Here is a 72,089-nt window from a genome sequence, read left to right on the forward strand (position 1 = left end):
TGGAGTGTCACTGGTGGAATTCTTCTTTGAAACTGGTTCCATGTCTTTGTGACTGGAAACAACAACTGGTGGAGTATCTAACCGATGGACTTGGTCAGATTCACCAAAACTGATTGGAGAAACTAGAGAAATATCAAGGTTTAGTCTTTTATTAATTGCTTCGTTTGATTCATCAAAAGTGACATGAATTGACTCATGAACCTTTTGGAGTCTATAATTGTAAACTCTAAAGGCCTTTCTAATATCTGAATAGCCTACAAAGACTCTCTCATCAGCCTTTGCATCGAATTTTCTAAGCTGACTGGAATCGTTTAAGATATAAACTGGACAACCAAATACATGAAAGTATCCAATATTTGGTTTTCGATTCTAGAGTACTTCGTATGCAGTCTTCTTGTGTCTCTTGATGTAGACTGGCCTGTTTTGGGTATGACAAGCAGTTGCCACTGCTTCAGCCCAAAAACTGGTTGGAAGACCAGATTCAGATCACAAACTTCTTGCAGCTTCAATCAAGGTATGATTCTTTCTTTCAACAACACCATTTTGCTCTGGAGAGTGAGCTGAAGAAAAATTTTGAGAGATGCCAGTGTCATTGCCGAAGTAAAAGTGTTTTGTTCTGAAATTTTGTACCATTATCACTTCTCAACTAAGACACCTTGTGAGTATACTTGAGTTCAATTCTTTTGATAAGGGAGATGATTTCAGCAGCTGTATCACTTTTGGACCTGAGAAATATTACCCTACCAAAACTGGTGTATTCATCAACCACAACTAGAGTGTATTTCTTGCCAGCTCTAGGTTGAACATTCACTGGACCAAAAAGATCCATATGAAGCATGTGAAGAGGTTCAGTAATGCTAAAATTTTGCCTTGTCTTGAAACTGGCTCTTTTCTGCTTGCCCATTTCACATCCTGGACATGGCTTTTCCTTTTTAAAGGAAACTAGAGGTATCCCATCCGCCAGTAGTTTGCGAGACAACTTGTTAATATTTTTGATGTTGAGGTGGGATAACCTTTTGTGCCATTGCCAGTTGGTGTCCTCATCAGCCTTGGTATAGAAACACTGCTCTTTTGGAGCTGGTTCCATATCCATGATGTACACATTTCCCTTTTTTGGTGCAATCTTCACCACTTGCTAATCCTTGTTAAATATGGTGCCTTGTGCAATATTGAACAAAACTCTGAAGCCATCCGTCCATACCCGAACTTGTTGATTTTTAATTGATGGGGGACGTTTTGTTGCTAGATTTGACGATTTCGGGTCATTCGGTGATTGTTATTGCAATCAATATGTATCTTGAGATCCCTACAGGTATGAAGTTGCTTCCAAAGTCATTTTAAATGTTCAAATGGAACCAATATATGGTTCACATTTGGTCTTAAGGCTTGTATGGATTCGATTACGTTTGTAAGTCGATTTAGGTCAATCGGGCGTCAAATCGGATGTAGAAGGAGTATAATGAATCTGTGGCTCAATTGATGATTTCATAATGATAACCAGGTAATAATTTGATGTGTGTGAGCTGTAAAGGTCGTTGTGGCATGACTGGAAAGGTTGATGGCGGAAATGGTTTGCAAAACAAAGAGTTTATTGGTCTGAAAATTCAGTCATATTGAAAGAATGATATCTTCCTTATATGAACGATTTAGAAGTTGAACCTTACCTTTCTGGAAACCTCTATGTGTCCCCTAAATTTGATATGAACAAAGTTTCTTGTGATTTTACCCAGAGATATGCGAAAAACGTCGATTTCCAGAAGTGGTCAGGTTTCTAACGAATTCTGCAGACTAGCCTTGCAAATGTCACAACTTATGCATTAGAGCTCTTCGAGAGTTAACCCTTGCATTTTTGAAAAGGTCTTTGAGTTTTATTCATTTATTAAGAATTGAGTTTTGTCTCGTTTGGTCATCTTATGACCCAAAAGTTGTACTTAAGGAGGTTTATGAACCATGGTGACGTGCTTACTTGGATGCCATCTGAAACGTGATACGACCTATTGTGATACGACGTGTTGTAAATCTTTTATGTGAACGTGTGATGGGGCTAGAAGCCTAGACAGGACGCTGAAAGTTCCGCTACAAAAGTAATTATTTAATGATCCCTTAACGAAAGTGAGGAGGCGCGTCATTTATGGACTAAGAGACGAAATTTTGTGGGAAGGTTGAAGGTAATGATATGAGCCATTATTAAATTGGTTAACCAAGAATGTTTATTCCCCGATGAACTATTGTACCATTCATTGGACATGAAAGAAAAGGAAGTTCGTTAAGAAGTTCTCTTAAAGTGTGAAATCTAATTGTTGAATGCTTCGAATTGAGACGACTGTTATGTAAACAAAATTTTTAGATATGTTTTGGAAAAGTATGTAAGGAATGGTGAATTCAAATGGTGTCTATAACCCTTAGATTGATGGGAACGAGAAAGGATAATTTAGAAACTTGGGAAAATCATATGATCATGTGTTAGTGCGTTGAGATTTTCATATACCATTGTTGAGTTCACATATAATGGCAACTACGATGTAGGTGTGGATGTCAGTTCATAATATGACCTATTATTGAAAGGAAAGTTGTAGAGCCATATGACATGAAATAGCCGCTCCTAAAGTTAATATTGTTGAACGAGTGTTTAATTAGCTCAAAACCGACCAAAGGTTTTGTAGTGAGCAAAGAAAGCTTATGTTGAACAAGTGAGTATAATGGTTTAACTATAAGACCCTATGGAGGGATATGTTATGCATCGAAAGTCATGGTGAGTCAAACCTTTGTTCAATGAATCGTGTGAATTATATTAGCAAGTTAATGAGAATAGGTGTCGAAAGGGCTTCTTTGCCAAATGAATAGTCTTCTCTGAATGTAATGTGTATACTACTTATGAAGGTTGGATAATTGGGTTGAATACCTAGTTGACTTAAAGATTGAACCAAAGAAATGACGAAACGGTTAAAATGAAAAGTGAAAGTAGAAAAGACTATGTAAGGAGCTAAATGAGTTTGGCCATGCTAAATTAAAGAACGACCTAAGGGAATCCTGAAATGATATGATAAAGTTAAGGATACAGACAAGTTATTTATATACGAGTGGCGAAATGATTCCGAGGACGGAATCCTCTTAAGGGGGAGGTAATTGTAACATCCCGAACTTTTAATTAACGGTTGACTTGAGTCGTTAAGTCAACACAACGTGTCCGTTAAGTCTCTAAGAGATTTAATGTTTATGTGTGATTAATGTGCATTATGTGTAAGGTTTTAAAGCCTTAATGATTAATGTGTTAATGTGTTTAAGATGATTAAATGTGATTAAAGTGTTAGTAAGTATTCCCGTTAAGTCGTTTAAGCCTTAGATGCGAAGATGTAAAGTTGAGGGGCTTAAGTGTAAGCTTTAGAAAGGTTGGTCTAGCTGATTGGGGTTCCTTTAGCCCTAATCATAAACAAAAATATCAGTTGTTGGCCTCTCCAAACTGTTCCCCCTCCTCTCCATTCGATTCCTTTGCAAAAGCCTTCAAAACGTGTGATTTCGGGTGTGTTTGATCAAGTCTTTTGCATCCTTCTTGTAATCTACAGGTAGTAAAGGTATAACAGAATTGATTTTATGTTATTTCAATCATATAATCAGATCCATAACCGATTTAGGTCATTAGATGATCAATTGATGTCTTAAACGTTGATTCGTTGACCTAAAACGTTTAATTATGTGATGCAAATCAAGTAAGGATTAATCAATAATTTCATTGCATCATTAGGGTCTTAAAATGCTGAATTTTGAGGTATAAAAGTCGTTCATAAGGTTATGGGTCGTTTGGGGTGTGTTTGGTTAAGTTTTGGAGGTTAAACAATGAGGTTTGTGCAGATTCGGGGCTAGCTGCGGCGCAGCTACTAAGCTGCTGCGCAACTAGAAAACAGTGACATATAACTACGACGCAACTTGGTAGTTGCAACGCAATAGCGACAGAATTTTCAAAAGGCCATAACTTTTGAACCGTAACTCCGTTTTTGACAAATAAGCTATCCACGGAATCGTGAGAGAGTCTAATTTCTAATGGTAATACTTTTAAAAGATGATGATGATGTCAAGTTTCCAGAAAGTTTAACTTAGTGGGTGAATGTCGAGTTCCGTCGAGTTATGTAAGCCTTAAGTATTAAACGAACCTCCAATGTATCAAGCATTGTCATGAGTCATGTTTATAGGTATTTAGACTTGAGTCATGACCATAAGTGAGTGGGTACTTATTAGCTCATTATGTCGTTTAACTTACGTTATCATTTGCTGTGCTCTTCAACGAGGTAAGATACACTACTTTGACACGCTGAGGGTTCAACATAAACATAGTTTTCATAATCCCAAATGGTATCTTGTTTGCTTATGGGTATTCGGGATTATACGGGAGGTGATATGGGATATGTAGATGCATATAAAAGCCTGAAATGCTACCCCAATGATACGTATTGCTATGAGATGTTATGTATGCTTAATAGATGATATGATATGAAATGATGTACGATCTAAGATGATAAATGTTATGCAATGTTGTAATGATATACGATATGCAATGATATATGACGATGCACGTGATGTAACAATGTATGCGATGTGATTATATGTGAAATGTGCATGATTACATGGCTTGTTCATCTAGTTCACTAGACTTATTAAGTTGCCATGACACGTGCACGTTTAAGGCCTATACGTAAAGATGTATATATGTGATGATTGTTTAGGTTGTGTAAACACCTAAACTATATGTGATGTGAAATCGAGCTCGTAAATTTAACATGAAAGTGTTAAGCTTAACCCGTACTTGCCCTAGCCCGGTTAAGTGCGTTGATGTGGTTGCTCGGGTGGCTCCTTGCAACATGGTACAACGTGAAGAGTAATACAGGAGGTCTTACCAGCCCCATTGTCATTGAACATACGGATTACTCCTGGATTGGCTTGCAATTCCTTAACGACATTGATGTACTACTGAATGGTGGTTCATTTAGTCGGGTGCGACTTATGTCACACTTAATGAGATGCATATGTTATATGAGATGCGTGACTTTTGTCACAATTATAAAGATGTTCAACTGTGATATGTGATGATGCAAAAGATGACTAGGCACATTTAGGATGACCCATCCTAATATGAATGATGTTGATGATATGATATGTAAGTGTGATGATATATTTGAGGATATGTGCCTTAACGACTTAATATGACTTTTATATAATGTTTTAAATGGACAAACGTTTTATAACTTATGTGTTATCTTACTTAGCTAATTCGTTAGCTAACACTTGCTCTTTTAAATCTGTTGTGCCCTCAGGTCCAACATTAGTGAGCAGGTAGATGTGAGAAGATGTGAGGCATGGGTAGATGATCTTGAAGCTAGCTATAGTTTGCCCATAGTGGCTGCTCGCTTTAGACATTTGCTTTATGTTTAAATATTAATGACGTGTATTGATAATGTACTCGGTTGTTTAATGTTGGGCAACCGATGGATTTCCATTTAGACTTATTTTGATGATATGACTAGTAACACCATTTAATGAATAAACCATACAGATTTTACTGGTTTGGACTTTTAAAGTTAATTCCGCTTCTTTTAACGCCGTTAGGCAAAAGTTTTTGGAAATCCTTGTTTTTAAATGTTGGGTGTTACACCATCATCACACAATTGACTTACACTGATCAGGTTATATTTCAAACCATTCACAAATGCAACCTTGGTGAATTTGACTTGTCTATTATTGAGCACACCATATCCTTCAGTTTTTCCACTACCATCATTACCAAATGTCACTGTCGGTCCATCTTGGACAGTGAACTCCTCCAACAGGAGCTTACATCCGGTCATTGTCTGGCCAGCAACGCTGTTCAGATACCAAGTATGCTTCTTTCGATTGCCCTGCACATCCACAAAGATCATTAGTTATTTTTGTGAACCAATCTTTTTTTGATGGGTTCACTGGACTTCTCACGAGAAGCCTTAGTTGGTTGTTGTGTTGAAGAACTGGAGGCTGAATCTGGAGCTTTTTCATCAGCTCCAAGTCTAGGAGTAAAAACAATTGGTATTTACTTCCTTTTTTCTTTTCATTTTTAGTTCCAGTTGGAACTTTTTGTTTTTGTTTTCAAGGAAGTTTGACATTTTTTTTTTCAATTGATGGAGACAAGGCTCCTTCCAGGTTTTTAATTCTGGCAGCGCAACTCTGAACCTGCCTAGACAAAAATTGGAGTTGACTGTCCAGTTTTAACAAAATATCATTTTCAACTGGCAACTGAACCTTGGACCTTGGTTCAGTTTGGTTCTTTGTCTTGGGATTCTTAGGCTCCTTTGACTTTTGAGGTAAAGGCTTTTCACCAGCAGCCTTTTTGCCTGGAGCTTTAGCCTGATTAGCTCCAGTTTTAACCTCAACAGGGGTGGTCTTTTCAGGCTCAGTCTTGACAATCTTGGGATGGTCATATGGAGTCTCAACCCTAAGATTTAAAGGTAATGCATGAAGATCTGGTATGAGTGCAACCATTTCTACATCTCCAGATTTCCATGCATATTTCTGGGCATCAATGGTTCTTGAGAATGCATCATAATTCTTTTCAGATGCCTTTACCCACGACTTGATAATCATTTGTTCCTTTTCAAGATCAGATTTTAACTTTTGATTTTCAAGTTCCAAAACCTCATTTTTCAAAACTGACTCCATAAGAGCCAACTGGATGCTTTGCAAATCATTTAATTGGGGTTTGAAGTTGTTTAATTTAGTTAAAATTGTTTCCAGATATCTTTCACTATCAGTTCTAACAGTTTCAACAAACAATAGATTACCATTAAGTGATTCAGCAATGTCTAGTTTCAGTTCTGGGTTAACCTGGTTGTCATAATCACATACCTTTTTCAAAATGATGTCCACCCATCTACCAGCAATGACATCATCCTTCACTATGTGTTGCTGCTGTTCTTCCAATGCCATGAAACACATATCCCTGATCTCTTCATCATCATCAGATGAATCATCAGAGAGTTTCCATTTTTCTTCAGTGTTTGCCATCATGCACTTGTTCTTTTCTTTTTCTCTTTCAAGTGACAGGAGGGCAATCTAGGCCTTAAGCTTTTTATATTTAGCTTTATTAGCTATCATCAGGCCTGAATAAAATTAGGGATAGGGGGACCAGTTTGGTTGTTCATCTGACTAGATCTGCATTCCTTCATAAAATGGCCTTTCTTACCACACTTATAGCATGTAAGATTGGCTTTGTCCAGAGAATTGGAGCTGGAAGCATTGTTGGAACCATTAAATCGATTAGATTTATGCTTAAACCTGTTGACAGTCTCAGCAATCATGGCCACCAGATCATCATCGTCAGTTTCATCACAACCATCACTGATTTCAGTGGTCAGACCAGAGTTCAAGAAGCTGTTTAACATCTCCTTCACAGAATGTGGCTGGACATTCTCAGCAGATATTAAACAACACAGGGTTGCACAGTAGTACTTGCAATCCTGGAACTCTGGGCATGGTTAATGGAATCTTGCTCAGCCACCAACCTTGCAGCATTATTATCTTTAGTGAACCTGAAAGCTCCATAGAGGGATGCAAGGGTGTGGCTATGCAGGGTTTTACCTTGTCTTAAGACAAGAATCACATTTCCCATTTGGAAGGAAGAATATTACAAAACTTTTCAAGAAGAATATCATTATCCTTTTCTACACCTATGTAACAACCCTCAATTTTCGACTAGGACAACTTACTTATATTTATCCAGGTATCTATCCCTAGAGTTTTATTAAGAAAATTGACCTTCTAAACATTTAAGACATAGTGATAGTTGCCCTCTAGCTCAATGAAATGCCTATAGATGACTAATTATCTTAGAGATGCCATAGACAATAATTATCAATATTCAAGTCAAAATACAATGATGAATAACAAGTTAAATGATATATAATCATTCCAAATAATTCAACAACTCAAATAATAACAATGCACAACAACAAAATTTACAAGTCAAATACATGTATATGTAGTACAACATTTTAATAAGTCTTGCAATTGGAAGATGTACATACAACTTAAACTAATTATAAATATAAACACTTATAAAATCCAGCAATCATATTCCAACTAATAACATGCATGCTAGAACTCCTCATGGACCACTTTAAACACTACACACCAACCATGGTTAACCTTTTTCTACCCTTGTCAACCAATGAACAAGCACCTAGCCCACTTTCTCCCTCCCCCTCTCTCTTTTACAGTCACACACACACACACACTCACTTCTCTCATTTTTGTAAGACACAACAAACACACACTTCCCCATTCTCTCTTAATTCTCTCCCACTTTTCTCTTTTCTCTCAAATATTTTCTTTCAAGAACTTCTTCCTTTTCTTCTTTAAATTTTCAGCCATGCAACACAAATTGGAGCTAGAAATTCTAATAAAACAACAACAATAATAAGGGTCTTAGTTAGATTACATCAAGGATTGTTGGGAGCAAATGTTGGAGCTTATTTGGTGTCACTTTGGAGCCTTCCTGGTTGAATTTTCTGCCAATTTTCCAGCCCCAAAACAACCCCCAAAATCGGTCCAAAAAGGAAGCAAGAACAAGGCAAGAATCAATCTAAACTTATAATAATAATAAGGGTTTGTTAAGGGTTAATCAAGGGTTAATTGAAGGTATTATTAAGGGTTATTTTGAGCAAGGATTAAGGGTTATACGGAGCTTATAAGGTCACGAAATTTCTGCCCAAAATCATCTCCAAAACCGAATTCATCAAGGGTATAAATCTTCATCTCTTTGTTTAATCTATCTTTTTTTTACTTATACTCAAAGATCTTTATCAAAAGGTTATATTTTCTTCATGTTTTCTTTGAAAAACACACTTGATGAAGGCAAGTTGATAGAATCTTCTTCATCATGCTCATGCATGTCGAAATCTAGAAGAAGATTCAAGGATTCAACCTTGGTAAGACCCGAAAGTGTTGATTTAGTGTAAAAGCTTGGAAAGTTGTGATATGGATACTCATAGGTCCGATTTTTACAAGTTATTTAGCTATGTTATCTGTGATTTTTCATCAAGAATGATATTTTCAAAAGTTGGATTAAAGTTTATAGCTTGATCTTGTTTAAAAGTGTTAGATCTTAACATGCATGCTAAGATTTATGCTAGTTTATGTTGATTTTGAGTTGGGATTTGAGATGGATCTTTGGATTGATGATTTTATATATATATATATATGAATATTAAAATATGTATAATAATCTGGACTTTATAAATATATTGCAAGAAATATGGATAGTATATGATTTAAGGCAAAACTATGCACAAAAATCACTAACCGAAATCACAAGAACACAAATATAAATTTATCATTTTCATCACATGATTTTTCCATAAAATATGAAATAAAATCTGGAGAAAACACTAATGAAAGATTAAGAGATGAATTAGGATGAATAAAATGTATTGGGTTTGCCAAAATAAGTATTGGGTGAAGCCATAAAGTAAAGGCATGCATTGGGCAAACAAAGTAAGTTGACAGAATCCATCTTCTATCTTTAAACGGGCAAACTGGGCATGTGAGGGCAGATTCAAGAAAAACTTTCAAAATAAAAGTTGTAGATAAACGAGTTAAGATTAACCTCCAACTGGAATTACTCAAAAATACTGAACTAAACGAAAGATATGATTTTTCTACTGAAACTGGTCAAAACTGTAATTTTGTATGAATATTTAATAAACTTTAACAATTTTTATCTCCTAAACCAAAAGGATCCAGGAGGTCATACTTGGTGGGAAGTAATTTAAATGTGACCTGAACTTAAAATAAAATCATGGGATTTTTCCAACAATCAAAACCCAGAGAACTTTTATAAAACTTCTGATGTCGCAAGCAGTGCCCATTCGGGACAGTTTGTGTTTGGATAATTATTAAGGACATCAAAAGTTGTCTAAAAATTCATAAAAAATTCAAAAAAAATAGGATACACATATAGGTTAATGTATAAAAATCAGGAGGGTCTAAATAATTATACTTAACCCCGAATTAGTGATCAACATTTCATAAACCTGATGCATAAAAACAGAAAATTTTAAAAGAAGCTAATCATTTGTGTAATGGGCTAAAAGATGCACTAAGCAGTTAATGGGCTAGCCCGGCCCAATTAATGAACCCATAAGGAACATAAATCAGTAGGCCCACTTGGCCCAATAAACCATATAGCCCAATAACCAATATAACCCCTTTAGCACGTAACCCAATTAAGGTTAATCCCAATAACTAAACTAAACCCAAATCACTTAAAAGCCCATAACAATTAAATGAATTTCGTAAACCCAAGTAATCATACGACATATCGAGAAATATGTAAGTTAAAAGATAAGTGCAAACAAAGTAGCACGAAGGATAATTAAGTGGGATGGACATAAGTAATTACGTTAACCAAACTATAAAGTGATACCACAAATGTTAATTCGTATTAAGAATTGGTTACACATCCAATAATGTTTAAGAGAACATAACTTAATATGGCATTCACATATGATAACCTAAGATGCCAAACGAAACCACAAATAAAGGCAACTTACTGAAATTTCTAACAACTTAAAACTACATGTATAATGAAAGTGACCTTCTACACCATCAATCTCTACAACCGAAAAGATGTGAATATTAGCAATACACTTGGATCCCATAATTGATGACAATATAATGAAATTGACATTTCTAGGTAATGGCGTAAGATAGGAACTTATGTATATTAGTCCTCTCGTAGGGATAGTCTTGACTTTGAAATGTGGATGAGGACCATGATGGAATACATGATCAAGGAAGTACCTATTTTGGATAAGTATATATAATGCTCTGCATATCAAGGTGAGTCATAGCCCCCTTTCAAACTATTTTATGTGTTTAACTTTCGGGGTGAAAAGCATGATAAATAAATAAAATTGCTTTCTATATAAGAAATGATTCTTGATAGTATGATTATGAAATGGAATTATGATGTATGTTCAATGTGATAAATGTTATATGATGAGCTTGAGTTTTGTCAAACAGTTATATTTCGGTACACTACTATTTACTCCGAAAGGGGAGGCCTGTAGTTAGAGGGTTGCGCAACTAGGAGTCGTCCACTCACCCAGAGCGTAACGGTGGAATGTTGGTTGCCTTCGTGACGACCTTCACTTCCAGTCTGACCAGAGCGGTGCTCTAGCTACTTAAAATTTAAACGGTCGTCTCCATGGCACGACCCCAATTGTAATTAAAGCACTTGATTGACAGCTTGTGCTATGAAATGAAATAATATAATGTTGGGACATGAAAAGGTAGTAGTAGTGGCTCAAGCATTTACTCATCAAAATTATGTAAATTATGCCCTTATTGGCTAAATGAAATTGATATTAATATTGTGGATAATCAAAAATTGTTTGAACATACGGTTTGGGCATTGGACCCTATATGGAAATTCAGAAAGTTGTTAAAATCGGCAATATTGAACAATTGATAACCGAATGATTTTGGTATGATAAATGATTAATCGATTTATATACTTTTCTCTCATGATGATTTTGACAAATGAGAACTTTATAAGTTACCATGTAATTTTTCAAGTCTTGAAATGACATTATGGTATTTGAAAAACTTGATATTTGGAGATGAGAATTTTTGCCCGACATATGGTTTGGGTATGTTAATATCTAATAATATGTTTTCTAAGTGTTTAAATTGTTATGCAACGAGATTAGTTAAAAACCTATGCACTCACCAGCTACATTTTCGTAGTTGACACTTTCTTCATGTTTTTCAGGAATTAGCATAATCTTTGAGGAATTATATGCATCATGATTGTTTGCATCGCACTTTAGAGTCTAAGATCAAACCTTGTGATGGGCAATGGAATCCGCCTTGATCATTGTAGTATACTATTTCATGTGCTTGTTATTTGTTTCGTGAACTTAGTATCCAAGTATGGTGGACGCATTCGTACTTAGAAATTGGTTCACATGCTTGTACATTTATAAATTCTCTTTATCAAATAAAGCTATGGTGAATGTTATTTATAATCCTTTGTTTTGAATACTCGACTTTCTGTACATCTCGTCATTCCGCCTTAGTTGGGGTGTTACAACCTAAGCCTCTTAGTTGGTTGATGAGGCTAGTAAATTTGGTGTAAGTAGTTAAACTTTCACTAGGCAAAGCAAAGAAGGATTCATACTTCTTGTTTAGGGCAACTTTCCTAGTGACAATGGTTTACTCCTCCTTCAAATTGAACGACCAGTTCATCCCACATGGCCTTGGCACTGGGATACAACACAAGTGTTGGAATAAGGTCTTTAGGAATAGCCGCAAGGATCATGTTTTCCAATCTGGTATCCAAGTCTACTAGTTTGCGATCCTCATCAGACCAGTGGTCTTCAGGCTTTTCTCTGGTGCCTCTTCTTCCCGTGGGATCAAAAGAGGAGTTACCCCAAGAAACATGGGTATATAAAGTCCATCCTTAAGGATTTTCAGCATATACCTCTCTATCCCACTAAAATGCAAGAGCATTTTGGCCTTCCATGTTCCAAAAGTTTCAGCACTCCCATCAAATTTAGGAACAAGAGTGTTAGAATTATGGACATGGACATGATTAGGGGCATTAGGAGGGGGAGGAGGATTAGTGTTCACATTTTGATTAGGTGTACCAGGAGGAACATTAACATTAATGTTTCCAATATTAAGATAAGAACCATTCTCACCTTCAGTAGTAGACATCCTAGCAGATCAAGGAAAGTGTGTTAGCCTTCTGCTCTGATACCACTTATAAGTTTCAACTCATGAGATGGTACTAACTGAAGACACCTCTATGTCAATGGTGAGATAACTTTGCAATACGTTCACTGTATCTAGACGTGACCAGTTGCAGTAAACAGTATGCCAGGTTACTGGAGGTTTACTTATTAAGGTGACAAGTTGAATAAGTAAATACAATGCAATAAAGTAAATAACTTGTAAAGTAAATTGGTGAGACAATATGTAATTTTCAAGTGTATTTTATTTATTATGTTTAAATAAAATACAAGATTGTTGCGTAACCAAGATAATAGACAAGTGTAAATATCCTAACAAGCTATGAAATAAATTGATCTAATACTTGGAAATTCTCTTAACAATCGAAACACTTAAAGTTGTGAAATGTTTCTTTTTACGATTGAGAGAATATTGCACAAGTTCACCAAGAATACTGCAAAGTATGAGAATGCAAAGTTGTATTCTTGTTGTGCAAAACCCTCTATTTATAGACAAAGTTGGCATTGGGATTCCAACTTTGTCGTATGGATATGGTTGATAGCATTTAAGAAAACTAGTTGAATTCTTTTGAAATGCTTGATAAGGTAAGTCAAGATGTTACTTTATCCAACCTGCTTTATGCACTTTTGCACTTTAATCATAGTCAAATGATATTGTCTGTATAAAGCTGCATAAAGCAAAAAGGTCTTCCTTGTAATCAGTGTAAAGCGTTGTAAAGGCTTTAAACTGATGCTCTCCAGTTTCTATCTGAATAGAATGCCAACTAGGCTTCGCTGCCATTGTTATTCTCCATCTTCCACTTGTTGTCTTCGACTCCAACTGTAATGTCTTCAGGTTTGATCAGATCTCAACTGGCGGAAGTCTTCAGTTGCGTTAGTTGTACATTGCAACTGGACTTCAGATATTTCTGGACAATTCTTCTGGTCTTCAGTTACAACTGAAGAGGCTCTAGTTTTCAGTAAAACTGGACCAAACACTTTTTCTTTTCAGTTTTAGTTCCAGTTGGAACCTTTTGCTTTTGTTTTAAAGGGAGTTTGACAGTATGTTTTTCATTTGAAGGAGAAGAGGCTCATTCTAGATTTTTAATTCAGGCAGTGCAACTCTAAACCTGCCTAGACAAAAGTTGGAATTGATTGTCCAGTTTTAACAAAACATCATTTTCAACAGACATCTGAACCTTGGACTTTGTTTCAGTTTGGTTCTTGGTCTTGGGATTCTTGGGCTTCTTTGACTTCTGAGGTAAAGGCTTTTCACTAACAGCCTTTTTACCTGGAGCTTTAGCCTGATTGGCTCTAGTTTTAACCTCAACAGGGGTGGTCTCTTCAGGTTCAGTTTTGACAGTCTTAGGTTGGTCATATGGGGTCTTAACCCTAAGATTTGGAGGTAATGCATGAAGATCTGGTATGAGTGCAGCCATTTGCACATCTCCAGATTTCCATGCATTTTTCTAGGCATCAATTGTTCTTGAAAATGCATTATAATTCTTTCCTGATGCCTTTACCCATGACTTGATAATCATTTGTTCCATCTCCAGATCAGATTTTAATTTTTTATTTTCAAGTTCTAACACCTCATTTTTCAAAACTGACTCCTTAAGAGCGAACTGGATGTTTTGCAAATAATTCAACTAGGGTTTCAAGTTGTTTAATTCAGTTAAAATTGTTTCCAGATATCTTTCACTATCAGTTCTAACAGTTTCAACAAACAATAAATCACCATTTAGTGATGGTACTAACTTAAGACACCTCAATGTCGATGGTGAGATTTCTTTGCAATATATACACTGAACTGGAGACAACCAATTACAGTGAGTGTATACAAAGTTGTTAGTTTGATTACTTAAGGTGACAATAAGTAATGACAATGCAAAAACTAAATAACTTGTAAAGTAAATTGGTGAGACAATATGTAATTTTCAAGTGTACTTTATTTATTGTCTTTAAATAAAATACAAGGTTGTTGCGGAACCAAGATAATACACAAGTGTAAATATCTAACAACCTATGAAGTACAATTGATCTAATACTTGGAAATTCTCTTAACAATCGAAACACTTAAAGTTGTGAAATGTTTCTTTTTACGATTGAGAGAATATTGCACAAGTTCACCAAGAATACTGCAAAGTATGAGAATGCAAAGTTGTATTCTTGTTGTGCAAAACCCTCTATTTATAGACAAAGTTGGCATTGGGATTCCAACTTTGTCGTATGGATATGGTTGATAGCATTTAAGAAAACTAGTTGAATTCTTTTGAAATGCTTGATAAGGTAAGTCAAGATGTTACTTTATCCAACCTGCTTTATGCACTTTTGCACTTTAATCATAGTCAAATGATATTGTCTGTATAAAGCTGCATAAAGCAAAAAGGTCTTCCTTGTAATCAGTGTAAAGCGTTGTAAAGGCTTTAAACTGATGCTCTCCAGTTTCTATCTGAATAGAATGCCAACTAGGCTTCGCTGCCATTGTTATTCTCCATCTTCCACTTGTTGTCTTCGACTCCAACTGTAATGTCTTCAGGTTTGATCAGATCTCAACTGGCGGAAGTCTTCAGTTGCGTTAGTTGTACATTGCAACTGGACTTCAGATATTTCTGGACAATTCTTCTGGTCTTCAGTTACAACTGAAGAGGCTCTAGTTTTCAGTAAAACTGGACCAAACACTTTTTCTTTTCAGTTTTAGTTCCAGTTGGAACCTTTTGCTTTTGTTTTAAAGGGAGTTTGACAGTATGTTTTTCATTTGAAGGAGAAGAGGCTCATTCTAGATTTTTAATTCAGGCAGTGCAACTCTAAACCTGCCTAGACAAAAGTTGGAATTGATTGTCCAGTTTTAACAAAACATCATTTTCAACAGACATCTGAACCTTGGACTTTGTTTCAGTTTGGTTCTTGGTCTTGGGATTCTTGGGCTTCTTTGACTTCTGAGGTAAAGGCTTTTCACTAACAGCCTTTTTACCTGGAGCTTTAGCCTGATTGGCTCTAGTTTTAACCTCAACAGGGGTGGTCTCTTCAGGTTCAGTTTTGACAGTCTTAGGTTGGTCATATGGGGTCTTAACCCTAAGATTTGGAGGTAATGCATGAAGATCTGGTATGAGTGCAGCCATTTGCACATCTCCAGATTTCCATGCATTTTTCTAGGCATCAATTGTTCTTGAAAATGCATTATAATTCTTTCTTGATGCCTTTACCCATGACTTGATAATCATTTGTTCCATCTCCAGATCAGATTTTAATTTTTTATTTTCAAGTTCTAACACCTCATTTTTCAAAACTGACTCCTTAAGAGCGAACTGGATGTTTTGCAAATAATTCAACTAGGGTTTCAAGTTGTTTAATTCAGTTAAAATTGTTTCCAGATATCTTTCACTATCAGTTCTAACAGTTTCAACAAACAATAAATCACCATTTAGTGATGGTACTAACTTAAGACACCTCAATGTCGATGGTGAGATTTCTTTGCAATATATACACTGAACTGGAGACAACCAATTACAGTGAGTGTATACAAAGTTGTTAGTTTGATTACTTAAGGTGACAATAAGTAATGACAATGCAAAAACTAAATAACTTGTAGTAAATTGGTGAGACAATATGTAATTTTCAAGTGTACTTTATTTATTGTCTTTAAATAAAATACAAGGTTGTTGCGGAACCAAGATAATACACAAGTGTAAATATCTAACAACCTATGAAGTACAATTGATCTAATACTTGGAAATTCTCTTAACAATCGAAACACTTAAAGTTGTGAAATGTTCCTTTTTACGATTGAGAGAATATTGCACAAGTTCACCAAGAATACTGCAAAGTATGAGAATGCAAAGTTGTATTCTTGTTGTGCAAAACCCTCTATTTATAGACAAAGTTGGCATTGGGATTCCAACTTTGTCGTATGGATATGGTTGATAGCATTTAAGAAAACTAGTTGAATTCTTTTGAAATGCTTGATAAGGTAAGTCAAGATGTTACTTTATCCAACCTGCTTTATGCACTTTTGCACTTTAATCATAGTCAAATGATATTGTCTGTATAAAGCTGCATAAAGCAAAAAGGTCTTCCTTGTAATCAGTGTAAAGCGTTGTAAAGGCTTTAAACTGATGCTCTCCAGTTTCTATCTGAATAGAATGCCAACTAGGCTTCGCTGCCATTGTTATTCTCCATCTTCCACTTGTTGTCTTCGACTCCAACTGTAATGTCTTCAGGTTTGATCAGATCTCAACTGGCGGAAGTCTTCAGTTGCGTTAGTTGTACATTGCAACTGGACTTCAGATATTTCTGGACAATTCTTCTGGTCTTCAGTTACAACTGAAGAGGCTCTAGTTTTCAGTAAAACTGGACCAAACACTTTTTCTTTTCAGTTTTAGTTCCAGTTGGAACCTTTTGCTTTTGTTTTAAAGGGAGTTTGACAGTATGTTTTTCATTTGAAGGAGAAGAGGCTCATTCTAGATTTTTAATTCAGGCAGTGCAACTCTAAACCTGCCTAGACAAAAGTTGGAATTGATTGTCCAGTTTTAACAAAACATCATTTTCAACAGACATCTGAACCTTGGACTTTGTTTCAGTTTGGTTCTTGGTCTTGGGATTCTTGGGCTTCTTTGACTTCTGAGGTAAAGGCTTTTCACTAACAGCCTTTTTACCTGGAGCTTTAGCCTGATTGGCTCTAGTTTTAACCTCAACAGGGGTGGTCTCTTCAGGTTCAGTTTTGACAGTCTTAGGTTGGTCATATGGGGTCTTAACCCTAAGATTTGGAGGTAATGCATGAAGATCTGGTATGAGTGCAGCCATTTGCACATCTCCAGATTTCCATGCATTTTTCTAGGCATCAATTGTTCTTGAAAATGCATTATAATTCTTTCCTGATGCCTTTACCCATGACTTGATAATCATTTGTTCCATCTCCAGATCAGATTTTAATTTTTTATTTTCAAGTTCTAACACCTCATTTTTCAAAACTGACTCCTTAAGAGCGAACTGGATGTTTTGCAAATAATTCAACTAGGGTTTCAAGTTGTTTAATTCAGTTAAAATTGTTTCCAGATATCTTTCACTATCAGTTCTAACAGTTTCAACAAACAATAAATCACCATTTAGTGATGGTACTAACTTAAGACACCTCAATGTCGATGGTGAGATTTCTTTGCAATATATACACTGAACTGGAGACAACCAATTACAGTGAGTGTATACAAAGTTGTTAGTTTGATTACTTAAGGTGACAATAAGTAATGACAATGCAAAAACTAAATAACTTGTAAAGTAAATTGGTGAGACAATATGTAATTTTCAAGTGTACTTTATTTATTGTCTTTAAATAAAATACAAGGTTGTTGCGGAACCAAGATAATACACAAGTGTAAATATCTAACAACCTATGAAGTACAATTGATCTAATACTTGGAAATTCTCTTAACAATCGAAACACTTAAAGTTGTGAAATGTTCCTTTTTACGATTGAGAGAATATTGCACAAGTTCACCAAGAATACTGCAAAGTATGAGAATGCAAAGTTGTATTCTTGTTGTGCAAAGACCTCTATTTATAGACAAAGTTGACATTGGGATTCCAACTTTGTCGTATAGATATGGTTGTCATAACACGATTTCTGCACCGAATTCACGTCATCAATGGCGGATTTGAGGTTTGTATGTTCTTGGTGTGCGTATGTGTTTTGAGAGAGAAAGTGTGTGTGATTGGAAATTGGCTGATTGGAATTAATGTGTGTTAAAAGTTTTCCAAAGGTTCTGATTTCCAAGGTGTGAGGGGTATTTATAGTCTAAATACTCACATATGCTAAATATCACATTTAGCCCCTCAACCTTAGTGATGATTTATCTATGATTTAACTACAAGTAAGTTCACTATTCTAAATTACATTTATCACTATTTTTGGATTTCTAATATTCCCCCCCTTAGTGATATATTGTAAATGAATGAAGTACGTGTTATGTTGTCTTGTAGGAATGAATCTGATGAGCCCGGTGGTGAAGACAATTGGTGTGTAGAAACAAGTCTTTAAAGTTTTCTCTTTTGTCTTTGGAGAACTTGATTCAGTCTTGGTCTTGGACTTCTTGAAGTTAAATCATGTGGTGATTCTCAAGTTTTTTTTTTTAACAGAGAATAACGAGTGTGTGTGTGTCTTGAATCTTTGAAGATTGTTGAATCATGATTCAGAGTTGTCTTTGGAGATGCGGAAGGTATGAACTTGGCTTTGATTCTTCATTCTTTGATTCTTGAGTGAAATTCAACTTTTTGAAATGAAGTTTCATGAATATGTACTCTCCCCCTTTATGTGTGCATTAGAGCTTTTTGATAATGTGTTATTGTATGACTTGAAGATCTTGAATGAAGTATGTTGATGAAGACTCTTTTGGAGCTTTACTTCTTTGACTTGAATCTTCTTAACCAATCTTTCAACTTTTTAAAGCTTCAATCTTTGTCACATCAACTTGAACACTTTGGAGAGTAAGCATATGAATGAAGTTTGGATAAGTCTCTTATGAAGTAATCATGCTCCCCCTCAATTCATGAGTATAAACATTTTTGGAGCATCTTTGAACTTTTGTACCATCTTGAGTGAATATCCTTTCATCTTCGGTCTCATTCTTATCTTTGAAATCAATTCAGATTTTCTTTATCAAGCCAAGATTTCAATCAATTAAGATCAAGTGAAAATCTGAGCTCAACTAAGATAACCCTTTGAAACAACCAAACACAACTTTTCTCTTTGCTGTCCTTATCAATCATTCTTATTTCTTCCCCAATCAATCATAATATTTTCTCCCCCTCATAATGACAAAGTTGGGAACCAATGTCATTATGTAGACATTGCTTGATAAAATGTCAAAAGAAATAACACTATCCAAAACTAGATTTAGTGCACATGGAGAAATGTCGACCATCGAAACATCAACCCAAACCATTAGCCCAAACCAACGAATTCTAGAGGTGACTAAAATGTAAGGTTGAAATTGTTGGTACAAACGTTATAGCATAGTGTTGTGTGTTTGTGAGATGAGAAATGAAACCGGATAAGAATGATCCGTTAGCATGTTCAAACATCTAAAGGATTAATGAAATGTATCATTTTTCGGATTTCCTATGTATCATTGAGATTTGCACAAAGCAATACTCTAATCATTTCGGTCTGCGGCTTTTCAACCACGAGATTGCTTCAAAGAATATAAATCATGGTTAGTACAACCGAAGCGTTCGATAACCACAATCTTTTATCCTTAAAGACTTTTATGAAATAACCGAGGTCACATTTAGACTTCTCGTTAACTCAATAACCACATAAATGTAATTATGAGACCTACTTTCAACGTTGGAAAAGATGTTAGCATTGGTAGGATTTCCATTTGATCATCGTGAAATATCAATTAAGATATCACTACAAATGTTCCGGCTATATTACAAAGATAAACAATAATATCACAAAGATATGACTCGAATGTGTCCTAAAGAAATGGATAATGATCAACTTAATGACCAATGAAGATAGCTCTAGACACAATGTGATCAAATGAAGTCGGGTACTGGAGCAGAGTGTCGCCCTTTTTCAATATCAACAACTTCCAAATGAAGAGTCAATAGAAATTTGAAAATCTCCGTAAGAATTGAAACAAGTATTTGTTAAGAAACACTTGAGTGGTTAGGTAAAGATGCGCATCGCTTCAATGGGTTAATGAAGACTTTTTCAATATCGATAATATCGAGATATCAACAAATGACATCCGATAGAAACTTGTTTTACCCGGCGATTTGAGAATTTAGGGAAGGGTATTATTTCTTTTAACCCTTTTCTCTCAACATATCACCTTAACCTGTCACTTTTCAACTTTACTTCCTCCATCCTATTTGCACAAAAACATCATCACTCAAAATACCCTCACTATCTAATGAAAGAAGTGAATACTCCGGGGTTAGAACTCATCAGCGATGATGAAATTCATGGAGTGAATTAACCGCTCATGTGCAAACTAATCACCGAACTTCAATTGATTGAAAATCATTTGAATATCATCAAACGTTTGTAGAAAATGTTTAAAATATATTTGAAGTTTTGGGAGTTTTTGAAATCACAAACTCCTCCTTAATCTATGCAAGAATAGATCAAAATGTTTTCCATAGAAAGGTGGAGCAAAAATCGGTTTTTGTGAAATCAAAAAGAGTAAAATCTTTTTTGTGATATTTTCAGAAAACTTGAGAGTCTATTGTGAACAAGATTTTTCAATTGAGAAGCACACAGTTTTGCTTCAACAACAATGTTCATAGTACGACTGCTAGGGAGTACAACAAGGCTTTCAATCCGTCACATCTTACATCAACAAGTTGGAGGCAATAAAACAGTTAAGTAAACTTTAACTCAATCAATTGTTCAAAATGAGACAACTAGGGAGTACACAAAGGCGTTCGATCCTTCACTTCTCATATCAACAATTGAGAGTTTGAAAAACTTTATTTGAAAGCAATTAACTGCTATTACACATACATATTCATATAAGACTACTTGGAAGTACACAAAGGCGTTCGATTCCTTGTTGTCTTATATCAATCTATATGTATAACAACAGGATCCTAGAATGTATAAACATTCTAAAATAAATAAAGCATTGAAGAACGGGTTATACACAGAGTATGTATAAGCCACTTTAAAATAAATAAAATCTTTTTGTTTATTTTTGAAAATTTATATTTTTGTATTTGATTTTATCTTTTCAAATTTTGTATTTTAATTTTCTAGAATGTGTCAAGAATTCCTTCAAAAGTAAAATGATTTAAGTTTCAAGATTTAACATACCAAGCTTGGAGAGAAGAAAGTTAAACGTCTTTTCATCCAATGGTTTTGTGAACAAATCTGCAAGTTGATAGTCAGTTCCCACAAAGTAGAGCTCCATGTCACCTTTCTCAATATGATCTTTGAGAAAATGATATCTAACATCAATATGCTTTGATCGAGAGTGGTTTACTGAGTTGACTGCAATAGCAATGACATTCTGAGAGTCACAATAGATAGGGATATGATCATATTTCAGACCATAATCAGTTAGTTGTGTCTTCATTTATAAAACTTGAGCACAACAACTAGCCGCAGCCACATATTTAGCTTCGGCCGTTGATAGTGACACATAATTCTGTTTCTTGGAAGACCAACTCACAATTTTATCACCTAAAAATTGTAAAGTACCGGAAGTGCTCTTGCGATCGAGCTTACAGCCTGCATGATCTACATCTGAATAAGTAGTTAGATTGAATCCAGTATCCCTAGGATACCAGAGACCTAAATTGGGTGAACCCTTCAGATAACGAAAGATTCGTTTCACAGCTTGATAATGTAAATCAGTTAGAGCAGCTTGATATCTAGCACACATACATGTTGCAAACATTATATCTGGGCGAGATGCTTTTAGATACAACAGCGAACCAATCATACTTCGATATCTCTTTTGGTCAAATGGTTTCCCATTTTTATCAGCATTTATGTTTGTTCGAGCAGCCATTGGGGTAGAAATTGAAGAACATGAAGTCATATCAAACTTTTTCAACATGTCATGTATGTATTTACCTTGTGATATAAAAATACCATTTGGTAATTGTTTGATTTGAAGACCCAAAAAATAGTTCGTTTCCCCGATCATGCTCATTTCAAAATGACTAACCATAAGAGATGAAAAGTTTTGGCAAAAAGTTTGACTGGTCGACCCAAAGATAATGTCATCAACATATATTTGGACAAGTAGAACATGCTTACCTTGTTTGCGAATGAACAAGGTAGGGTCAATTGTGCCTTTGGTAAAGCCACCTCTTAGTAAGAAAGTAGTTAAGGAATCATACCATGCGCGGGGTGCTTGCTTAAGACCGTATAGAGCCTTATCTAACCTATAGACATGGTTCGGCCTTTGAGGATCAAAAAATCCTCCTGGTTGATCAACGTAAACTTCTTCTTTGAGGTCACCATTCAAAAAGGCAGTCTTCACATCCATTTGAAACACATACACATTTGGAGCAAAAGTTCTTCTTTGGAATGCGACATAAGCTAAGAATATTCGAATGGCCTCCATTCTTGCAACTGGAGCAAAAGTTTCGTCGAAGTCAATACCAGGTTATTTGGCAATAACCCTTTGCAACAAGTCGAGCTTTATTCCTTACTACCACTCCATTTGCAAGAGAAAGTGCAACAAGACACTTGTTTACTGAAGTACGGGTAATTACTACGGCTTGTAGATCTCCAATTATTTGATCAATATGATGGTCTTTCAGCATACGTGCCCATTTGTGATTATGAGGAAGAGGATCTTGTTGTTGAATATCAACATCATCATCATTAAAACTTGGGTTTTGTTGAGAGATGGAATCATAACTTGGTAGAATTCTTTCCTCATAAGCTGGATGATCAAAGTCAAGTGGCACATACACATTTGGAGTGTTCAATGGATTTGTTGTCTAAGTAATGCGAGGAGGTTGTTCTTGAACATTCTCTTGAGAAGAATTATCAGGTTAGGATGGTGTTCTTGAACATTCTCTTGAGAAGAATTATCAGGCAATTGATGTTTTGGAATAACCAACAAAATAACCTTCATCACCTTTCTTCTCGAACTTTCCAAGATTCTCCCGATCATTCAAAGTGTAACAAACACACCCAAATATATGAAAGTAGTTGATGTTGGGTTTGCGTTTGTTAATAACCTCATAAGGAGTCTTTTCGAAACGCTGATTGATGATGGACCAATCATGAGTGTGACAAGCAGTGTCAACAGCTTCAGCCTACATATTGGATGGCAATTTGGAATAAGCAAGCATTGTCCTTGCTGCTTCCACTAGCGTTCGATTTCTCCTTTCAACAACACTGTTTTGTTGTGGGGTGCGAACTGCTGAGAATTGATGAGTAATGCCTTTGGATTTGCAAAATTCATCAAAAATGGCATTCTTGAACTCAGTACCGTTATCCGAACGGATGTAACAAACTGGAAGTTGAAGATTTACTTGAGTAGTAGTGATAAAATTGATCAAAATCTGAGTTGTTTCATCTTTGGATGCAAGGAACTTGACCCAAGTATATCTTGAATAATCATCAACAATAACCAAGATGTATTTCTTCCCAATTCGGCTTTGTACTTTCATCGGCCCACAAAGATCCATGTGAAGCAAATGAAGAGGTGCTAATGAGTTTGGAGATTTCTTCGATTTATGAGAAGCTCTCTTAATCTTCCCAACAGCACAAGAAGGACAAACATGCTCACTTTCATACTTATAGTCAGGGAAGCCTTCAACAAGATGCTTGTTGACCAAAGTATTGATAGTTTGAAAATTTAGATGAGAAAGCCTTCTATGCCATAACCAAGAACTCTTTGATGTAGCCTTTGAAATGAGACAAATATTATCGGTTGGTTGGTTATCATCGAGATTGATGGTAAAAAGATTATCATCACGATCACCGCAAAGAATGTCTAACTCCATCTAGAGTTTGGACTTTACAATGAGATTGTCGAAAAAGAACTTGAAGATTGTTGTCACAGAATTGTCCAACACTGAACAAGTTATGACTTAATCCTTCAACATAATGAACTTTCTTGATGACAATTCCATTTCTTTCAATGTCTCCATAACCTAAGATAGGAGCGAAATTGTTGTTTCCAAAGCGAACTATTCCCATGAATCGTTCAACAAAATTCTTGAGCAAAACTTTATTTCCAGTCATGTGCTTCGAACACCTGGAATCGAGTATCCAAACACAGATGGTTATTTCCTGCAATCAAAGATATTTAACCGACTTTAGGTACCCACTTGAAGACGGGTCCTTGATGGTTAGTTAAAATAGGCAGGGTATATAACTTAGGAAATGCATTCAAACATGCTTTTGAATCAACATAAGCATTAATAAGCACATCATCAATAAGCACATTTGGATAAAAAGTACGAACATTCACATGAGTATTAAAGGTAACATGTCTACAAGCATTCACATCAACTACACGAATACATGAATTAAAATTGTTTACAAGCTCACAAGGCCTTGCCTGCACAGTTAACATTGTTCAACAAAGATGAATTCTTTGAATTAATAGGAACACACTTCTTCCTATTACCAGCCTTTCTCCTTCGTCTTTTCTCATTTTTCTCAACATGCTTTTGATTATTAGTGAACTTAGGTACTAATGTCTTAGCAACCCCATTTAGCACTACTATTTATGCTCTTTCCACTTGTTTAATTGAAACTAAGAAGATGAGAACGAGGGGATTTAAACACTTTCATCCTTTTAGAATCTTTTGGAGGTGAGAAAACTTCTTGCTTCTTTGGTTTATCATGAGAGAACCATCCATATCTATCCCTATATCTAGTTGTACCATTAGATGTATCCTTAGTTAGCAAAACTGAGCTAGACTTAGACACCTTAGGTAAAGAACTAGATTGAGAGGTAGATGAAGAAGCATTAGGATAGTCTTTTGGAAGTTTCACTTTGATATACTTTGATCTGGGTGTGTTTTCAGCTTGTTCCTTTTTGACATGTTTAACCGGGGTAGGAAACTTTGGTTCTAACTTAATGGTCTTTGGTTCAGTCTTGACGAGTTTGGACTTAACTTGTTCCTTTGGGTAATATGAAGTTGGAGCTTTGGACAATGGATTTTGAGATTCCTCTTTTGTTTCAACTTTGATTTTGGTAGATTCAATCTTTTTCTCAGTTTCTGAATCAAAAACATATTCTCCCTCCATGAATTTATCAAAATCATCTTTTGTGAAAGATTTCAATGGAGGTTGATTGTTTCAAATTCTTTTGAAAATCAGGAATCTTGATGTCCAACTTCACATCATAGGTAGTCTCGGAAATTAGGTCAACTTGAACTGACACATCTTTGGTCTCACAAGAAAATTGAGTAGATGTATCAACACCTATACTAGCACTAAGCTTAGGGTTAACAACTAACCCATCAATAGATTTGCATGTGAAAAACCTATAGAAGTACTATATCAAAACTAAACTATGCGCAAGTTCTTCATCAGATAAATCAGATTGCACATAATCATTAGCTCTAAAGGTAGCAGTATTTTGACAAGTACATTCAATAGAATCAGTCAAGGTCTGAGTGGAGGTATTGGTAGATGAATCACAAGTAGCCTGGGTAGAATGGTCTACTAAAGTACTTAGGTCAGTTTGAGTAGAAACATTCACACAAACTTTCTTAGTATCAACAACACTAAATTTATCCTCTGAATTCGGACTTTTAGACTTTAGGTGATTAATAACTTTTTGTTGAGATTCCACCTTTTGTTGTAAACCTTCTATTTGTTTTCTAAAAATGTGGCTGGAACATACATTTTAGTTGGTTTAGGTGGAGTACCGTCAGACTCTTGGTTTAGAAAATTTGATGCAATCTCTTCCAATTTAAAAGTTGAAGATTCTTTAGTTTTGTATGAAGCATTTAGAGCATCATAATTAACCAGAAATTCATCTTTTGGTATTCTCTCAACTTCATCAGTCTCAAATTCGTCATCGAATGGACGAATACATTGTTGTATCATACCAAGTCGAAGGAATTTTTCATCATACAAAGGTTCAATTTCTTCTTTGGCTTTTTGTAATGGTGTGATATTCTCAAATCCCAACCCGAGAAGAAGATCCTTTTTGTCAATTTTTGACTTGTTGAAATAGGCAGTGAAATCCAAGAGAGGATTTTGTTCAACTTTATATAACTTTTCTTGACAGAAAAATATATTCTTTTTAAATTCCTCAACTTGTTTATCAAGATTCTCAATCTCAATGCCTTTTAGAAAACAATTATGATTTAAGTCGGAAATCTTTTTTTCGAGTTCAACATTGTTTGGTTTAGCTTCTTATAGCTTTATATTAAGAATATCAATATCCATTTGTCTAGCATTTGCCCGAAGCCATTCATTGGTCTTTTGAGTTTCAAGATCTTGATTGGATTTTTCAAGATTATGAATGGTCTTTTCAAGATTGTGACATTTTTGTAATAATTTAGAATCAGGAAAGACATTCAACTCACATTCTTTAACCAAAATTTTATCTTTATATGATTAAATATCTTGTTTAATAGCATAATGTTCAAAAAGTAATTTTGAATGTTCTTCAAGAAGTTTTAAAAGTCACTTTTAGAAAATGAAATGCTACTTTTTAACTTTTTGTTTGTTTTGGCTAAAGATTTGATATGAGTTGTCAAGTTTGACAAAACTAATCTACATGACTCTTTATCTTTAATCAATGAAAAAGTAGAGTTGAGATTTACCTCATCATCTGGGTATTCATCATCAGTGCTTTCTGCTTCAAAGACATTGTCCTTGGCCAACCTCGTCATAAGGCAAACATTAGCAGAGAGATCTTCATCTTCGTCATCTGAGAGTAATAGCCATTTGTCATCTTCAGCGAGCAATGCATGTCCTGCTTCAACTTGTTTGGCTAATAGCATCTTCTGCTTGTAATACTCGTAGTTCCGCTTTCGAGGTTGCTTGCAATCAATAGCAAAATGACCAGTAACACCACAATTGTAGCACTTTTTGTCTGATGCCTTACCCTTCTCAACAACTTGTTTGTCATTACCTTCCTTCTTTTCACCGTGCTTTGATCCACTTGCTTCATTTTGCTCATAACTCTTCGGATGATAGTGTTCCTTCTTGGGAAATGCACTTGTAGAAGAAGTGTGGAGATTGTTGTTTGTTGGCCTCGCTTTGTAAAATTTTCTCTTGAAATGCTTTGTTACCGCGACAAGAGCTTGATATAGATCATCTGAGACACCATCTCTTGTAGCCAGCATATCATCTCCCTCCTCATCTGATGAAGAAACAACTACCATTTGCTTCTTAAGAGCTTCAGAAACCTTCCTCTCAACAATCAATGCCAAAGGATCAGAAGATACAACTTTTGGCATTTTGCTTGATGAAGCTTTGTTTAGAACTTGGTGTTCATTGAGTTTGAAGGATTCATAAAGAGTATGTATGGTGAACTTAGTCAGATTTTGTTAGAAATCCAAAAATAGTGATACATTGTAATTTAAGTTATGGACTTACTTGTTGTTAAGTCATGTGTTGATGATTTCTAAGGAACAAACACACATCTTTCATACCATTACACCTAAATAACACACACTTGATCCCAATTCTCTCTTAACACACACACAAACACCAAGAACACACACTCACACTAAACCGCCATTGTTGATGTGAATTCGAGTGATAAAATCGTGTTGTTACATGTGGTAAAAGAGCAAAACATCTTTTTGATCTCGATCCATAACTGAATTCAATCACAATTCATCAAACAATCACCTTTTAATTCTGTTTTTAATCCTGTTTTTGTTCGGTTTTAAAATCACTGAAAATTCAAAAATAACCTCTCAAATCACATAAAATCACAAATGTTTGTTCACCGTTCGATTTCTCATAGTTAATTACATAATCCTCTCAAGTTTCGTGTTCTAATTCGATCTGGATCAAAAGTTCAGATTTTGAGTTTTTGGCGCTAAAATTTGAGATTTGATTCTGTTGAGTTATAAGCTGAAGTGTGTTAATTGGATCGTTGCTAAGGTGAAAACAAACTGTTTGCAAGTGGTTTCATGTTCCAATGCTCAGAAAATCAAAAGATATTGAAGTTTTAAAAATCGTCAATGGAGTTGTTCATGTTCAGAGGTTGAAGACAGACATTGTGAAGCTAAAACGATCTTATTTAGATCGTTTCAGTTTTTTTCTTGATACTTATATTTCAGTATTGTGGCTTGTAAAACGATACAATTTAGATAGTTTTGACAAGTGTGGTTGTGGTGTGAAGAATTGATTGTGGCTAACTGATCCTTTGGATTGGTTTTGGTCAATTCAATTTCTTGAAAATAATCAAGTTTTGGTGAAATTCTGTGAAGAAATCCAAAACGATCTTTTTTAGATCGTTTCAGACTTTGAAAAACCAAAACAATCCCTTTTAGATCGTTTCAGTTTTGGTGAATCCAAAACGATCTCTTTTAGATCGTTTCATCTTTCACTCAAACAAATTCCTGGTTTGATTACTTCTTGGGTAACTGATCTTCGTGATTGGTTTTGCTCAATTCATTCCATTACATTTCATACCAAAACTCTGTCCAAATTCATTCAGAATACATAGAATTTCTCATCCAAAATTTAATTTAGATCGTTTCATTTCCAATCAAAATTTAGATCGTTTCAATTCCTTTATCAATTTAGATCGTTTTTCTATCTTTCCAACTTTAGATCGTTTCATTATATCTCATTTTAGATCGTTTCATACTTTCTTCAAAAATCAATTCAATTCTCAAATCAATTTCTAATGACTACTCGTGAAGCGTTGGCTCTGGGTACTGATACAAGACCTCCAGTTCTTTATCGTGGTAACTATGGACTTTGGAAGAAAAGGTTCATGGATTATGTGGAACGTCAGACTAATGGTCACATGCTTAAGGATTCAATCATGAATGGACTTGCTATGCATCGTCATCCTACTACCGCTGCTATTTTAACTCCTGATCTTTTGAATGCCGAACAAAGAGATCGTACTGCTGCTGACAACAGAGCTAGGTCATGCTTGTACCAAGCACTTCCTGATGAGATCTATGGCTCAGTTGATTCTTATGACACAGCAAAGGAGATTTGGGATGAAGTTGCTAGACAAATGGAAGGTGCTGATGTAACCTCAACAATCCGACTGACAAATGTCTTAACTGAGTTTGACAATTTTCAGAAATCACCAAATGAATCTCTCGAGTCCGTGTACTACAGATTTTGCAATGTGATCAATGAACTGAGAAAGAACAAGGTCAAGAAATCTGAAATTGAGCTGAACATCAAATTTATCAAAGCACTTGGTCCTGAGTGGGAAGATTATGGAACTCAAATCAAGCAACATCAAGATCTGACCAAATTCACCATTCAAACTCATTATGAATCTTTCAAGTTGAATGAGCATCAAGTTCTAAGCAAATATTCATTCAACAAAGTGCCAGAAGTTGTATCTACTGATCCTTTGGCATTGGTTGTTGAAAGAAAGGTTTCTGAGGCTCTTAAAAGACAAATGACTATTCTTTCTTCATCTGATGAGGAGGGAGAAGATTTCTTGGCTCCAAGAGATGGTGTTCCTGATGAATTCTACCAAGCTCTTGCCGCTGTGACTAAGCATTTCAAGAAAAAGTATTTCAAAGCGAGGCCAACTAACAACAATCTTCGTACTTCATCAACAAGTGCATTTCCAAAGAAGGAACAATATCATCACAAGAGTTTTGAACAAGGTGAAACAACTGGTTCCAAGAACGGAGATAAGAAAGCAGAAACTGAGAAACAAATCATGGAAAAAGGAAAAACATCTGACAAAAAGTGTTACAACTGTGGAGTTCCTGGTCATTTTGCTGTGGATTGCAAGCTGCCTCGAAAGAAGAATTATGAATATTACAAGCAGAAGATGCTCTTGGCAAAGCAAGTTGAAGCCGGTCAAGCCTTGATTGCTGAAGATGACAAGTGGCTTTTGTTGTCTGATGATGAAGATGAAGATCTATCTGCAAATGTATTTTTCATGGCAAGGTTGAGCAAAGACAAAGTGTTGGAGACTGACAACATTGACGAGGAATATCCCGATGATGAGGTAAATCTCGACTCTACTTTTTCATCAATTAAGGATAAAGAGTCTTGTAGAATTGCCTTATCAAACTTGACGAATCATTACACTTCTTTAGCCAACAAAAACAAGAAATTGAAAAATAGCATTTCATTTTCAAAAAGGGAGTATACAAAACTTCTTGAAGAAAATTCTAAACTACTTTTTGAGTATGATGCTATGAAACAAGAATTTCAAAATTATAAAGAACAAATGTTGGTTAAAGAATGTGAGATGAAAGCGTCTCCTGATTTTAAGTTATTGGAAAAGTGCCATAATTTAGAAAAGACCATTCTTGATCTTGAAAAAGCCAATCAAAATCTTGAAGTTCAAAAGACCAATGAATGGCTTCTGGCAAATGCAAGACAAATTGATGTTGATATTCTGAATAAGAAGCTTCAAGAAGCTACACCAAAAACAATTGAACTCGAAAGAAAAGTTTCTGATTTAAATCATAATTGTTTTTTAAAAGGCATTGAGATTGAAAACCTTGAAAGACAAATTGAGGAACATAAAAAGAATATACTTTTCTATCAAGAAAATTTGTACAAAGTTGAACAAAATCCTCTTTTGGATTTCACTGCCTATTTCAATAAATCAAAGATTGATAGATCGGAACTTCTTCTTGGGTTGGGTTTTGAGAATATCACTCCATTGCAAAAAGCAAAAGAAGAAATTATACCTTTGTATGATGAGAAATTTTTGAGACTTGGTATGGTACAACAATTCATTCGTCCTTTGGATGACGAATTTGAGACTCATGAGGTTGAGAAGATTCAAAAGAATAAATTTTTGGTTAATTATGATGCTATCAATACTTCTTATGAAACGAAAAATTCAACAATTTTTGAATTAGAAGAGATTGCGTCTAATTTTCAAAACCAAGAAATTGTCATTTCTTATTCCATCCACATTTTTGGAAAAACAAATAGAAGGTTTACAACAAACAGTGGAATCTCAACAAAAACTCATTCATAATCTACAGTCTCAAAGTCCGAATTCAACGAATGAATCAGTTGTTGTTGATATCAAGAAAGTTTGTGTGAATGTTTCTACCCAAACTGATTTCAGTCTCTTAGTAGACCATTTCACTCAGACTACTTGTGATTCATCTACAAGTTCATCCACCCAGACCGTGACTGACTGTTTTGCATGTACTTGTCAAACTACTGCTACTTCTATAGCTGCAAATTATGTGCAATCTGATTTACCTGATGAAGACCTTGCGCATAACTTAGTTTTGATATGGTACTTTTATAGATTTTTCACATGCGAAAATCTTGATGAGCTAGTTGTTCACCCTAGGCTTTGTGCTAGTATAAGTGTTGATACTTCTACTCAATTTTCTTGTGAAACCAAGGATGTTTCAGTCCAAGTCGACCTTATTCCTGAGACTACCCGTGGTATGATGTTGGACAACAAGATTCCTGATATTTCTACATTTTTGAATGAATTCACCAAAGATGATTTTGATAAATTCATGGAGGGAGAATATGTTTTTGACTCAGAAGCTAAGAAAAAGATTGTATCTATCAAAATCATAAATTTTCAAAATGAAATAAAAGGAGAATCTCAAAAACTAAAATCAGTGTCCAAAGCTCCAACATCATATTACTTCCAAGAACGAGTTAAACTCAAACTCGTCAAGGCTGAACAAAAGAGTTCTACCCCTTCTGTCAAGACTGAACAAAAGAGTCCTAACCCTCCAAAACCCGACAAACATGTTAAAAAGAAACAAGCTGAGACCTCACCAAAACCAAGGTATCACAAAGTGAAACTTCCAAATGACAATCCAAATGCTTCTTTGTCTAACTCTCAATCTAGTTCAATTTCTAAAGTGCCTAAGTCTAGCTCCGTTTTGCTAACTAGGTATACTTTAAATGGTGTAACTAGATATAGGGATAGATATGGATGGTTTTCAATTGCCAAACCTAAGAAGCAAGAAGTTTCCTCAACCCCAAAAGAGACAAAAAAGATGAATAAGTTTAAAACCCCTCATTCTAATCTTCTTAGTGTCAATTCAACCAGGTGAAAAGACCAAATGGGTTCCTAAGTCATTAGAACCTAAGATCAATTTTAAGCAATTGTCTGTTGAGGAAAAGAAGAAGAGGAGGAGGAGAAAGAGTGTTGGTAACAGAAATAAAAGAGTTTCTGTTGATTTAAACAATTCATCTTTAGTGAACAATGTTAATAAATCCAAGGCTATGTCTTGTGGGGCTGTAAACAATGATAATGGTCGTGCTTGTTTGAATGCTGTTAAACATGTTACTTTTAATTCAAATGTGAATGTGCGTACTTTTTATACGAATGTGCTTATTGATGCTGTGCTTGTTAATGCTCATATTGATTCTAAAGCATGTTTGTATGCATATCCTAAGTTATACCCCCTGCCTGTGTTAACTAACCACAAAGGACCCGTCTATAAGTGGGTACCTAAAGTCGGTTAAAATTTTTGATTGCAGGAAATAACCATCTGTGTATGGATACTCGATTCCGGGTGTTCAAAACACATGACTGGCAATAAATTATTGCTCAAGAATTTTGTTGAAAGGTTCATGGGAACTGTTCGTTTCGGAAACAACAATTTCGCTCCAATTCTAGGTTATGGAGATATTGAAAGAAACGGGATTGTCATTAAGAAAGTCCATTATGTTGAAGGTCTGAATCATAACTTGTTCAGTGTTGGACATTTCTGTGACAACAACCTTCAAGTTCTTTTTCGACAATCTCTGTGCAAAGTCCAAACTCTAGATGGAACTGATATCCTATGCGGAGATCGTGATGAGAATCTTTTCAAAGTTAATCTTGATAATAACCAACCAACTAATAATATCTGTCTTGTTTCAAAAGCTACTTCGAAAAATTCTTGGTTGTGGCATAGAAGGCTTTCTCACTTGAATTATCAAACCATCAATGCTTTAGTCAACAAGCAACTTGTTGAAGGCTTGCTTGACTACAAGTATGAGAGTGAGCATGTCTGTCCTTCTTGTGCAGTTGGGAAGATCAAAAGAACTTCTCATAAACCAAAGAAAATTCCACACACTTTGGCACCTCTTCATTTGCTTCACATGGATCTTTGTGGGCCTATGAAAGTACAAAGCAGAAACGGGAAGAGATATATTCTGGTTATCGTTGATGATTATTCAAGATACACTTGGGTCAAGTTTCTTGCTTCAAAAGATGAAACAACTCAAATTTTGATCGATTTCATCACTTCTACTCAAGTGAATCTTCAACTTCCAGTCCGCTATATCCGTTCGGATATTGGTACTGAGTTCAAAAATGCCATCTTCGATGAATTTTTCAAATCAAAAGGCATTACTCACCAATTCTCTGTTGCTCGTACCCCGCAACAAAATGGTGTCGTTGAAAGGAGAAACCGTACGCTGGTGGAAGCAGCAAGGACAATGCTTGCTTATTCCAAGTTACCATCAAATATGTGGGCTGAAGCTGTTGACACTGCCTGTCACACTCAAAATCGGTCCATCATTAATCAGCGTCATGACAAGACTCCTTATGAGGTTATTAACAAACGCAAACCCAACATCAATTACTTCCATATTTTTGGGTGTGTCTGTTATACCTTGAATGATCGGGAAAATGTTGGAAAGTTTGAAAGGAAGGTGACGAAGGTTACTTTGTTGGTTACTCAAAGACATCGATTGCATATCGCATCTTTAATCGTCGAACAAACACGATTCAAGAAACCATGAATGTTTGGTTTGACGAGATGTCTGGCATGATATTTGAACAAGAAAGTTTGCTACCAACAATTAGTGATCCAAGTACTTCAAGTGCTTCCTCAAGGACGTCAACCTTAGCTTCAAAGTTCAAGAAATATCCAACTCCAACAAGTGAAGAGCTAGATATTCTTTTCGAAGAATTCTACAATTCAAAACCGATTCAAGAAAAGGAACCTCAAGTCATCAATGAACCAATTGCGAACAATGATCATATTCAAACAAATGAACCAGTTCCTGACAACAATCGTGAATCATCTTCAAATTCTTCAGAGCAAGAAGAATCATCTTCAAGTGATATTTATTCTCAACAGAATGTTCAAGAACAACCTTCTCAAATCACCCAAACAACAAATCCATCAAATACTCTAAATGTGTATGTACCACTGGATTTTGATCATCCAAATTTTGAGGAAAGAGTTCTTCCAAGCCATGATTCCATTTCTCAACAGAACTCTGGATTTAATGATGATAATGTTGACATTCATCAACAAGATCCTCTTCCTCATGACAACAAGTGGTCACGTATGCGCAAAGATCATCCTACAGAGCAGATCATCGGAGATCCACAAGCTGGTGTTTGTACCCGTACTACAGTCAATGAGTGTCTTGTTGCACTTTCACTGAGTAACATCGAACCCAAAACAGTCTCTGAAGCTCTTTGTGATCCAGAGTGGGTTAAAGCAATGCAAGATGATTTAGCTCAGTTTGAGAGACTGAAGGTATGGAGATTGGTTCCAAATCCAAGGAAAGAAGAACCAATTCGCACCAAGTGGATTTTCAAGAACAAGAAGGATGAAAATGGAGTTGTAGTAAGGAACAAAGCTAGATTGGTTGCAAAGGGTTACTGCCAACAACCTGGTGTGGATTTCGACGAAACTTTCGCTCCTGTTGCAAGAATGGAGGCCATTCGTATATTCTTAGCTTATGCCGCATTCAGAAACTTCACAGTGTTTCAAATGGATGTGAAGACAGCGTTCTTGAATGGAGAACTCAAAGAAGAAGTTTATGTGGAGCAACCTGAAGGTTTTGTTGATCCTAAGAAGCCAAACCATGTCTACAAGTTAGACAAGGCTCTCTATGGTTTGAAGCAGGCACCCCGAGCATGGTATGATTCCTAACTACTTTCTTACTCAAAGGAGGCTTTACCAAAGGCACTATTGACCCTACCCTGTTTATTCGTAAGCAAGGTAAGCATGTTTTACTTGTCCAAATATATGTTGATGACATTATTTTTGGGTCAACCAGTCAAACTTTTTGCCGAAACTTTTCATCTCTAATGGTCAATCATTTTGAAATGAGCATGATTGGGGAAATGAATTACTTTTTGGGTCTACAAATCAAACAATTACCAACTGGTATTTTTATATCACAAGGTAAGTACATAAAGGATATGTTGAAAAAGTTTGATATGACTACATGTTCTTCAATTTCAACCCTAATGGCTGCTCGTACAAACATTAATGCTGATAAAAATGGGAAACCATTTGACCAAAAGAGGTATAGAAGCATGATTGGTTCGTTGTTGTATCTTACAGCATCTCGCCCAGATATAATGTTTGCAACATGTATGTGTGCTAGGTATCAAGCCGCTCCGACTGATTTACATTACCAAGCTGTGAAACGAATTTTTCGTTATCTGAAGGGTACACCCAATCTTGGTCTCTGGTATCCAAGGGATACTGGATTCAATTTAACTGCCTATTCAGATGCAGATCATGCAGGTTGTAAGCTTGATCGCAAGAGCACATCTGGTACTTTACAATTCTTAGGGGATAAGATTGTAAGTTGGTCATCCAAGAAGCAAAATTGTGTATCACTGTCAACAGCGGAGGCTGAATATGTGGCTGCTGCTAGTTGCTGTGCTCAAGTGTTATGGATGAAGACACAGCTTACTGATTATGGTCTGAAATATGATCGTGTCCCTATCTATTGTGATTCACAAAGTGCCATTGCAATTGCTGTCAACTCAGTCAACCACTCATGCTCAAAGCACATTGATGTGAGATATCATTTTCTCAAAGATCATGTTGAGAAAGGTGACATCGAACTCTACTTCGTGGGAACTGACTACCAACTCGCTGATTTGTTCACAAAACCACTGGACCCAGTGAAGCGATGCACATCTTTACCTAACCACTCAAGTGTTTCTTAACAAATGCTTGTTTTATTTCTCACGGAGATTTTCTCATTTCTATTGACTCGTCATTTGGAAGACGTTGATATTGAAAAAGGGTGACACTCTGCTCCAATCCCCGACTTCATTTGATCACTTTGTGTCTAGAGCTCTTGTGATTGATCATTAATTTGATCGTTATTCATTATTTAGGACACATTTGCGTCATATCTTTGTAATATACATGCTTATCTTTGTGATATAGCCGGAACATTTGTAGTGATATCTTAATTGATATTTCACGATGATCAAATGGAAATCCTACCATTGCTAACATCATTTCCAGTTTTGAACGTAGGTCTCATAATTGCATTTGTGTAATTATTGAGCTAACAAGAAGTCTATTGTGACCTTGGATTTTTTTTCCTAAAAGTCTTTAAGGATAGTAGAACATGGTTATCGAACGCTTAGGTGACACTGACCATGGTTTACATTCTTTGAAGCAATCTTGAGGTTGGAAAGCCAAAAGACCAAACTATGTTAGAGGTTTGCTTTGTGCATTTCTCCATGATACTTAGGAAATCCGATAAATGGCATACATTTCTTTCGGTCATTTCATTAATCCTTTCGATTTTTGAATGCAAACGGATCATTCTTATCCGGTTTCTTTTCTCATCTCTCCAACACAAACACCAACACCATAATAAAATGCTTCTACCAACAACTTCAACCTTACATTTTAGTCACCCATAAGGTTATTTGGGTTGGATTAATGGTTTGGGTTGATGAGTTGTTAGTTCATATATCTTTGTGCAAACACCATTGAGCTATGGTTCTTTTGATTTCTTTTGACATTCTGTTCAATCAATGTTTGCATAATGACATTGGTTCCCAACATTGTCATTATGAGGGGGAGAAAATAGTATGATTGATTTTTGATTGGGGAAGAAATTAGAATGATTTTAAGGATAAGAAGATCAAGATCAATAATGAAAGGATGCTCACTCAAGATGTTACAAAAAGTTCAAAAATGCTCCAATCAAAGACTGTGCTTACTCATGAATTGAGGAGGAGCATGATTACTTTCATAAAAGAATTTCCAAAACCTTATTGAAATGTTTACTCTCAAAAGTGTTCAAGACGATGTGACAAAGATCAAAGCTTCAAAGGACGAAAGGCTGAAGATTCAAGACAAAAGAAGAAAAGCTTCAAAAAGAGTCTTCATCAAATTAAAGATCTTCAAGTCATACAACAACACTTTACCAAAAGCTACATTGCACACATCAAGGGGGAGAGTACATATTTCTGAAAATTCATTCCAAGACTTCAAAGAAAAGACTTCAAGATTCGAAGATTGAAGAATTCAAGACAAGTGCATACCTTCCGCATTTCAAAAGACAACTCTGATCTTTGATTCAACAATCCTCGAAGATTTAATACACACACACTCATCATTCTCTGTTCAAAAAGAACATTGAGAATCAACAAATGATTTAACTTCAAGAAGTCCAAGACCAAGACTGAATCAAGTTCTCCAAAGACAATGTGAAAGCTTTGAAGACTTGTTTCAACACACCAATTGTCTTCACTACCGGGCTCATCAAATTCATTCCTACAAGACAAAACAACACGTACTTCAAACCTTACAATATATCACTAAGGGGGAGAATGTTATAAATCCAAAAATAGTGATACATTATAATTTAAGTTATGGACTTACTTGTTGTTAAGTCATGTGTTGATGATTTCTAAGGTTGAGGGGCTAATTGTGATAATTAGCATAGTTGGTTAGTTTAGACTATAAATAGCCCTCAATTCCTTAGAAATCATAACTTTGACAAAAATTTGACACACATCTTTCATACCATTACACCTAAATAACACACACTTGATCCCAATTCTCTCTTAACACACACACAAACACTAAGAACACACACTCACACTAAACCGCCATTGTTGATGTGAATTCGAGTGATAAAATCGTGTTGTTACAGATTTTGGTGTTGCTTAATCTGTGTTCCAAAATCATCCCATTCTGGACCAAGAGCTTTGATGAATTTGATGTTTAACTCAATCTCTGTTTTCTTAACATTGTTCTTCCCCAGTTCATTTATGACATTGCAGAACCTGTAGTAGACACCCTCAAGAGTTTCATTTAGCAATTTGTTAAAGTTATCAAACTCAGTCAAAACATTGGTCAATCTAATTGTCGAAGTCGTGTCAGCTCCTTCCATCTGTCTGGCCACCTCATCCCATATCTCCTTAGTTGTTTCATAAGAATCAACTGAGCCATGATTTCATCTGGTAGTGCTTGATATAAGCATGATCTAGCTTTGTTATCTGCAGCTGTTCGATCTTTTTGTTCAGCATTCAAAAGATCAAGAGTGAGTATTGCACCAGTAGTGGGATGGCGATGAACTGCAAGTCCATTAAGGATGGAATCTTTAAGCATGTGACCATTTGTTTGACGTTCCACATAGTCCATAAATCTTTTTTTCCATAGTCCATAGGAACCATGGTAGAGATTTGGAGGTCTTGTATCTAAACCCAATGCCAATGCTTCACGAGAAGCCATCTGAAATTGATTTGATTTGAAAATTGAATTGAATTAAGAGTTGAAGAAAAACAGGAATTGAAATGATCTAAAGAAGATCGTCTTAGAAGAGATCGTCCTAGAGGAGATCGTCTTAGATTGAAGGAAAGGTGAGATGATTTTAAAGAGATCGTCTTGGAGTATTTAGTGGAATTTGTTTTTGGAATGAAACTGAAATTGAAATTGAAATTAAAGTTTGTTTTTGGATTGAAACTGAAATTGACCAAACCAATCCTTAAGGAATGAAACTGAAATTGAAGTTTGTTTTTGGATTGAAGTTTAAGAAATGAGACGATCTTGAGAAGATCGTCTTGGGGATTGTTGATTTGAAGAATTTTGTAAGTATTTTGGAAAGAATCGGACAGACTAACAGTATGTAATGGAAGGAATGAACTTTGAGCAAAACCAATCTATAAGATCAGTTACCCAAGAAGTGTGTGATTCCCAATCACAACAACTTCAAATGAACAACCAAACACACCAACTATATAAAAAACTGAGACGATCTTGAGAGGATCGTCCTAAGTTCAATGATCTGAGACGATCTTAAAGAGATCGTCCTAGCTTTCTGTCACAAAACTTTCAAGTGTAAAATACTTTCCAAGTATTTGAATTGACCAAACCAATCCTTACGGATTAGTTAGCCACAGTGAATTTGGTTCCCAACCAAAATTCACAAACAAACACTTCACCACACACAATCTCACTTGTTAGAGCGATCTTGAAAAGATCGTCCTACAAGCTAAAAAGTACAAGTATGAAAATTACGCTTTCAAAGACTGAGACGATCTAAAAGAGATCGTTCTAGTCCAAATCGTCCTGAGATCATCTTCTTCATCAGCAAAGCAGATTTATACAAAAACGCCAATGACGACTTCAAAAAGCTTCAATAACTTTCGAATTACTAGGAGTTAGAACTTGAAATTAATTGCAAACTGCTCGTTTTCACTTCAGCTACACATCTATGAACAAAATTCAACACAAAACACAACAGATTCGAATCCCAAATTTCGCGCTAAAAAGCCAAAATTCAAACTCGAGATTTATATCGAATTAGAACTTGAGACTTGACACGATTATGTTATTAACTACTACGAATCTATTGGTGAACAAATAATTGTGATTTGAAAGGTGAAAATTGAAGAAAGATGAAGATCGTTTTATGAACAGAAAAAATATTTTTTTTTAATTTTGATGAATCTGTGATTGAATTTAGTAATGGATCAATATCAGAATGATATTATGCTCTGATACCACATGTCATAACAAGATTTCTGTCATACTAAGGTTGGCGGATTTGAGGTGTGTATGTTCTTGGTGTGCGTGTGTGTTTTGAGAGAGAAAGTGTGTGTGATTGGAAATTGGCTAATTGGAATTAATGTGTGTTAAAAGTTTTCCAAAGGTTCTGATCTCTAAGGTGTGAGGGGGTATTTATTGTCTAAATACTCACATATGCTAAATATCACATTTAGCCCCTCAACCTTAGTAATCATTTATCTATGATTTAACTACAAGTAAGTCCACTATTCTAAATTAAAATTTATCACTATTTTTGGATTTCTAACAATGGTTGATAGCATTTAAGGAAACTAGTTGAATTCTTTTGAAATGCTTGATAAGTTAAGTCAAGATGTTACTTTATCCAACCTACTTTATGCACTTTTGCACTTTATTCATAGACAAATGATATTGTCCGTATAAAGCTGCATAAAGCAAAAAGGTCTTCCTCGTAATCAGTGTAAAGCGTTGTAAAGGCTTTAAACTGACGCTCTCCAGTTTCTATCTGAATAGAATGCCAACTAGGCTTCGTTGCCATTGTCATTCTCCATCTTCCACTTATTGTCTTCGACTCCAACTGGAATGTCTTCAGGTTTGATCAGATCTCAACTGGAGGAAGTCTTCAGTTGCGTTAGGTGTACATTGCAAATGGATTCTGGACAATTCTTCTGGTCTTTAGTTACGACTGAAGAGGCTCCAGTTTTCAGTAAAACTGGACCTAACACTTTTTCTTTTCAATTTTAGTTCCAGTTGGAACCTTTTGCTTTTGTTTTAAAGGGAGTTTGGCAGTTTGTTTTTCATTTGAAGGAGACTAGGCTCCTTCCAGATTTTTAATTCTGGAAATGCAACTCTGAACCTGCCTAGACAAAAGTTGGAGTTGATTGTCCAGTTTTAACAAAACATCATTTTCAACAGACATTTGAACCTTGGACTTTGTTTCAGTTTGGTTCTTGGTCTTGTGATTCTTGGGCTCCTTTGACTTTTGAGGTAAAGGCTTTTCACCAGCAGCCTTTTTACCTGGAGCTTTAGCCTAATTGGCTCCAGTTTAACCTCAACAGGGGTGGTCTCTTCAGGTTCAATTTTGATAGTCTTAGGTTGGTCTTATGGGGTCTTAACCCTAAGATTTGGAGGTAATGCATGAAGATCTGGTATGAGTGCAGCCATTTGCACATCTCCAGATTTCCATGCATTTTCTGGGCATCAATTGTTCTTGAAAATGCATAATAATTCTTTCCAAATGCCTTTACCCATGACTTGATAATCATTTGTTCCATCTCCAGATCAGATTTTAATTTTTTATTTTCAAGTTCTAACACCTCATTTTTCAAAACTGACTCCTTAAAAGCCAATTGGATGTTTTGCAAATCATTCAACTAGGGTTTCAAGTTGTTTAATTCAGTTAAAACTGTTTCCAGATATCTTTCACTACCAGTTCTAACAGTTTCAACAAACAATAAATCACCATTGAGTGATGGTACTAACTGAAGACACCTCTATGTCGATGGTGAGATTTCTTTGCAATATATACATTGAACTGGAGACAACCAATTACAGTGAGTATATACCAAGTTCTTAGTTTGATTACTTAAGGTGACAATAAGTAATGACAATGCAAAAATTAAATAACTTGTAAAGTAAATTGGTGAGACAATATGTAATTTTCAAGTGTATTTTTTTATTGTCTTTAAATAAAATACAAGGTTGTTGCAGAACCAAGATAATACACAAGTGTAAATATCCTAACAACCTATGAAATACAATTGATCTATACTTGGAAATTCTCTTGTCAATCGAAACACTTAAAGTTGTGAAATGTTCCTTTTTGCGATTAAGAGAATATTGCACAAGTTCACCAAAAATATGCAAAGTATGAATATGCAAAGGTTATTTCTTGGTTATGCAAAGACCTCTATTTATAGGCAAAGTTGGTATTGGGATTCCAGCTTAGCCGCCTAAATATGGTTACTAGCATTTAAGGATTTGATGTGCAAAATCGAGCTTTAAAATTTATATCTAGAAATACCTTGAACTCACTACTACACACTCTCGGGCAGTAGATCCGTTCGTATGCAATATAGTAAAAAGTAAGTCTGAGTTCGTTCGCAGGGATTGGTTCGAACTAGTTGGTTAGTAAAGCAGTTTGGAAAACGGGGTGTTACTCAATATCACCTTTTGACAATTAAATTAAATTCAATTTGAGAAACACAGATCATATAAAAACAGAGAAACTTCAGACAATATAACTAGAGGTCATCCACCTTGACTTCACTCGACTTCAAATGTGATTGCAGTTAATTAAGACCAAATTCATTTGAGCTGAAAAGATAATCGTGAAAAGGTAAAGTGCTCACGTGGTACCACCAACCATGAACAAATCACCAAATCACCTAGATTACTAGTCAAATTACCCAAGCCGGTAACACCTGTGCCAAGACAACTTTTCCAATAATTAGTTTGACTAACTATCAATTTACCAATTGAACCTATGTAAAAATAACGTGGTACCACCAACCGTTACAAATTACGTTGACAAAATAATTCTTTTATTAAAATGATATTCACTATCATACCATGAACAAGTGATAATTGCTTATAGACAAACAACCATTTTAAAATCAAATATCAATTCAACTAGTACCACTAACAAAGAATTAATACGCAACCAATATCATAATAATTATTTAAAAGAATTTAATCATCAAGATCTCAGAACAACGATAAATAAATCAACTCTTTGAATTAAAAATATTGCAATCACATAATTCGTCTTGTTACATCAAGGTGGATGATTAAACGTTTAGCCACTCATGATGAATTCAAAATAATAATTAAAATAAAAGAGAAACATGATGTACCAATCGTTTGAGAAAATAGAAAATTGTAAGAGAATAAAAGTAGATACGATCTAGATGGGTGCTCGTGAATCTTCAATGAATCTGCCTAAGAAAACTTGCTTGGAGATTGAAGAACCCTTATAGAACAGCTCCTAGAAAGATTTTTTGATGATTTGATAATTAGGGTATTGTTTAGTATTTATACCCCCTTGAAATCTGAGGCAGAAAACGTCCAAGACCTTCAGATCCCATGCACCCACTGCAACGTAGTGAGGACCTTTTAACTGGGACTCATTTGACTTTCTTATGACTGCGGCACAGTGGGATTGACCACCCTCCACTACGGCGCAGCCCAGATCCACGGCTTGAATTCTCCTTTTGATGACTGCAGCGCAGTGGTCTTGGTCAACCCTCACTGCGGCGCAGTCCAAACTCTCGGCCAAATTCTTGTCTATCCATCATGTGACTGCGGCGTAGTGGGCTCCTGCTTCCCCCACTACGGCGCAGTCCATACCTGATGATCAAAATCTTCTTTTCCACCATGAATACTTGCCGAACTTCGCCATCTTTTCCACTTGAAACAACTCTCGATATCATGAATCATTATCTTGGCCAAAAATCATCCGAATATGTGCCAATAGAATGCATAACCTGTTTATAGCCTGAAAACACTAACAAACACCATAAACGCGCCAAATGCACACAAAACAGACTCAAACCACTTTAAAAAGTGGCCAATAACGATGTGGGCGATAGGTATAAATTGGTCACATCAGGATTCAATTTGAAATCCTTTGAAAATGCTGGACAATGTAAGACATAAAGTCACTTTATCAACCTACTGTATGCACTTTTGTACTTTAATCGAAGATAATTGATAATATCAGGATAAAGGTGCATAAAGTAAAAAGTTCTTCCTCGTAATAAGTGCAAAGCTTTGTAAGTACTTTACGCTGATACTCTCCAGTCTTGATCTGGGTAGAAAGTTAACTGGGCGCTACTATTGACATTCTCCTTCTTCCACTTGATGTCTTCGACTTCAACAAGAATGTCTTTAAATGTATTGGTCAGATCTTCAACTGGAGGAAGTCGTCAGTTACATAAGCTGTACATTGTAACTGGACTTCTAGATTTCTGGACAAATCTTCTAGTCTCCATATGCAACTGGAGACTGGCCAGTTTTTGTCAAAACTAGTCTTAACACTTTGCTAGGGAATTCCAGAGACCTAAGAAGGATGATAGGTCTATTGTGACTCGTCAGAACTTCAATCAAGGTGGAACAGTACCTTCATCTTCAAACACCTCTAGACAAAGGTCATATAATGAGGGGTCAAACGAAAATCAAGGCTCAACTGATCAGTGTACTTCAAGAGCTTTGGTTGTCCAACAACAAGACGGATCATATGATTAGAGTTCAGAAAGTAATAGTGTTCCTTCGGGTGAGACTTCTAAAGTTGAAAAAGTAAAGATTCCAGAAAATTTGGGAGTAAAGGATCTAGTTACCTTTATGATAGATTTACATGCTCCCGAACATCGAATAGATTTTTCTTTGCATTCATTAATCGATGTGTGTAAGGATAATTTCAAAATGTCTTAGACTGCATGTGAATTATATCTAAGGGTTGATGATTTACAAAAGAGGATAAATGAGGATCAAGAAGAAAAATCTCTCTTAAGACAACAGGTGAATATCTTGACTAGAAGAGAAAAGGATCTTTCAATCAAGATTAGACTTAATGAAAAAGAGAATGATTGTATAAGAAATGAGCTGGGGAAATCACTCTTAGAAAACAATTGGGACAAGAAAATCAGGAGAAGTTGAGTAATGCGTACGCTTCTTCACAAAAGAAACTACTTTCTGCTTAATCCGAGATTACAGATTAACAGTCCCGAATTGACAAAATGAAAGATATTCGAATTATGACAAGTCATGTCTGTGAAAGCATTAGAAGTGGAACTAGTCATAATATTGAAGAAATCTCAAATAAAAAGAATCACAATGTTGAGATTCTTCCTCCTATCAATCATATCTATGATCCCATCATTAAAGTGACTAATGATGACCAAAAGGTCTCTTCTGACAGTCACAAAGAACAACACGAAAAGCCAGAATCGTCTAAACAAACCAAATACATTTATGATAAGGATTCAATCACCACTACACCCTTAAAGGTAGTAGAAAAGTGTTCACTGAAAAAGAATATTCCTTGGAAGCATTGAACCAGATCTAATTGATAAAGTTTGGGAAGTTGATATAGCCGAGTTTGAGCAGAACAGACAATTCAGAAAACTGAGTCCTAAAAGATTGTCATCGAAGAAGACCATTAGAAGCCCTCATTTTGTTAAGTCAGGAACTGATCCATCTGCCCACTCAGAAGTTGCTCCAGAACAGTTTGCAAAATTGAAGTTACAAGAGATGACATCTAAAGATCAAAGTTCTCACACCTTTACTGAGCAAGATATGCATTCATCTTACCATGCTAAGGGTAAAAGGCAGAGAATGAAAAATATTTATAGGATCTCTTGGTTCATTTGCAGAGAAAAAAGACATGTGGCAAGTATGTGTCTACCAAAGGGTCTAACTCAAGCAAATCAAGGCAGTCTAATGATTCAAGTGATAGAGATGTTAAAGAGATGTATGTTCAGTTGAGAATGAACAAAGGTAAACATGTTGAAGAAAGGTAAACGAGTGTTTCACCGAAAAAACTTTCTCAAAGGAACTCACCCACATGGAGTGGTTAACCTAGAAATAATCAGATTAGTACTTCAAATCCAACATTTATGAGGGATTATAAGAAGAAATACTATGAAGATTATGCTTCTAGAAATCCCTCGGTTTATGTTGCCAAAGAACACGGAAAACCAAGAAGTGTATCACCAAAGAAGCCTTCAAACGGGGCCAAGTTCGTAGCAAGACTCCAAAGAGGAATCCCACTCCAAAATGAGAAGTCTTTAATCGTGTTGGTGAAGACGTTACATGCTTTTATGATCGTTTCACAGGAACGGTTAAGAATGGTCGTTCATCAATGTTTCAGAAGCATAGTCTTTTTTTTTAGGTAAAGAGTTACCCCGTTTCAACTTATATACCATCAACACAATTAACATTTACAGTACAAGTAATGTGGCAGATTACCACATTAATTCCAATATGTGACATGCCACATATTAGTTAAAAAAAAGAACAAGGAAATCGACTCCAAACAACTAAAACAAGCTACTACCTATAGAAGGAAACATGTAAAGCTGCCATAATAGCTAATCTTCGTGTAGAAGCTTTGGGAGTTTCCATTTGTCAAGTAATCTAGCAATCTGTGCGCCACCTTTTAACTTCAACATAGCCAACTTGAGCCGCACCGTATCCACAATAATGCCTTTTTTTAGGTAAATGGGGTTGTCTTCGTTAACTTTTATATCACCCAAAAACATTACAAAACAAGTAGTACGACTAATTTATCGTACTAGTTCATACATAGGACATGCCCTATATATGTTAACATGAAATACAAGGAAAAATCTGCTACACAAGCGAAGCAAGTCTATTCTAAATACAAGGACATTTAGAAGTAGACAATAATACTAAAGATATACTAGGTCAATTCGCCATTCTAAAACATATAGTCACCCCAATCTTCCAAGTATCAAAGTGTAGTAACAGCTCGAGCTGTCTTTTTAAACTTCAATCTCCATAACCTTGAACGAACAGTATCTTTAATAAGATTGGATAAAATACCAGGTGGGCGAGCATGATTAGCAAACATCTTGTTGTTTCTCTCTTGCCAAATAAAGTAAGCAGTGGCTGCAACAACTAGTCTACCAATAACATGAATTATAGAATGTGATTTTGCATGAGCAATCAACCAAGCTGTGATATTATTCCAAGAACCTGAGGTAGACAACATGTTAGCAACACTTTTAACAGCACCCAAACCTGTGAAGAATATGAACAATCGAAAAACAGATGTGAGTGATTATCAAAATCAGCCTTGCAAAGTGAGCAACACATCATGTTCATATTCTTTCTTCTAGCTGGTGGCCACTGTAAGATTTGGTCTTGAGTGAGTAATTTCCTACGCATAATCAACCATAAATTGAAGGCATGTCGTGGTACACATTGTGGAAACCATACAGCCTTCACCCAATCAACAGGTTGTTCATGACTCCTAATTGTGTCCCAAACAGTGGAAGAAGAAAAAGGCTTATCTTCATGTGCAACCTTCCAGACCAGCTCATCTTTTTTGTGTCCCTGCAAAAAAACTATAGTCGAAATGTTAGATAGAATGGGAAAAGAATCGAGCCAATCAGCTGGCCAAATCCATTCCCCATTCCGATTAGTATCGGCCACTTTAGCTTAAAGAGATAATCCTTCCCTCCTTATATCCTACGGACGAATAACATTTGATAAGGGTCCTATGTCACTCCAAGTATCATACCAAGCTGATGTATCTTGTCCATCCCCTAGATTTTTCCATATAAAGTTACGGATAAGGGCCTTAAAGATAGAATTTTTCTCTAGCTCCAACCGTCTGTTGATCGACTAGGTATATCCCAAAAGCTTCTTCCTCTTAGTTTGTGATCATAAATCCAATCAACCCAAAGTGATCTTCTATGAGAAACAATACTCCAAACGTGCGAGATCATTAAAGCTTTATTCATTTTAGATACTTTTCTCAATCCTAATCCTCCTTTATATTTAGGCACACATAAAGCTTTCCAAGAAACCTTAACCTTACCTGTTTGCATAGGACCTTGACACCGAAGGAACCCCCGCATAGTCTTTTTCAAGTCAGCCATGATTCTAGAAGGAAGGATGAACACAGACGACCAATACGTATACATGGAAGACAGAACATACATAATCAATTGCACTCTTCCTGCAAACAATAGGAACTTATTCCTCCAATCCATAATTCTTTTCTCCATTCTTTCAATCAATATTTTACAATCTCTATACAAAAGTTGGGAGGAAATGAGAGGGACACCTAAGTATCGAAGAGGGAGTTTACCTTCTTCAAAAGGCATGATATTCACAATGGAGTTTTTAACAAAATTAGGCAAATTACAGAGGAAATCAGTGCTTTTTTTAGTGTTCAGAAATAAACCTGTCATCTTTTTAACGGAGTCAAGGGAAACCAGGATCAATTTAGCCGAGTTGATATCTCCCCTAGCAAAACGAAATAGATCATCTGCAAAGCATCCACAATAATGCCTTTAAGTTGAGCTGGAGGCCTTTTGTCATTAGTGAACATTCGGTCATTACGCTCCTGCCATAAGAAATATGTAGTCGCAACAACCACAAGTCGTCTAATTATACTCTTTGTTGTGTTCGAAGAAGAAATTGGGATTAAATCCTGCCATTTTTTGGATACACTTTGCATTTCAGCCATCCCTCGCACCAAAAGCCAAACATGTTTAGCATAAGAACATTCAATAAATAGATGGTTGCGCGAATCTGGACCTATCGTACACAAGGAACAGCAAACAAGATTCAACTTAGTAGAGCACCCACCTCCCATGGCTTCAAACGGTCATGGGTGGTTAATTTATTGTTAACGGTCAGCCATAGCATAAATGCATGTCGTGGTATACACGCGGAATACCATACTACATTAACCCATGGGACTGTAGGTCTTTTATATCGAATAATCTCCCAAACATTTAAAGCCAAACAATCCTGCTCAACACCTTGCTCGTTGCATAGTACAATGGTATCTTTTCGTTTCAGAAGCATAGTCCCAAGAAAAAGATTGTGTTATCTCCTAAGAGAGTGCCAAGAAACAACAGACAGGAGAAAGATTGTGTTATCTCCTGAGAGGGTGCCAAGAAACAACAGACAGACTTTAAAATCCAGGACTCCCACTGAGAGTGATAGATATTGGATGAATGTCTCAGTGAAAGATAAGGACGGTAAATTCAAGTAAACTGAGGCTTGGGTACCGTTTCACAACTAGGCGCCTATCTTTCATGCGGAGGACACGGTCAAGGAGGACCATGTGTTTTCAGTGATTGGTGACTGAGTCCTAGGCACATTTTAATTAGATAACATAGTGGGTTATCAAACTTTTGCTATATTTTCTACATTGTAAATCATGGTGCAAGTCCCATGTATGTTATTTATAACTTGTTTATAAAAGAACGTATTTGGGAAAAACGAGTATATATAAAGGGTTTTATATTGATCCCTTCTGATCACATGTCAGGTGAAATCTTTCCTTGTGTAGTTAAGATGTAAAATCTGAGTTATTTTTTTTATGCTTGTTAAGAAATCATTTGTGATAGCATTGTTATTTATTTAATGCTTGTTATCCTATGACGAATATGCAAGTTGATTTATAAATGGTTGTTACACTAAGGCTTTTGATCGATCGTGTTTCGAGTTGCTAGTCTAGTTGACTGGAATGAGAAACCCTTAGCTACTGTCTCTTAGAACGACTAAAATATTTTAATAGCTTAAGGGGGAGTAGTTACTGCTTTAGTGTAGAGACATGACGAAAACTTGTGGTTTTTAGGTTTACTTATTTGCTACATTTGATCTCTTCCGCAGAAACTAGTCTCTCTTATGCCTATTAAATATACAGTATTAAGCATGACTATTACAAAATTTATTAGATTAATTTGAGTTCAAAATTAATGTGATTTATTTTTAACTTTATGCTCCGTCATGTATATTGTAAATACAGTATTAAGCATGACTATTATAAGATTTATTAGATTAATTTGATTTCAAAGTTAATGTGATCTATCTTATAACTTTATGCTCCGTCATGTATTTTGCTAATAATAGGGTTCTGTTGCACGGGAGAGAATGCTGAATAGGGTATCTAGTTTCCAGGGGGACTCAACTACTTTCTTATTGAACACTGAATAAGCGTGTGTCGTGATAAGGATGTAGTGCAGTTTAAGACTTTAATTTGAGTGTGTTTGGTATACCTCGGATTAGGTCTTGTATGTAAATTGCGTGAAAGGTTAAGTTAAATACTTAAGGTTTCGGTAAAAATAGGTCAAACAGAGTCACTTAGTTGATCTATTTGATTGATATTTTGATGTGCAATTTACTTTGAATAACTGAATAGAAAATTCTTATTGTGTGAGCTAACATAATAATGTCTTAGATTCTAATCTTAATTGGGAGAATCGGCCGCTTACGATCTGTTATATATCTGTTTAAGCGTTTTTTGAGTTCAATTATTTACCATTTTAGATGAATATACGTGTTGTATGGATCTCATGAGTTCAGTGGTGTTTATGAAGAATTATTTATGTTAACTGGATGTGTGTCAACCGTTAAGATAAAGGGTCTCCAAAGTGTATGAAAATTGAGTCTATACAGTCCGGAATGAAGAAAGCTCAAGCTTGTACGTCGAGCAGAGTACACTTACACACCAACAACTCACCAAAATTCAAACGGAGACGAAAATGAAGATTAAGAGTTTGTTTATTGTGATATTCAATCTTATTTCTTTATTTTTGTTATATTTGAATTGTAATGTATTTTTGTTGAAACTTTTTGGACAAATTTACAAGATTAAACAGCATTGTGGTGTATAATGTCTGCTATTGTCAAATACTTAACAATGGTGCTTTATAATTTATTAAATAGTGACATATCGGGTCTTGATTTAATGATTTTACGTTGTAAGATTGTTTAAGTGGTGACAATTATTCACAATTTCTTTATCTAGAAAAATACTGATAATAGTGATACAGAATAAGATTTCGTATTAGTCTTATCGTGTTCTCTAAAGAATTCTTTTCGTTAATCATACCGGGTTCTAGAAACTCTTTGGTGAATTTTCAAAGTATTAATCAAGTTCGTGAAGTTTGATTTTTTGAAAAGTCAAGGTTCACATGAATCAAAAAATAGGCTAAGTGTAATATGAGTGTTTTTTGCCAAGTGAACTCATATGCGTGTTTTGCAAAATGGGCTAAATAAGCATATTTGAGTTAAGTGGGCTCACATTTGCATGTTTCACTTTGGGCCTCATTTGTGTGTTCTGGTATGATGGGCCAGATATGTGTGTTTGTGTGTGCATTAGGGTTTGCGTGTTGTGTTTGGGTATAAATTGGATAACAATACGCATTTAACGATATATTTTAAATCATTAGCGTGTCCCTCATAAAACCCTCCACATTTGCACGTACCCTGTCTGAGCACTCTTCATACATCATTTCACAAAACTTGATCTATGCGTGTGTGAGTCTACCTACACAAGATGTTAATCGAATACAAGATATAACAGATATATAACAATAATGAGAAGTATATCAAGTAACCCGACTGACAAGTAATTCTAACCTAGATAAAGACTAGTTTAGAATTATGATCCAGATAATGGATATGAACAAGTAAGATAAATTAAAAAACAAGTGCTTGAAACTATATAAAAATAAATAACATGTTTGTTTAGAGTAAAGTATGTAAGTTTCTTGCAAGTGTGAGATGTCTTATATTTATAGGCCAATATGTCTTGATGACATGGCAAAGGCCGTACAAATATGGTTGGGTGCATTTATGGATTTGAAAAACAAATCCATAACATGTTTGTTTAGAGTAAAGTATGTAAGTTTCTTTTGATGTGACATTACATACTTTATTTCCAACCTTTTACTTAAACTAGCACGATACCAGGTATAATGTTATTAACCGGGTAAAGGCAGTTAAAGTACTGCAAAAAGACTTCCTCGTAATCAGTGAAAGAGTGTTGTAAATACTTTTTCACTGAGCGGCTTCAGATCGTTAATCAGATAGAATCTTCTCAGAGCTCTGCTTCTCAAAAGTCTCTCTTCTTCAGTCTTCAGTCATCGACTTCAAAATGAATGTCTTCAGATGTGTTGTTCTTGATCTGAGCGAAGCTTCAGAGAACTAATTCTGAGAGACTCCTCAGAATTTCTATACAAGTATCTTTTCTGAACTTCAATATTTCTGAACAAATTATACTTGGTCAATTTTCAACCTAACAGTGTGTTTAAAACACAAGAAACAACTCTAGTACCACTTATTGAACAAAGGTATATGATTAACAGGATTTCTAAGTCCAAATTTCGTGTTTAATAGCCATATATTTAGGCTCTTCATTGCGAGTATAAAATCAGTAAATGGGACTATAAACATGTTATGGATGGAGAAATGGAACTTAAAAACTGATAAATCGGACATACAAATAGCTAGTTGTACCTATTTAGAAGTTTTTGGTGTTCAAATCACCGGTTAAAGATTTGGGGGTTGAAGTTTCTGCTTTTGCATGTTCATGATGAACTTTGCGTGTTCTCATGACCCAGATTCTTTCCAATCAATCTTTCCAGTTTTTGCGTGTTTGTGATGACGTTATCACAACCAAACACACATTTGGCTACTTTGCTAGTTCCTGCGTCAATATACACCATTTTGTGTGTTTCTCACCATTTGCCTGTTGTTACACAGTTCGTGTGTTTCATGACTTGTAAAAATTTTTAAATTGGAAATTTTTTTAAATAAGTAAAATATGAAACATAACACACATTGACCAGTCAAACCCTACACTATATGTGTGTATTGTCACCATATGTGTGTGTATAAGGAATTTGTTTGTTGTAGGACTTCGAAAAATTTTCAAAGCAGAAAATTTTTCAAAATGAGTCAAATTATAAAATTGAACTTTAAAATTTAAGAAAAACAAGTGGTTTTGGTTAAATTTGATAAAGTTCAATTTGTCGCTTATTAAAACCGACAATGTTTTGGAGGATTATGAACAAACGGTTTCACTATCTTGGAAAACATTAGTGTTTTAATTTTGACGTGTTAATTCGATAAAATTGGTGATGTTTTATTGGATTATGAAACAATAGGTTTCACTATCCCGGAAAACGTTAAGAATTTTATCGTTTAACCTTATTTGCCGATGGTTAATACTGATAACCTTTTCAGAGTTTGTGAACCACATGATTTCAGGGGCTTAGAGAATGTTAGGAGCTTTCAGAGATGAAGAAGATAGTCCATCTCAGCAACTCAAAAGGAGGAGAAGAGCTGGAGAAGATAGACCAATATTGACTTCTTCTCAACCAAGCAGCTCAAGATCTGATGAAGACATTCTGCCTGGATTGGAAAAAGAACTTGAAGATATTTAGAGTCTTAGTTGCAAGCTTGACGGAAAGATTTTCCAAGCAAGAAGAGGGATACCACCAACAGCTTCAGTCTGAGACAACCGTGCATCGGAAAAGAGTTGTTAAGAAGATGAATAAACACAAAGAAGCCATAGAGAGCCAAACTACGGGTTTGGCAAGCTTTGATGAAGACTATGAGAAGCTGAATGAGATTGTTGATAATCTTGGATCTCAGGGGGAGATAGATCCAATCTGCAGAAATAGTGTCCTCAGGATGCAAAGGAGAGAGGATGAGGACGATAATCCGAGCAGACAAGAAGAAGAGATCTCAAGATTATCAAGGGGCGTTGATTGGCACTCCGATTGCTACATCTCAGGGGGAGTAAAGCCAACATGATACTACCGCTACCTCTCAGGTTCCCACAGCTCAAGACAAAGGGAAAGGTATTGCTGAAGATACTTCCCCTTAACCAACTAGAGATGTAGATGTCAGTTTCTAGACTCATGCCTATGGACCCGAGAGTGAAAAGGAGCTCGTTGCCATCGATGCTATCAGAAACTTGGATGACATGGCTAAAGAAGATTCAGAAGACTCTGAGGAGGGGAATGGATACCTCACTCAGATTGGCAGGGACTGATGGTATCACCTGAGCATAAGTTTGAATTTGAAGATGCAATTGATACAAACCCGAATCTCTTTGAGTCTGAAGGTCAGAAGGAATGTAAGATCAAATCCTTTTATGAGCTACCTGCTCAGGGTTTGACCTTCTCAGTCTACTACAAGAAAGGTACAGGAAGAGATGTTAAGCTTGTTGTTAGCAGCTTCACGCAGCGACGCTAGCTGCTCCTGCATCTTCTCGATTTGCTTTGTTCAACTCTCGTTTTGTCTCCTTGTGTCTTGTAACTTCATCGGCCTTCATGATGAGTTGATAGATGTTATTGTCCCTTTCCCGCATCTTCCATGAACCAACACTTATATCGAATCCATTAAGTACAAGCAGTTCACGAGTATTAACTCATTTAGACATTAAAATGTAGCCTAATTATGAGAGAAATTATCACAAAATGAACGCTCATCAATAATGAATCTAGAAATTCAATTTTTAAGTACAACATCATCTTTAATTATGTTATAGCAATTAAGTCATTTACAAGTGCATTGAATCGGGTATGAGTGTCAGTGAGGGATTCATTCTTTTGTGCAAAGAATCTTCCATACCTTCTAGTTCTGGTAGACTCCGTAGAAGTTGCACAACCCTTAAACATGACAATCAAAGTATCCCACATTTTTTTAGCACTAGGATAGTGTCTAATGGCTTCATTATCTAAAGTCCACCTATCACTCCTTGTCTTAATCAATCCCTCTAAATCTTTTAGAGTGTCATCCTAGGCCTTAATCCGGTAGCAAGTCACCTTTATCTCCTTGTCATTAGCACTAGCTTTCAACACTGTGATGTCCCCTCCTTGTCTTAGCAACATTTTTCCTTTGTCTAAATCTATTGTTGCTCTTGCCAAGTACAAGAATGGTCTCCCTAAGATTACCGATGCTTTTTAATGTGGTGGAAGGTCTAACACCATGAAGGTCATTTCAAAGGTCACCTCTCTCACTGCCACTACTACTCCTTCTAGCCTTCTTCCTTGGAGTCTTGAAATCTCACTGGAGACCTCCAAATTTATCCCTTCTAGTCTAATTATCGCAAGCCCCAACCGGTCAAGCAAAGTTCTTGGCAACACGTTAGCATTTGAACTGGAGTCAACAATGGCATATATATTTTCTGATTGGTTTATTCGACAAGGGACAACTAACCTTCCTAAATCTACTCCCCTAGTCTCAATTCGGACAATCCTCAGCTTCGATTTCGATAAGTACACTGTATCTCCTCAGCTTCGATTTCGATAAGCACACTGCGTCCCCTGATTAACCCAGCCAGCAATTGTCATAGATCTTGTGCTTTATTCTTCACCCTTCTAAAACTATTTATCGCCCACTTGATCTTAGTTAATGTCATACGTATATCGACCTCCTCTGGTGACTCCCTGTTATGATCAACTCCACGCTCTTGCAGGTGTTTTAGTCTCAGCTCTTTCATAGCACCTATTAACTTTCCAAATCGATTCTCTATCCTTATCAAGACTTTATCAGCTTCTTAGTGTGTAGTAAGGCTTGGGCTTTCTTATCTCTTAGAACGTACGATGCGTAAAACACGCAATAACTCAAGCATAGCGAAAATTAAAAAAAATGGAATTAGATATTTTTCGTATTTTCTGGATTTTATGAAATAAACAACAAAACAAGACAATAAAATAAAAGAATAGATAAAAGAATCCACCACCAAGATTTGTAATGGCCAAGCCACTGGAATAAAGGATAAAGGAAACACTCCAACTCACCACTATGTTTGATAAAGGTCTAGCCACCACAAACACAGATAAAGGAATCGCAGATTTAAGATCTCGCCACTATATTTGATAAAGGACGAACCACCACAAATATAGATAAAAGGATCACTCCAAACCACAAAGATCAAAGATCTATAAAGGTAAATGAAGATTTTGGATAAGAAATAGAGGCTGCTCTATTAATTTCGTTCAACAACATTATCTGTTTTTACAAAGAGAAATACAACCCAAATTTATAGCCACAACTACTTACCTAGGAGTTATCGAAATAATAATAAAATAAACAAAAGGCTGTCATGGGCAAATGATAGCCACTAATTTATTAGCCAATATAAATTAGACAGACTGTGCTTCTAGAAAGATTCCCTCTTCAAGTGGGTCCACAAACCATTAGGATAATGTTATCACACGCTCCTTCCTTATCTTCTTTGAACAGCTGTCATTCCTCCTTTATTGGGCCCCACACACGTGCTCGGGCTTTTATTGGAAAACTGGAAACTAAAAACTGGATAGCTACTGGAGACTTCATCTGGAGCATTCTTCAGTAGACTTGACTGGAGCTGGTCACTGAACTTCTTTAGTGGAGAACGTTACTGGTGGATTTCTGGAAAGCTTCATTAGTGGATCACTACTGGTAGCATCTAGAGCAACATGCCACTGGAGAAGTGTTACTACTGGCGGTTGGACTTGTTCAGTAAAAGCTTGCCTGAAATGGGCCACAACTGGTAAAATCAACATTGCTTGTTCTAGCGGCATAATCTGGCCAGTTTCCTTCAGTTCAGTTAACTTCTTTAGATCAATTGGTTCCTCCAGTTCACTTGATTTCTCCAGTTCAGTGAACCCAAACTTTTCTACATCTATCTCCCCTTCTGAAAAAGGACTTGTCCTCAAGTCCTCGAGGTACTCATGCTCCAGGTAAGGCATTAAACCACCCACATTAAAAGTACTTGAAACTGCTACATCCCCAGGTAGCTCAACCTTGTAAGCATTTTCACCATATCTCTCCAGAATTTTGAATGGCCCTTTAGCTCTGGGCATTAACTTGCTTTTCCTTTTGGTTGGAAAACTTTCTTTCCTCAGATACACCCACATTAAATCTCCTGGAGCAAATATGGACTGTTTCTTTTGCTTGTTTGCTCTTGCCTTATAATCAGAATTAGTTTTCTCAATTCTGGCGTTCACTTCCTGGTGAATTTTCTTAATTTCTTTTGCTCTGGCTTCAGCTTCAATACTTGCCTTTGGTTTAATCGAATATGGAATCAAATCAATGGGAGTCAGTGGATTGACACCATAACATATTTCAAATGGGGATTTACTGGTAGAATAATTTGGAGCTCTGTTGAAGGCAAACTCTGCATGAGCAAGCTTCAGATCCCAATCTTTCAACGTCTTATTCACCAGTGTTCTCAACAGCATACCAATTGTTTCGTTTGTGACTTTAGTTTGTCTATCAGTCTGAGGATGATGAGACATATTGAACATCAATCTGGTACCCATCAATCTCCATAATGTCTTCCAGAAATAACTCAAAAATTTCACATCTCTATCTGATACAAATGTCTTTGGAATCCCATGTAGGCGAACAATTTCCTTGAAAAATAAATTTGCCACTGCTGAAGCATCATTTGTAGTATTGCAAGGAATAAAATGAGCCATTTTTGAAAAACGAGCAACAACCACCATTATTGAATCTTTACCGCTTTGAGTTCTGCGTAGTGCAACAATGAAATCCATACTAAGATCTTACCATGGTTGACTTGGAACTGGAAGAGGAGTATACAAACCCTTGTGAAAAGTTGCCTTCGCCTGGGGACAAGTTGGGCAGCGACTGATGATAGTCTGGACATCCTTCAGTAAACTTGGCCAGTAGAAGTGTTCAGTGAGGATTTCTCCAGTTTTGTTAATGCCAAAATGGCCAGCTAAACCTCCTCCATGTGCCTCCCTTATTAGTAAATCTCTGATGGAACCTCGTGGAATACACAACTTACCATTTTTAAACAAGAATCCATCCTGAACAACGTATGGTCCTTTCTGGTGAGCTTCAATGAGACGATCAGAAAAGTCTGGATCAACAGCATACAACTCCTTAATTTAAGAAAATCCAAGAACTCTTGCTTCCAGAATTAATAGCAGCGAATATCTTCTAGAAAGTGCATCAACAACAACATTTGCTACTCTAGCTTTATGTTTAGAAACAAACGAATTAGACTGCAAAAACTCCACCCATTTTGCATGTCTGGCATTAAGCTTGTGTTGACCATTAGTAAACTTCAGTGCTTCATGGTCAGAAAATAAGACAAACGGTTTTGGCTTCAGATAATGAGACCAGTGAGTAATAGCACGAATAATTGCATAAAACTCTTTATCATAAGTGCTATACTTCAGTTTAGAACCATTCAGCTTTTCACTGAAATATGCCACTGGACGCCCTGCTTGTACCAGAACTGCACCAATACCCACACCACTAGCATCACACTCTAACTCAAACAACTGATCAAAATCTGGTAAAGATAGAACTTGAGCTGAACTGAGCTTTTCCTTCAACGACTCAAATGCTAACTGGGCTGAACTTGGCCAATCAAACACACCCTTCTTCAGACAATCAGTAATTGGAGCCACAACTGAAGAGAAATTCTTGATAAATCTTCAATAAAAAGATGTCAGTCCATGAAAACTTCGTACTTCAGTGATGGTAGTAAGAACTGGCCATGATCTGATGGCTTCTACCTTGGAAGGATCCATGGAAATACCCTTTTTTTAACACCACATATCCAAGAAAAATTACACTTTCCACCATGAAATCACATTTCTCCAGTTTGCCAAACAACTGGTGTTTCCTTAGTAATTCAAATACACTTCTTAAAGGATTAACATGTTCAACTTCAGATTTTGAGTATACAAGAATATCATCAAAGTAAACAACAACAAACTGACCAATGAGTGATCTCAGAACTTCATTCATTAACCTCATAAAAGTACTGGGAGCATTAGATAAACCAAAAGGCATTACTAACCATTCATAAAGGCTTCCTTTAATTTTGAAAGCAGTCTTCCACTCATCTCCATCTTTCATTCGAATCTGGTGATAACCACTTCTGAGATCAATTTTTGAAAATACACTGGAGCCATGTAACTCATCAAGCATATCATCCAATCTGGGAATGGGATATCTATACTTAATTGTTATATTATTTATGGCACTACTATCAACACACATTCTCATTAAACCATCTTTTTTTAGGACCAGGAGAACTGGAACTGAGCAAGGACTCATACTGGCTTTCATATAACTTTTGGCAACCAACTCATCTACTTGTCTTTGCAACTCTTTTGCTTCAGTTGGTGAACATCTGTAAGCAGCTTTGTTTGGAAGAACTGACCCTGGAACCAGGTCAATCTGGTGTTCTATACCTCTAACTGGCGGCAAACCTTCAGGTAGGTCTTTTGGGAAAACATTAGAGAATTCCTCCAGTAGAGACTTCAGGAGACTGGGACTCCAATGAACTCCTTGTCTTAAGTACGTTCAAGCACTAGTAACATCATAACTGGAGAGCCTCCAGCTAACTCTTGTTCAACTTCAGTTTGAGACATAAATAAAGATTTGGGCTGGTCTTTCTTATTGAGTTTTAGTAACTCATTAGGTTTCAGAGAAGTCAAAGTGACCTTCTTCCCACTTACAAATAATCAATAAGAGTTTGCACGACCATTATGAAATACATAATTATCAAATAACCAAGGTCTACCCAACAAAAGGTCTACCCAACAAAATATGACAAGCATCCATAGGAACAACATCACAAACAATTTTATCTTCATAAACAGATCCAATGGAAAAAGGAATAGTAACTTGTCGGTTAACTTTTACCTCAGATCCTTCACTGAGCCATTGCAATTTGTATGGACGAGGGTGTTTTGTGGTAGATAACTCCAGTTTTTCCACCATATAAGTTGAAGCAGCATTAGCACAACTTCCACCATCAATGATTAGATTACACACCTTGTCTTTAAGAACACATCTAGAATGGAAGATATTTTCTCTCTGAGCAGTATCAGTTACAACTTCATTAGCATGCATTACTCTTTTGACTACCAGTATTTCTCCAACATCTGCACCAACATATGTTTCTTCACTTTCATCGTCATCATACACTGGTTCACCTTCTTCAGTGTCAACATCTGGTAAGCTTTCAATCTCCTTAGCAGTAAGTGCTCTCTGGTTGGGACACTGTGCCTGGAAGTGACCAAAACCATGACACTTAAAGCATTTTCTTCCAACTGGCTCTTTTGATCCTCCAGTTTCTTTCTCCTTGCCTCTGAATGACTGTTGACCAGTTGCACTGGGCTTCAAAACTGATTGACTGGAACTGGACGAAACCTTAGTGAAAGGTTTGTACTGGACTTTCTTCTTCAGTTGCTTCTCAATCTGGAGGGCCAATTTCCAAGCTCCTTCGTACGTCCAGATGGGCTACAACTCTATCTTTTCTGAAATGGTAGCATTCAACCCACCAATGAATCTGGAGATAATATGCTCTTCAGTTTCTTTCACACCAGTTCGAGTCTTCAGTTGCTCGAATTCTCTTTTATACTCTACAACTTCTTTAGTACCTTGCTTCAGGTTGTTCATCAGGAGATATTGATCTTGCTTGTACGACTAGGGAACAAATCTCTTTTGCATAACTTCTTTCAGCTTGGACCAGGTCTTAATTTCGCTTTTACCCTTATATTCTCTTTCAGATTTCATATTATCATACCAAGATGAAGCATACTTTTTCAACCTAATAATGGCAACTTTAAAACTCTTTTTATCATCATAAACCTTTATTTCCATTATTCTATCCATAACCTGAACTCATTCAAAGAACTCTTTTGGGTTTGAAGAACCAACAAAATCTGGGGGATCTATCTTAATATCTTTCGTGTCATCAACCTTACACCTCCTATGCCTTCTTCTAGACTGATTAGACTCTTCAGAATCACTAGAAGATCCGGGTGTATCATCAGATCTCTCACTAGGACCTTGAGACTCATCATTTCTTTCACCTACAACACGTTCTCTTTTCAACCTTAAACCACCATCTTCTAATAGATTAAGAACCCTACCAAGTGTTTCTTATAGATCTTCAATCTGCTTATCCCTCCTAACATTATGAGCTTCTTCTAATGTCATATTAATATTTAACAAAACAACTCCAACAATAACAGATCAAAACAAAATGAACTACAACTCCAACAGATCTAATCTGACCCAGCAAACAAGATAAGAAAAAAAATCTACGGATAAAAAGATTAAGAAACCTTTTTCAAAACCTGGCTCTGATATCAAATTTGATGCGTAAAACACGCAATAACTCAAGCACAGCGGAAATTAAACAAAATGTAATTAGATAATTTTTTGTATTTTCTGGATTTTATGAAATAAACAACAAAACAAGACAATAAAATAAAATAAAAGGATAGATAAAACAATCCACCACCAAGATTCGTAAAGGCCAAGCCACCGGAATCAAGGATAAAGGAAACACTCCAACCCACCACTATGTTTGATAAAGGTCTAGCCACCACAAACACAGATAAAGGAATCAAAGATTTAAGATCTCACCACTATATTTGATAAAGGACGAACCACCACAAATATAGAAAAAGGGATCACTCCAAACCTCCAAGATCAAAGATCTATAAAGGTAAATGAAGATTTTGGATAAGAAATAGAGGCTGCTCTATTAATTTCGTTCAACAACATTATCTGTTTTTACAAAGAGTAATACAACCCCTATTTATATCCACAGCTACTTACCTAGGAGTTATCGAAATAATAATAAAATAAACAAAAGGTTGTCATGGGCAAATGACAACCACTAATTTTTTAGCCAATAGAAATTAGACAGACTGTGCTTCTAGAAAGATTTCCTCTTCAAGTGGGTCCACAAACCGTTAGGATAATGTTATCACGCGCTCCTTCCTTATCTTCTTTGAACAGCTGTCATTCCTCCTTTATTGGGCCCCACACACGTGCTCAGACTTTTATTGGAAAATTGGAAACTAAAAACTGGACAGCTACTGGAGACTTCATCTGGAGCATTCTTCAGTGGAGAACGTTACTGGTGGATTTCTGGAAAGCTTCATTGGTGGATCACTACTGGTAGCATCTGGAGCAACATGCCACTGGAGAAGTGTTACTACTGGTGGCTGGACTTGTTCAGTAAAAGCTTGCTTGAAATGGGCCACAACTGGTAAAATCAACAATGCTTGTTCTAGCGGCATAATCTGGCCAGTTTCCCTTAGTTCAATTGGTTCCTCTAGTTCACTTGATTTCTCCAGTTCAGTGAACCCGAACTTTTCTGCATCAACGTAGTGGTTGTAAAAATTATCCTTATCAATCTTCTCCCTGACAGGTCTCCCTTTAAATGTTCCACCAACTCTTTTAAGGAAGCAATGAAATGAAAGTGTAATCTCATCGCTTTCTCCTATGCCTCCTCCCAGCTCAAATAATGTAACTGATTAAAAGTCATGATCTCATTAATCAACCTCTCCTGACTACTGAACATCTCCTTTAGCTTCAGTCTTGAAATCGGATGAAGATTGTTCAAGGTTTCGGGCCTATCAGATGCTGTCAGCGAAGCTGGGAGAGGGTTCCTAGCAGCGATGGTCTGTCCCACGTCAGATCCGTTTGCTCTTTTGGCTCCAATGTTTGCTCTTCGAGCTCCTAGAACGAAGTGTATCAAATTGTTCTGATCAAAGTTCTCCATTGCTTGCGTGTTATCAAGCTGCTTGCAAGTGGTGAAGGCGGTAAACGGGAAATTTGTCGACAGTTCAGAACTGCCCAACGGCGTTGGTGAAGCCCTCCGAGCAGCGATGGGACCTCCAGTACAGTTCCTAATTTCGCTTTTGACTTTCTGCCATTCTCCATTCCTGAAACAGGTTGTTCGTATCGATTCCAATGCATTCTACTTGTTCCTAACTGAAATACACTAAACAAAAGTGAAAGAAAAAGAAAAAAAAAAGGACAAAAGCAAAACGATTAGTAACTTCAAAACAAATAAAACTAAACTTAAACTTGAACGAATTAATCTTAACAACTAAAGACTTAAGATTAAATTTTTTTTTTGATATTTGAATTTTAAAGAAAATGAAAAATACTAGCTAAACTAGACTAGACTAAAAAAAATTAAATCCTAAATCGATTAAACCTAAAAATAGAAAATTAACTTTCTCGTGCCGAAACACAAGAAAGGATCGAACTACACCATAAACTAAGAATGCGACGCGTCCCCGGAAGCGGTGCCAAAAAACCTTTGACGTGTTTTATATTTGAGAAAAACAAAATGATTTTTAATTATGAAACTAACACTGGTTTTTAAATTTATAAAATGTTGTACAATTGAATACCTCAAACTAAACACACAATTATGGGCAGAGAACCCGGTCAGGTGATATAGGATCGTTCGTAGGGACGCTTGCACTACCTTAATCTAATTAATATGTAATTCTAGCGGTTGTGGGTTGTCACGATTTCTTATTTAAACTACTAAAACTAATTAAAAGCAAAATACCGAGAAGCTTCTTTTAGACTAGTACTAAAATTGTAAAGCAGGAAACAATAATTAAAAATAAATACTTGTTTGGCATCGCAGATAACATGCATATGACAATTATAATCCTATTTATTGCTAATCTGTTGGAATACTTTTTCACGGCTTAGATTCTTGTTAGATTCACTTTACCTATGTAAATAGTGTTGTCATTAGACTCATACTATTCAATAAACAAATTCTCGTAAGATTCATTGTTTAAGCTTTATTACCTAAGTTTGTGACACTGATTCATCTTTAACTATACCCGGCTCTTAAGCCATAACCAGATAATAATTCCCTCCAGTGACCATAATGCACATTTCCATGTCACTAGATCGCGTCTAACATTGTTAAGCTTCATGTTCAAATTTCTAATTACTATTGTTTTGGATCCGTCCGTTAGAACTGAATCACCTTTTACATCTATTTATATACCGATTACTGTTTTCCATCTTAGCATATTCGTCATAGTGTATGATCATAGACAACCATCAGAAGTAAACTAATATATCCAGATATAGAACCTTTAATAACATGAAGAACTTTTTAACCATGGATATATGAAAAACAGTAATCACAATCCAACAGATCTAACAAATAAAATAAGATAAATAATATCTACATGATCACATCAATCGAAACAAATATTCAGCCTACTAGCAAGACATTATTAAAGGAATAACAAAGTCTGAAAAGATGAAAGACATTGTTTACCAACTAGAAAGTAAATAAAAATGAAAGATCTAGGTTGAAGATGAAGATCAAGAGGTGTCAAAAGCTCCACATCCTCCTGGAAATCTGAAATTTTTGACCTAGGTTTCGTAGTTGTCGACTAGGGTTGCTGATGTGAAATTCCCAGGGTTAAGGCTGAGTCAACTCACAAAAACAAAAGCACAACGGAACAAGAACAACTAGATAAAATAAACAAGGATAGATAAGAATCTAATACTTGACTCGTAATGGACTGAACCACCAGAATCAAATACAAGAAACACTCCAAAACCACCACTATATTTGATAAAGGTTGAGCCACCACAAATACAAATAAAAGTAATGAAGATTTTAAGATCTCACCACAATAATCTATAAAGGCAAAGCCACCAAGATTAAAGATCCATAAAGGTAAAGAAGATTTTCAAATGAATAGAATTCAGCTCTATCAAACTTTTATAAAACACACTCTCCTTTTTACAATAGAAAGGCAGCCTCTATTAATAGAGGAAATACAAGAGACAAGGAATATTCTACCCTAGACAACTAGGGTAGTGGTTGTTCTCTCTCTGGTCTCCACTTGTCTTCTTCCTCCCCCACGATCAGGTTTCACCAAAACAATACAAAAACAATAACTGAATTCTTATACTTATTCAAAGAACCATCTAGAACAGCCACACATACGTGCTAATCACATGGCTTGACCTGGTTATTGAAAACATCAAAACAGATAAGTGTTTGAAAATCCCAAGCTGATTCAGTTCCAAGCTGACTCTGCCCAAGCTGACCCAGACTGGACATCCCAAGCTGACTCTTCTTCCAAGTTGACCCAGATTGAACGAATTTGCGAGCTGATCCTCAAACTTCCTCCACATTTCAGTCTTCCCACTTAAGTAAAGTGAATCCTAAGGGGCAAATAGGATCACCAATCATCTTCCCAAAGTGTGCCATCGATGGAAACATCATCATGGCCTGAGCTGAGTCCAAGCTGACTCGGTCTGAGTTGAGTTGAGGACAACTCAGGGGCAATTTCGTATCATCTGCACTCCCTGCCCCCTCTTAGGGTTTGAGGGTTTCTTGTTTTATTTAAAAGGGCAAAAGGTCGAGTCTGGACCAGGGCCGGCCAGCAGCACTAGGAGTGGCTCTAGCGGCACTGGGGTCTTCAGATGGTGAGGCTAGCGGCAATAGCTGCTCTTGCGTCTTCTCGATTTGCTTTGTTCGACCCCCGTTTTGCCTCCTTGTGTCTTGTAACTTCATCGGCCTTCATGTTGAGTTGATAGATGTCATTCACCTTCACTCGCATCTTCCATGAACCTGCATTTATATCGAATACATTAAGTACCAATAGTTCACGAATATTAACTCATTTAGACATTAAAATGTAGCCTAATTATGAGGGAAATTATCACAAAATGAACGCTCATCAATAATGAATCTAGAAATTCATTTTTAAGTACAACATCATCTTTAATTATGTTTATACAAATTAAGTCATTTACAAGTGCATTGAATCGGGCATGAGTGTCAGTGAGGGATTCATTCTTTTATGCAAAGAATCTTTCATACCTTCTAGTTCAGGTAGTCTTGGTAGACTCCGTAGAAGTTGCACATCCCTCAAACATGACAATCAAAGTTTCCCACATTTTCTTAGCACTAGGGTAGTGTCTAATGGCTTCATAGATAGGATCTTGGCACAACTTGGACAATAAATTTCCTGGCCTTTACATCCAAGTTGATACTCTTATCCTCATCACCCCAATCATCTTTGGGTTTGATAACAACTCTAACATTTGGTGAAGGATCAAGTTATGTATATTCTGCTTTGATACCACCTGATAAACAAAATAAACAGGATGGTCTAATATGTCTCAAAGACTTGTTTTAAACAGGATGATAAACAAAATAGACATGGTTTAAACCAAAAATAAACAAAATAAAAAGAGAAAGATCAAGTTAAATGTATTACAAAACCACTTCTCTGATACCTCCTGATAGGTCCCCAAGGAGATAATAGGATGGTTTAATATGTCTCAAAGAGTTGTAGAGGGAGGTGAATACAACTTTTAAACTTAATACAACTTTTAAGTCAATTTAATGCGGATTATAACTTATCTTAACATGTTTCTCCAAAATCAGTCTTAGTAATGTAACAATAAAGGATAAATAACAGAATATTAAAGACAATAAGGTAAAGTACAGTCCGAGAAAAAAGTGCAAGCTGATTTCAACTTATTCTTTTATTGATGAATAAAAAAAATACAAGTAGTTGTGAAATAGATTAGCCTACCAATCTAACTATTTGGTTGAATAGCCAGTTACAACTCTGTATAATAACTCTACTACCCTAAGATGAGTACAACACGAATCGTAATCACGCAGTTGTTGTTGTTGTATCTACAAAAATTGTGAACAACAGCTACCAACAACCATGTATTCCGCTTCACACAATGAAATTGCAATGTTGTCTGCTTTTTACACTGCCATGATACCATTCTCCCCCCTAAGAACTGGCATCTACCAGTTGTTGATTTCCTATCAAAATTACATCCACCATAATCTGAGTTTGTATAAGCAAGAAAATCAAAGTCTCCTAAAACTGGATACCATAATACTAACATCGTTGCCCTTTAAGGTAACGTAAGATTCTCTTAACAGCTTTCATATGGATTTCTTTCGGACACAACTGATAAAGAGCACAAATACAAATTTAAAATTAAATCATTCTCTTTACTATAGATTAGCAAGATGATGTTGTCTTCTATAGTAATAACTTTCCATCGAAACATAAAAAAAAATAACACAATACTAATAAAAAAAAACATTCAAAAAGATTATAGATGAAGCAAAGATAGATGTTAGCGATTCAATGAAATGACTCTTCTTATTAACAGAAGATTCATTGGTATCACTAGACTTCCTTTTTCTCTCAACAGTTTGACTTGAGGATCCTTCCATGTCGTTCTGATCCAGACAATTTCTTTTGAAAATGCTCCCTGACTAAGGAATCATTCAACACTAACCACTATTGTTTAGGAGTCAAAATCAACGGAGTAACTCTTTCAATGCTAGGCATACATTCGACACTACCAACTTCTACTCTCCGTACTTTGTCAACTAGAATTCAAGGTACACAATCAATTAGAAATTCTCTTTCTGTAAACACTCGAGCATTACCTTTTAGAGTAAAATGTTTAAGATAAACAATTTCCTTTTCTGACTTAGATTGCTCTTTATCATAAATAGAGAAATTATTAAACAAATTGTGATTCGGTTATTCCACTAGATGCACATTTTCAGTAGTAATCTTGCTATTGGTAACCTTTCCCATTCCGGAAATATCGCCACCCTTAGCACCAGCAAATCCGATATATGCACCCAAAACATTTACAAAATTAGTTAGCAGCTTCTTATCTCCTGTCATGTGCCTTGAGCATCTGCTATCGACAATCCATAAACTTGCGATTTTCCTTAGCAGCTCCTTCTGTTTTGGTGATTCAAGATTTGCCATGAAATTGACAAGATCTTCTGTACTCAAATTTTTTGGTATGTCTACTTTCACTTCTTCCTTGACTTCATCCTATGATTTTTTAGCTTTTTCAGAAACAACTTCTAAACATTTCATTTTTGTTTGAGCGACTTGCTTCTACTTCGACTTCCTCATCAGTGATACCATGAATTATAGCATCATCATCCCTATCAGTGTAATATGTGTAATCAAATGATGTATCCAGAGTACTATCTCAATTACTCCAGCATCATAATGAATCTCGGCTAAGTATTCTTGATGGGATCTTCAGCATTACTACTACCCCAATTATATGTTCCATCACTCTAAACAACCAAAGCTCTTGAATTATCAACAATTCCTGAGTTTTGATTTCCAGAATTACTATACTGCAGATTCTGATTCTGTTTCTGATTGTTATATCCACTTTGATTAAAGTTATGTCTATTAGCCGATGAGTTGTTGTCACGTCATGGTCTCTGGCATTCTCTAGCAAAAATGACAAAAACCATCACAATTGAAGATTTAACCTTTGACTTGTTAAACCCCAACTTTCCATCATCCATCTTTCTACCAGTTCTATCAGCAAATCTCTGAACCCTTAAGGTCAACACAACAAGCTGCCAATTTAAATCCATTTAATTTAAGTCATCTGGATCAACTTGTTTGCAGTCTTCTCTTGCAAGATATGGATCAACCAGCTTTCCTTCAATCACCTTCTATTGAGTAGCACCAAATGAAGTGTGCATGCCTAGATGTCCTTCAGCAGATCGACTATTCATAGGTAACTTCCACTTGGAGAATTAACTGTCTGATTTCCCTTATACTCCCTTCATCCCACTAAACGTGTCATATTTTGAAATTTCAAAGTCTTCCATTATAAACTTTGATCTTATATATTTTGATTTGTGTTATATAATACTCGATAAAAGGTACATGAATTGATTGAGTTTTGAATGAATATTTTATTGATATAATTTTCATCATGTTATATAAACACAAATCAAAAAATTTCATGTGAAAGTTTATGAAGGAAGACTTTGAAAATTCAAAATATGACACATTTGGTGGGACGGGAGTATGACTTAATAGCACAATCTGGAGAAGATACACTATTGACATTCTTTTCAGAGTTCATGATCAAACCTTGGTTTTCATTTTCTCCACTGAAAAATGCAGTCACATCACCATTAGTTACTGATGTTGGTGTCAGTGTTTTTCCATGATATAATTCAGGCCTTAGAACAAAATCACTCTGACCAGTATTCTTGGTTTTCCTCTTCATGTCCTGAGCCCTCAGCTTATTAATAACTTCATGCAGAGTCTAATTTGGTAAATTTAGGATTTTTTTGAATGGAAGTAACTAGGGATGAGCATTTGAACCGAAACCTGTGACTCGGACCAACACGACCCGCCCGACACCAGACAGGCCGGTTCTCGGTTTATAACTTTAGTGATTCTCGGTTCAGGCCGGGTCAAAACCCGCGGTTTGGCGGTTTGACCCTGTAAAACCCGTGAAACACAAACTTAACTACTTTGAGTGTTAGATATCTTGGGCTAAGTGATACTCGGGCTTTTGAGTTTGGAGTCCAAAAAACTTGCAGACATCCCACAACTCAAAACACTCATAGATGGGTTGGACTGTAACACCCTGACAAAGGCAGAAACACGAAGTGCCACTGAACGACATGGTACAAAACATTTAAATATAAAACATCAACATAAAGTCCCAAATGACATTCAAATTCAAAAGATTACAAGTTCAAGTTGAAGTTTAAATCCATTACATAACCACAAATCCATAATCAAAAGATAAATTGTTTGCATTACAAACCGTCAAGTACTCAACATATTGAGCAATCAAAGAGGTGGTCTTGCTACGAACCTATTGCTCTAAACCTAAAAACCATGAAGAAAAAGTGTCAACTACGAGAGTTGAATGAGTTGATAGGTTTTAACTAACAACGTGTTCATATTCCAACCATATTCAAGGATAATAAGTCACAAAAACTTTCAAGTATTCCTTCATAATATTCATACCCAATCCGTATGTTCAAATCATAATCTCCAAACATATTAATATCGATTTCATTTAGCCACAAAGGCATAATTTAAATAATTTTGATGAGTAAATGCTTGAGCCACTACTACTACCATTTCATGTCCCAACAATATATTATTTCATTTCATAGCACAAGCTGTCAATCAAGTGCTTTAATTACAATTGGGGTCGCGCCATGGAGACGACCATTTAAATTTAAGGTAGCTAGAGCACCGCTCTGGTCGGACTGGAAGTGAAGGTCGTCACGAAGGCAACCAACATTCCACCGTTACGCTCTGGGTGAGTGGACGACTCCTAGTTGCGCAACCCTCTAACTACAGGCCTCCCCTTTCGGAGTAAATAGTAGTGTACCGAAATATAACAATTTGACAGAACTGAAGCTCATCATATAACATTTATCACATTGAACATACATCATAATTCCATTCCATAATCATACTATCAAGAATCATTTCTTATATAGAAAGCAATTTCATTTATTTATCATGATTTTCACCCCGAAAGTTAAACACATAAAATAGTTTGAAAGGGGGCTATGACTCAATTGATTCGGGTGAGAGAAGGGGCTGATCAAAAGCGAGATCTTCGGCTAGTGGTGTCGTTCCCTAAGCAAGCCTAAACCATGGTATTTAAGTATACACAACGTAAGTGTGTGTTACATGAACTAGTAAGCTAGATCATGAGATGTATGCTAGTAGACTTGCCCATCTTTGTTTGTTGTTTAATTATGGAATTCAAGTGTATTTTATAGCTCACATTATTTGGTTAGAAGATATTTGGTGGTGAAGATCATTTCTCATTATACGATTTTGTACGTTTATTGGAGTTTGGGTAGTTTGGCTTTGATTTATATAACTTTTATCGTATACTTTGTTTAATAATAATATTTGACATTTGTGATCTTATAATATGGATGTTGATGAATATTTCTGATTTATATTTATTTATTCAATTTAACATTATTTAATTAATTATTTATTCATTTTATTGATTTATTAATTAAATAATTCCTTATAATTACTTATAAGTTCTTAAATTGCCTTTAAAATTTATGGATAATTATTTTGTGATCATATACTGATATATATGCTTTTTAATTTATAATATTATGATTTGTACATTTATTTGTGCATTATTTTTAATTAATTCAATAATTGTGATTAATTAGTGATTTTTACTTAATTATTTACTTTTAAATCATATAACACTTGTTTCTTAGCTTTTAATTATTTTTCTATAGTAAGTTTAAATTACTTTACCATTGGTTATGTAAATTTAATCAAGTTCATGATTTACATAATTTATTTATTAATTTATATATCTTTTAATTTCCATTTAAATTCATTTAATCACAAAAATACTTAGAAATCACCATACAATCTTTTATCCAAAAATCCCAGACCTTTCTAGGCAACTTTTAACATGTCAAGTTCATATAATTTCAACCTCTCTCGTGTCTTGCTTATTTGAGGACTTTAAGCATGAAAATCGTTTAATTAGTGTTTTTAGCCTCATCTCTTAAGCAATTTAAGCACTTCAAATTGGATTTTTGTACTTGTTTCATAATTTCCATAAAGTTCATCATATTTTGATAATCCAAGTCGTGCTAGTGGTGGTGGTGTGATATGGGCAATTTTGTGCTTTCGGTTAGTGATTAATTGACCCGAAAAGGTGATTTTTGAGCCTTTTAGTGTCATGAACCATACAAGTTGAGTTTCTATAATATTATATCACTTTTTCACAGTAACTTTGTGATATTTTGAAGATCATTCGAGTATGGTGCATGTGTGTGCTAAATGTGCATTTTTACATATTTTCGGTTCATGATTTCAACCTTATAACCACTTGTTTTGCTTCAATCTTTATATCCATCATATTTTATGAATTTTTCCAGATTTTTAACATCAAGATTAACATATTTTTCAGTTATGACAAGTCCATATTCATCTCATAATCCAACAAAAGATTCAACCTTCTTAAATCTAACATGCATGTAATTATCTCACCATTTAACTACAAAATCTTTATCATACTTTTATTTAACAATGTAAAAATATTCTTTTCTTCAAAAATTCCAGAAATATACACATAAAAATTATATAGAAACATATTCATCTTCCATGCAAAAAGTCTCTTTATAAACTATTATCATATAACAACACTTTTTGATGCAAACTTTTATAGATCTAATATTCAACAATAAAAAGTCTACTTTTCTATAAAATTTCCGGAAATTATATCTTCAAAATATACAAAAATATAACCATCTTTCAAAGGAAAAATCACTTTAAAAGCTATTTAATCTATAACTACACTTTTGGGTCTTAAACTAGTTAAATCCTTGGATCTTTCTTCATAGATTCAACATGCATGAGCATGGAAAGAAAGATCCTATCACCTTTGCCCTCATCAAGTGTATATTTAAAAGAAAACATGAAGAAAATATGAACTTTTGATAAAACCTTCTAATATGAACAAGAACAATACTAATCTAGTAGAAAGGATGAAAATTTATACCCTTGAAGAACACTTTTTGATGAAAAATGATGCAGATTTTCGTGGCCTCCAAACCCTTATAATACCCTTACTTTATGCTAAAAACAACCCTTAATCTATTGCTTACTATAATCCTTGCTTATTCCATAACAATCCTTATTATTAATATAGTTTAAGTATGATTTTTCCTTGTGTTTTTCCCCTTATTTGATCCAAAAATAAGGAGAAAAGGAGGGAGGAGAAGTTTTTCTTGAGAGGAGATAAGTTGGTGTGTGAAGAGTGTGTAAAGTGAGAGTTTCAAGAATGAGATTAAAGGTGAAATTTGAA

General features: G+C 35.7%; 1 long non-coding RNA gene across 1 annotated transcript; it reads left to right on the forward strand.

Moving 5' to 3' along the window:
* The first annotated feature begins 8,283 nt into the window (after window positions 1–8,283).
* Window positions 8,284–50,341, forward strand: LOC122584001. The gene is made up of 3 exons (XR_006321382.1): window positions 8,284–8,761; window positions 10,760–10,860; window positions 50,139–50,341. It is a non-coding gene; the product is annotated as an uncharacterized LOC122584001 (long non-coding RNA).
* The last annotated feature ends 21,748 nt before the right edge of the window (window positions 50,342–72,089 follow it).

This window comes from Erigeron canadensis, chromosome 9, assembly GCF_010389155.1.
Source record: "Erigeron canadensis isolate Cc75 chromosome 9, C_canadensis_v1, whole genome shotgun sequence".
Classification (NCBI taxonomy): domain Eukaryota; kingdom Viridiplantae; phylum Streptophyta; class Magnoliopsida; order Asterales; family Asteraceae; genus Erigeron; species Erigeron canadensis.